This window comes from Anastrepha obliqua, chromosome 6, assembly GCF_027943255.1.
Source record: "Anastrepha obliqua isolate idAnaObli1 chromosome 6, idAnaObli1_1.0, whole genome shotgun sequence".
Taxonomy (NCBI): domain Eukaryota; kingdom Metazoa; phylum Arthropoda; class Insecta; order Diptera; family Tephritidae; genus Anastrepha; species Anastrepha obliqua.
Window position 1 is genome coordinate 66,672,986 of NC_072897.1, and position 72,089 is coordinate 66,745,074.

Here is a 72,089-nt window from a genome sequence, read left to right on the forward strand (position 1 = left end):
CCTGTTACTCACAACTGAATGGAACAAAGAAAAAACATCAAAAGAATATTTTATCGTGAAATGTCACCTTGACAACGAGCATAACCTTCATATTGTTTGATCGGTCACTACGGCCATCTACAAAAAAACCATGTATTTATTTCAAAACTAATGTTATTTATTTCCAAAACTAATGTTATTACTTACGGGAAGGTAAAACAAGTGGAATAATAAAAATAAGGTGCATTTCTAATTTAGTAATTAGCGCAATGTCTAATTATATATATATATTCATATTTTCTGAACTTATCGTAATATTTTTTGTTATACACAAGTCTTCCAGCACATACTCTTTTAACTATACCAGCTATGAACAGATAATGAACGCACATCTCTGTTGAAAGTTATAGTTTCCCACTCGTGAAGGAATCTGTCTATTTAAAGCTGCGATTAGTGGCGCCGTACCATTGGGACGCCAACATCCCACTTGGACAACGATGTGGTCCGACAGCTACAGCAGAAAGCAACACCAAAAGGCACTCCGCCCCCTCCGGCACCGACTCCGACGACCGATGCATTATGTGAACTGGTAGAGCGCCTAGGAAAGGAAATTGACGGATTACTGTCATATGTCGAACCGCCGATTACTGTCGAAACCGGATTACTGTCATATTTCCACCGTGACATCCGAAAAATGTGTAGTATAATAAAACGCACACACACCGACGTAATCACACAGCTCGAATACCCGCATACACTGACGCCTCCCGGGACAAAGAAAGAGCGGACGAAAGTCCAAGGAAAAAAGAAACCAAGGAGAGATAAAAAAGGTGGCAGGTATATTAGACCCAGTCCTGATGCGTTCATCATCGAAAAAAAGGCAGATAGCATGACATACGCGGACATGCTGCGTTTGGTAAAAAATAGCGTAGAGCTCAAAGACCTCAGCGAAAAGGTAAAACCATGCGGCCTACACAAAAAGGTGGACTTGCGATCGAACTAAAGAGGAGCAAGGATTTGGAAGCACCAAGCTGTCGTGCGGCCATAGAAAAAGCCCTAGAAAATGTGGCCACGGTCAACCTCAAGACGCACAACATTACAATTCAGTGCAGAGGACTTATTCCGGATCTGAGCACAGATGATGAAATTCTCAGCGCAATAGTAGAGTAAGCGCATGTGAAAAGCGTTGGTAAAAGCTCAATAAAAAGCAGGCGTAACACACACGGAGGCACAGAATCGGTGTACATTTTGCTGCCCGCGGATGACGCCAAAAAGATCCTGGAGCTTGGACACATTAAGGTTGGATAGATTAGATGTCGCGTGTCGGAAGTAATCTCCCCTAAAAGGTGCTACAAATGCTGGGCGTTCGACCACGCTTCGAATGCGTGCAAAGGAAAAGACCGTACGAAGCTTTGCAGACGGTGTGGAATGGAAGGGCACCTTGCAGCAACGTGTACAAACACTGAAAAATGCGTGCTCTGCGACGGAGCCCACCCAGCTCGAAGCGGCAAATGCCCCCCATATTAAGAGGCGGTGCGCAAACTTAAAGCATGAAGATTTTGCAGCTCAACACCAATCACTGTCGAGAAGCCCAAGATCTGCTATGGCAAACGCTCGCTGAAAATAATGTAGATGTTGCTCTTCTTTCCGAGCCCTACGAAAACATCAACTCCCACAGTTGGATGTCGGACTCTGAAAGGCTGGCTGCGATATGGGTGGTGACTGACAAGTTTCCTCAATGCAAGAAGCCGATACCAGACTCCGGCTATACGTGGGCGAAATTAGATAGTGTTTATTGTGTAAGCTGCGATGCGTCGTCTAGATGGCCGTTAGAAACCTTCGCACGCATGATGACGGCCCTCGAGCTGGAGCTAAGAGGGAAGCGTCCAATCCTCGTTGCTGGGGACTTTAACGCTTGGTCGAGAACCTGGGGTAGCATGCAAACAAGCCCAAGGGGACGATTGGTGGAGGAAACCTTCGCGGCATTGGACCTCGTATTACTTAATACTCCCGGAATTTTCACTTTCGATTGCTGTAGAGGGCGGTTAATTGGCGGTTAATTGGGTGGTTAATTGGGGCGGCTTAATTGACCTGGCATTTGCAGACCGCGTAACGGCAAATAGGGCGAAGTGGAGGATCGAAAAGTCCATCCACACACATAGTAACCATCTGGCCATAATAATAGAAATACAGGAGGATAGGCGAAACTATGAAAGATGTACGACACGACAAAAGTGGAAAAAACGGCCCTCAATGTCGGGACATTTAGGCCTGTATGGGATGATGCTTACCTTCCCGCCATGAGTGCGGACGGTATGGCGAAACACATGCCCGCTTGTGGCATGATACAGAGGCAAACGTAAGCCTGCCTACTGGTGGACTGCTGAAATAGCTGATATGAGAGAAGCCTGCATCAAGGCGCGAAGAAGAGCAACAAGAGCGCGTTAACGACCAACGTTGAATATCTTTCATGCAGAGTATAGAGCACGAAAGCGGGATCTGAAAAAAGCAATTAGGGAAAGCAAAAATCGTTACTTCAAACAAATGCGAGATGGTGCAGATACTGACCCCTGGGGACTGGCGTATAAAGCGGTCATGCAAAAGGTGAAAGGCCCTAGAGCACCGCAGCCCGCATGTTCACAATTGCTGCAACAAATAATAGTGGCGCTCTTTCTTCCACAAGGGGAAACAAGCGACGAGGAATACGGCATAGATGCAATTCCAAACGTGCAACCGGTAAGAAGTGCTAAACACACTAAAACGTGTAAAAGACTGTAAGGCGCCTGGCCTAGATGGGGTTCCTAATATTGCACTTAAAACCGCGATACGGGCTAAACCCCAGATGTTTGCAAGCCTATACAGTGCTTCCCTAGCCGAAGGAACCTTCCCGAAGCGATGGAAATTGCAACCATTGGTGCTGCTACTTAAACCAGGCAAGCAACCTGACCAACCATCCGCATACAGTTGGGAAAATTTTTGAGCGTATCATATGTGATTGCCTGCACGAGAGCTAAGGAAGCCCCAGCGTACTCTCTGATAAACAGTTTGGCTTCCGACGAGCAAGGTCAACCGTGGATGCTATCCGAATAGTCACAGACATAGCTCTTGAGGCTATCAGCGGGGGAAGCTCCTCCATGAAATATTGCGCAGCTGGATCAGCTTAGATCAGCTGGGAGCAAAATGTAACGATGCAACAGCGAGAGTACAGCGATGGCTCGGTAATGCGGGATTGGAGTTGGAAGCCCAGAAAACAGACGCCGTGCTTATAAGCGCGCGGAAGCAAAAAAGGATTATGAGAATTACGGTTGGCGGACACGAAATATTCTCACAGGAGGTGATTAAGTAACTCGGAGTCATGCTCGACACGGGGCTAAGCTTCAAGCATCATCTGGCAGCAGTTAATTGTAAAGCAGCGGCAGTCAATGGCGCACTAGCGAGAATTCTGCCTAACATAGGTGACCCGCAAGGAGAGAGGAGACGACTCATATCGACTGTGACGGACTCTATCGTATTATATGCGGCGCCTATATGGGCTAAGGCTAAACATAGCCATATGCGCGAGGTAGTTCGCGCCCACAAACGCAGCGCACTACGTACTGCATGCGCTTATAGAACGGTATCAGACGACACGTTATTGCTAGAAAGATACCAGTGGATATTCATGCGATGGAGCTGTATCGCCTCTATGGAGTAAAAGGAGTGAAACCGACGATAGCAGAAAAGGCGGTAGAAAGAACGCGATCGATGGTCGAATGGCGAAGAAGATGGAACGAGTCAACCAAAGGCCGGTGGACTTACAAACTCATACCGAACCTTAAAGGGTGGATGAATAGGAAGCAATGCAATATTGACTACTATCTAACTCAGATACTCACCGGACACGACTGCTTCCTTGAATATCTACAACCTTTCCAGCTGGCCGACAGTCCTTTTTGCCCGAGTTGCTCGAATACAGTCGATAGCGCAGAACATGTGGCCTTTCACTGCAGACGTTTCAGTGAAGAACGAGCAATACTGGCGAAGGCATTCGAACACCCGCCATCCCAAGCAAGATTCGTCCAGGATATCTGCTCGTCCAGGATATCTCTGCATTGACTGGGAAAGGAAAGCCCAGAAACGACAGCAACAGTTGCTACTGCAGCAACAACAGCGGCAGCAGCAGTAGACGCAGAAAGATAGACTAAGTATTCAATACTATTAAGATACTAAATTAATTAGGTAGCAAGACCCGCTAGATTATTTCTTATGTAATTAATGTACTTAATCCAGCTAAGTCAAAATTCGACAGTTCTTAGGAGAAAAGGAAGGAGAAAAAAAAAAATAGAAAACAACCTTATAAACATAAAGCCTATTCGTTTATTACAAAGTTTTTGGTACCTTTGCTAGCAGGTGGACAGTGGAGATGAACTGTTGTAGACAAACCGACGACAGACACAGACGCTTGAGCCAAACACTCACAACAGTACCGAACTGAAGACAAGATAATAGTTTGTGAGTAGTGAATACTATCGATGGCGTAAAATCTCCATACGCCCACAGGAGCTGAACCTGGACGCAGGAGCCTGTTGTGTCAATAGACATAAACGCGGCTCCATCTTGAAGAAATGCTAACGCGGTTCCAGGGTGGAAATCAGCCAAGGAGGGGGAATGTTATAGTGTTAGTGGGAGCATGCCCTACATACCATTGGTGTGACGGCACCTTTGATGATGTTTCAGACATTTTGATTTGACTAAAAAAAGAAAAAAAACAAAAAAAAGTGGCGCCGTACCTTAGCCATAACCGTATTTGCGTTAAAAATTTAAATATAAATTAGAAATGAAGGACGAATATTAACTGACTTAGGGGAGAATTACACGGGTTTTAATGGAAAAATGCAAATGTTCTCTTTAATTTTATTCAATATCAGCTGTTTATGGTTGCGGCATAACTAATCGACAAATGCTTTAATGTTGCGGCTATGGTTATGGTTACGGCTATGGCGTTATGGTTACGGCTCCACTAATTATAGCTTAAGAAACACAAGAATAACTGTTGCCAACAGGTGCTATTTTGGACGCAACAGGCAATTTAAAAATGTAACTCACTCTCTCTCGACAAAAAAACACAAGGCTCATAGGGCGTCATAGGCGACGATATAAAAATACAACTCCCAAGAATACTTGGCTACGGTAGTTTTCAAAAGTAATATTTCATGAATTGTGAACTTACTGTGGTTTTTTCGAGACACCTCAAAAGATGATGATGTTGCAATTCAAATATATCTTCATCGCGATAGTTATCATCCAACTCAATTCCTGACTCCTGTGCTGCCCAGCGAGCTTCTGCAGCTTTTTTCTTACTAACAAATGCAGCACCGGATGAGGCCTTCGCAATTCGTATTCGAGCTAATCGAGCTTTCTGTAATTAAGCGATAGACGAAAAAATAGAAAATTAGATATGTACTTCACCTGTTGTCATACACAGGGAAAATGCAAATAATATACGCAATTTGTGTAATGGGCTGCTGAACTAAAAATTACGTAACTTTTCTATAAAATTGAGTTTGAAGAAAGTTGAATGGGGTAAAGGACTACTTTCTGGCGGTTCGAGTTTGGAACCGAAGCAATAAAAGTGGAACAGAGCATGCCGGATGTAGCTGGCATGGCGTTCTATAATGTTCATGGTTGCATTTATAGTTCATAGTAGGTCATCGTTAGAATTCTGCCTCATCGCATGTGTTTGATATTTTTTGCCTGGTGACGCATTTAACTAACGTAAGTTGTAAAACGGCCCCTAATGCTACACTGAAATTCCTAATAAAGAAAGATGTTCTTGTGTTAATGTAAATATTATATTTCATTGTGTATAAAGAGGTTTTGGTTGGTTGTGAAATATATTATAAAATTAATGCTTAATGAAGCGGAGGAGCTTTTAATTTATGGTAGTCATGGAGGATGGGTGCGATCTCAACTTCGAGATCGGGACGCACATTCATATTTCAGCACAGCTAGGTTAATCCTTGCCATTTCGAAGCTTTTATCGAAAATATGGGGGTTTCTTTGATTCAAGAAATTCCATTTATTTTGTGTATTTAATTAGTAATAATAAAAATAACCACGATAAGAAAAAACACCGCAATACAAAATTCCTGTTCTTTAAAAAGGCTTGCCGTACGACAAAAGTTGAAATTTGTAGGGTTTTGTGCGTTCCGTCTTGACGTAAGGCACGTATGTGGCTACCGAAAAAAATGTTCCTCGCGCCTTTAGCATTTTGAATGCCTGCAGGATCGCAAAGACTTCTGCCTGAAAGACACTAGCAGAATTGGGCAATTTTAAGGAAATTTATAAATTTACTGATTTAAAGAATACCTCCCGATTCCATCTTGGAAACGACGGTGAAGACAAAGGTACGGGCATTGGTACATATTTTCCCTCAGCCCCAACCCTGCCTGCTTGGAAATATTGCCCACGACCTTCAAACTCCAGTTTGTGGATAGAGAGATCAGAACGAAGTTGAGAGAAATGCTTCCTTAAATGCCTAAAACTATTACCATGCCCCTTGAGATACTGCTTCCAGAGGCCAACCTCCTTTAACCTAATGAAAATAAAGTGAAAATCTATGGGAAGTAAGTGCAAAAGGGCCTTAGGGGCAGCTCTGGGATCAGTTCTACATTCTCCGGTGATGTCAATACAAGCAGTACTTTGCACCCTACCCAGTTTAGTAATATTACTGCCCTTCCGAAGAGCTTCCCACCAAACCAAACACCCGTACGTTAAAATCGGTAGAACAACTACGTTGTATGTAGATCCGAAGAACGACTTATGGCTTTAGTCCCAATGCTTGCCGAACATAGATTTGCAGGAGTAGAAAGTTATGATGGCCTTCTTTACCCGATTTCAATGTGTAGCTTCCAATGGAGTTTGGAATCAAGTATCACCCTAAGATAGCTTACTTCTGATGAAAGCGGTAGAACGTTGTTATTTAAAACCGCAACTGGTAGTCCAGCGTGTGAGTGTAATGTCGCAATGACCCTTCCAAGATCTTAGCAATGACGGTCTCGATACCATTAGGGTCTAGTCATCGGCGACAATAGCAACTAGTCAAAGGAGAGGCGAAAGGACACCACCCTGCGGCGTCCCCTGTACACAAATCTAGTGACTTAAGACAGATAGGTCTGTCCATCTAGTCCATCTACTGCAGTGACAAGTGACTCCGTCTTAACATTATTAAAAGTACCCTCTATATCTAGTTATAATTCCGCCGAAGTAAATGGTTTGCCCTCCAAAGACTTTTACGTAAACAGTCCCTACCAACTCACGTCTGTCCCCATGGATTTTCCCTTAAGGTAAGATTTATAGGCCTGAAGTAGTAAGACAGTGATTTTTAAAACGACTAATCTGATGGTTGATGAGCAGTGGCGGCGCTTGACCAAATGTGTACGTCGGCGACATCAACTTCGCGAGGCCTCTTTACTTCGCAGTGAAAAAAAAACCGTAAAATTAAGTGAGTCTAATTATAAAATAATTTATGAGTTGAACGAGTTTTATTGTTAATAAAATGATGACAAAAAAAAAATTACACACAAAAATTAAAATAGTCGAACTTTTCGGCTTTTAGCCGCTATTTCAGCTTCGATTGACAGAACTGATAACGCGGATAGTCTGTCTTGGCTCATTGTGCTTCTCAAATAGGTTTTTAGCAATTTCAACTTTGAGAAGCTTCTCTCAGCGGAAGCTGTGCTGACCGGAACTGTGAGCATGATTCGAATTGTAATATCAACATTTGGATATATTTCTTCTAAATTATTTTCTAAAATGTATTGGAAGAGTTGTTTCGCGTCGTTGATAGAGTCTAGTGAATTAGTTTTTAAAAGCTGAAGTTCTTCATATAGTTCGAAAGGCTGTATACTACTGTTTTCGCCTTTCCGAAGTCTTGTACCTAAATCAGTGAAATTTTTGAGAAGATCCTCTTTTAACATAGATTTCAAATAATTGATATCATAAATAATTGCTCAAAATATTCATTAAGCGCTGTAAATCGACATTCGGTATCGACTATTATAGCATATTATACCACTGTGTTAAAATAAATAACTGTGAACTGCATTTCAGGAGATTCAACTGGTTTATCAATATGTTCGTAACTAAGCATTCGTTTTTTCCTGGCTATTCTTTTTTCCTTAAATTGAGACTGAATTTCATAAGTACTTTTCTCCACAAATAATCTAGCTTCTGTTACGCTTTTTTCAGATCCTGTATTTCGGAATTCTTAAATCTAGCTACAAAATGAACGTAAAGTATCAATAGCAACTTGCAAGTTGACTTGAACCGATTGCCATAGTTTACTTATATAATATTATTTACACGTAGCAAAACCTCATACCACACGTGCAATGCAACAATAAAATCAAAAGTTAACATTTCCTTTAGGGCTGCTTCACTGTCGCTTAGAGTTTCGGAATCATCAGTTTTATTTTTCAGTTCATTCACACATTCGATGACATCATCAAATTGTAAAAATATTGCTTTTACTGCTCCGATTCTACTCTCCCACCTCGTTTCAGACAGAGTTTGTAAAGTCAATTTTAATTTACTTTTTACTATCTTCCAACGCTTCCTTGACTTTGAAAACAGCACATAGATTTTATTGATAAAGCCGAAAAATGTTTAGCTGTCGTTGAAGAGTTAACTGCATCTATCAAAAGTAAATTTCAACTGTGGCATCCGCATGGTGTAAAGAATGATCTTGGATTTATATTGAGTATTCTTGTTCTGATACCTTTTCTAATTCCGACCATATTGGCGCCATTATCATATCCCTGTCCTCGACAGTTTTGGATATCTAGATCATTTCTTTCCAGTTCTTGTAATATTGATTTTGTTAAATACTCTCCTGTTGTTTCTGCGACGTCAATAAACCCAATGAAGTGTTCTTCTACAGCCTCAGTTGACAAATTGCAAAATCTTAATATTATTGACATTTGTTCAACACGGCTTACGTCCCTGGTACAATCGAGCAAGATGGCTTGTTTAACCCTGTGTATAATTTCGTTAATAACTAATTTAGACATTAAAGTAATTAATTCGTTTTGGATGTCGTGGCTCAGATAAAGTTGATTAAGTTGTTTTTCATTAATACGTTGCATATGATCCCGTAATGTCGGATCATATTTAGATAACAACTTAACTAAGTCTAGAAAATTGACAGAATTTTTACTATTGTTCAATTTCAAGGATTCTCGATGAGCTCTAAATGCCAAATTCTGTGAGGCCAAGTAGTTTATTATATCTATCAATCTTTCAAACAAATTATACCAATACTTTAGGGATTCCCTAATCAATCTCTCGTTATCCTAATCTATTGTTTCACCGTGTTTCCGTCCATTTCATCATGCACTCAATGTGTCCTTGACTTTGTTCATGTCTTTGCAGTATCCGATTCAGATCCTTCCAATCACAACATCCTTCTTTTACTATTTGTGTCTGCAAATGTGAAAAACGTTTACATGGAAAGCAATAAACTTTATCTTGAGACATGGAGTAAGGTAACCATCTGCGATGTTGCGTTTCGCCGTTACTCAATTTTCTAGTATAATGAAATTTTGAAAAATGTCTTTTACTTTGGTCTTTTGGGTAACTTTTATAGGTCTTGATCGGGACCGTTTTGAATTAAGAGATGGCGCTGCGCATCATTTAGTGGCAATACCCACTTCCCTGGATCTAGGTCTATTAATGGTTCGCTTAAATGAACTTCTTGCTCTTGATTTTTTGACTCACACATATATTCACTTTCCAACTCTTTATTGGATTCAGAAATTTGGGTCACAGCAGATTCACTCGATGTTGAAGGTAAAGTTGAATCAGCAATTTGACTAAAAGTTTCATTGAACTATGTAGCTGATTCTGTTTCAGAAATGAAAGATTCATCACATGACTCTGAAGCAGTGGCACCCGAAGAAGGCTTTTTAAGAAATTTCATCATACTGGAACTCAGAGCTTGGTTGGATACAACCGTTTCAGCCTTTCTTTTTCTTTTTGACGCACCGGATTCCCATTTTCTTCCTACATCTCTGTCTCTAGAGGATCCTCTAGACATGATAACCTTAAATATTTTTTAGTTAAGTTTGGTAAGAACGCAATGTTACAGGATACAGATTATAAGAGTTGGTTGATGATTATTACACAGGAGGTCCTGGATAAAGTGAAAATACGAAAACCATGGATTAAGATATATACCCGGAACATTTTTTGTCAAACTTTTTGTCGGAAATGAAAAAAAAAAGACTATACAAAATTTACGAGTCAGTTGCCAACTTTGTATCATCATCATCTCAACCGGTAGGCATCTACTGCTGGATATAGACCTCCTCTAAGAACACCACCTTGATCTGTCGCGGGCCGATGGTCTCAATGGTATTTGCACTTCATCCATGACCACCCTGTATATGTATGTACGTACATGCAACAGATCGAATATTTTTATTTTATAGTCACTATTAAGAAGGCAAAGGTAAGTAGTACCAACCTACTTATTTTGTTGAATACGTAATGCAGAAGCAACTTATTATAAGCAAGGTCTTTCTATGGAGAAGTGAAATAATTCGTTGTAGGTACCTATTCATTCATATGATTTTGTACTTATTGTAGGGACACCGCATGAGATGTAGGTATGTATGAAAAAAGAACTCTGTGAAAATAATGTTACGAATTTTGACGCATACAAAATATACTCGAAGGCATTGGTCGGGAGGCGAAATATTTCTATTATTTCGAGAAAAAACACTAGCGCAGGTTTAAAAATAAGTAGGTAGGTACTTTACTTAACTAGGTAAATATAAAATTGAATCTATTTCTTTATTAATATTACGAGTATTTACGACTTATAAAAGATATAGGTAACTATTGATTTTGACGAAACAATTTTTCATGATCACTCTGCCGAAAGTACGGTCTTTCTGGCCGCATTTGACTACAGGAAGAGCGACTTTTGAGGCCCTCTGAGCCGCAGCGCGCTTTAGCGGATCACTAGACTTTCGTGGTCGGCTCGGCTTCGTCTCGGCCACCATCTCACACCCGCCAGGAAATCCAACTTTCGGGCCTTGGGTTGTAATATACTATCGTTAAAGTCGTTAAAAAGTTGATGTTGACTTATGTACCTTAACATTAGGTATGAAATTAATAACAAATAACGTAAAACTTTTATCCACTAGGACTGTGCACTAGAACGTCGGGGTGATGTCTTTACAATGCAATAAAAAGAAATTTTGCGCTTGCGAGTCTGCAAGTTGCCGTATGAAGAAAATTACTCTCACAGACAAATGAAATATAGATAATTAAACTAAACAACACGGGGACTCCCTGTTAATAATATATATATATCCAATGTGTACTCCATACTTAGGTAATTCTATAATATAAATTTCATTGCATTTGAGTATAAATTACGTACAAACCTATATGTATACATGGTTATCGTTTTCTCTAACAAATCGTCTCTCTATAATTACTCGGAATAAATACTTTCCTGCTTTATTTAATTTCGACGTTAATCACTTTAAGTATAATGTATCACATCCGTCCGTTTACACGTTCACATGTTCAATTAAAGACTGATTTACTTTGTGGACCTGTACCTCTGATTATACTACACATGTGTTTAACAACTGTCGTAATTACTAAATGTGACAACTCTCAATATTTTTCTTGTCATCTGTGTTAGTCGGCCATTCGTTCCGTATTTTTGCCAGAGGTTACGAGTGTTCATAATTCGTCACAATATCCAAGTTATCGACTGCAGGCCATAGAACACACGACTCGTAATAATGATTGTAAGTTCCAACTGAACCTGCTTGCTTTATTTGATAACGTCTTTTATAGTACAAAATTGCTTACTTGCTAATACAAATTGCTTACTTACTAATACAATTTGCTTACTTACTAAGTTCTTATTTTGTTACAATTTACAATGAAATTGCTTACTTACTAAATTATTCTGTGGACTGACAAAAGGCCACATTAATGAATTCCTTAGGAAATGGGAGGAAAGAAAACTTGCCGCACACTGGCTAAACTGTGCCGGTCAGCGTCAAGCCAAACTATTCCTAAGTCCCAACAAAGGAATATCTGACAAACTTCTCTCACTAAACAGAGTAGATCTGCGTCTTTTAACTGGATACCTTACAGGTCACTGCAACCTGAGGTACCATCTAAACAATATTGGTCTATCCGAGACCAATGTCTGCCGCTTTTGCGAAATGGACATAGAAAGCTCAGAACATGTGCTTTGTGAGTGACCTGCGTTGGGCAGACAAAGACTTCACCACCTTGGTGGTATCGTAGTATCTCCATGCAATCTTTGGAACAACAAACCCAAAACTGTGCTAAAATTTCTAAAAAGCCTAAAACTCTAGGGTTACAAAATAGGCCTTTCACAATAGATCAGCTCTGGTCGCAGTGCGTAATGGCCTTCTAATAATAATAATACTAAATTGTTATTTTGTTTAATTCAATATTTTGTAATCATTATTGTTGTTGTTGGAAGTCGCGGCGGCTTATACTCCGTCGCGATTGATTCCGCTAAATATTGTATGTAAGTAAATATTGGCTAATCATCAAATTGCAAATGGAACAGGTATTAAATTGTAACAGGTAAGTAAGGTTCTTCACATTTTGTCGCGATCACTTCCGTTCGCACAAAATATATTATGATTTTGCTGTTTCTGCATTTTTATGAACAGAGAATATTGACTGTGTTAACTCCCCCCTTTTTAAGTATCAGCGTCTCGCTGATAAAATAAACAAAGATAATATAATCTAACCTTTACTTATTGCGATTGATTTGAAATCTATTATTGGAGGAGTGAATTGAAATTTTCTGTGGTAAGCTGATCTAGTATGGAAATAGAGTATTATAAATAATACTAGTCCAAGAAACATTGCTAAAAAACTGTAACTTATTGACATAATAAACTTGGATGAGATGTAATCTAATTTTTTTACATTCGTCTCTTTTTCAGTTAAGTCGCTTGAGAGTATAGGAGGTAAGATTTGGTGAGACGTGGTTTGCCAATTTGTATAATTCATACCGCCTATAGCAATAGTTTCGTTATAAAAATTTATGATAAAGGTCCCGTTTAAGACCTGTGTCAAATTATTGTATGTCAAATTTTCTATAAAGTTAGAAATGAAGACTGTTCCATCTGTGATTATTTCTATTACAGGATCATTTCGAACTTGATAGTCGCAAGTTGCTTTCCCTCCCGCGAGGATTTGTGGAATACAATGGTTTTCATCCAAAGGTTCTAATGGATTTCTTTTGCATATTGTTATATTATATCGTCTATGATCATGGATTTTTCACGAATGCCGTATTTCTTCCTGTGCAATAAAAAAATTACTAAATTGATGATAAATTTGTTTGTTATTTTTTACTGTCGACCGGATAAGAATTTTGTTATACAAAATATCTTCGGTTTGTGGCAAGGATATGACGTATAGGAGAAGCAAATCTTTGACTATCATTGACGGTTCTGCGTATCTGAGAGCTTCTAATTCATTTTTGAAAGGTAGAGTTTCGGTTTGGGAAATTATATTGACTATATCTGCTTTATTTAATAAATAAGAAAAATAACTATACCTTTTTTGGCAAGTTGAGTAGCTAAAACTATTTGCGAGATTTTATATTTTATTAATTCTAGCTTATTATATAAAGATTGTTCTAACTGTATCGTTTGCGTCGATTTCGTCGAGTATTCTATTGTAATTATCCAGTATTTTATTAGTCGTTTTAATTAAGTAGTTATTGATCGTGTACTGCTTGTTACTATTTCCTGTGAAGTCATTCGTTGTAGTCACGATTTCGTCCCAGTCGGTTGCGTCTGGATTACCCGCGAGCCATTTTTAGGCTGAGCCAATCCAGTTGATTGATCGTTTGTTCTTTTTAACGTTTCTAGTCCGTAACTGGACTAAAAGGTTATCGATTTGCGAAATTTGGTAGTCGCGTTGCGGAGTTAGAGGACTTGTTCTGCTAGTCTGATAGCGTATAATGGGTTTAATGTCATTGAGAATACATTCATAATCGTCCAAGTCGATGGCGTGTATGATTTTGTAGTAACCGTTTGATATTTTTCCTGTGCCCTGTTTTATAGTCACCAATGGGCTTTTGTATTCGTATATGTCCACTATTGCTTTTGTAAACCATGGTTTCAACCTAGTAAACGAAAATTGTCAATTTTTCAGATGATATTTATGAATCTTTCTGTCATAGTAGTGGTGATTGTTATATTATTGTCTTTCCCTACGGTCTCTTTTTTATAAATAGGTTTATTTTTCTTTTTTATTTGTTTATCTTTCTTGAAAACGAGTTCGCCTGGTTCAAATGTTTTAATTTTAGTTCTTTTTTTGTTGTGCCAATTTAGCAAATTTTTTTGGTTCCTGGCGAGTTCGTGTTTGATGTAGTTATTAACAATATCCTTGAAGTCCTTCAGTTCTTGATAATTTATTCTGTTAATCCTGCCAAGGAAGACGTCAGATGGTTTCTTGTTTGTTGCCGAATGGATTGTATTATTATATCTGTCAACAGCTATGTTAATGATTTCATTAACAGAAAACTCGGGGTATTCGGCTTGAAGACATCGAACTATTTCGATTATGGTAGAGTGGACGCATTCCACCGCACCATTTACTTCGCTTTTCTGAGGAGGCGTCAAATACATTTCTATTCCTAAGGCCTCCAAGTAGTTCAATGTGATTGGGCTAATAAAACTGCCCTCATTATCCATTACCAACGTTTTCGGGACGGAGTACAAATGAAGAAGTTTTATCAACTTGTCTTGGATATGTAGAACAGATTTATTTTTTATTCGGAAAAATTTTACATACTTTGAGAATTTATCTAAGCAGGTTATATATTTTTCCCCTGCAATTTTGATAATATCTATATGGAGAATCTCAGTCGGATATGATGGAATGGGTGTGGCTTGGATTTCGGGTTTGGGAGGTCGGCGTTCGTACTTGTTACAATGGCAAATTTCACACGATTTTGTGTAATCTTTGATTAATTTGGCCGTTTGAGGGAAATAAAATATTTCCAATATTTGTTCTTTATTTTCTCTCCCGTTCCGATGAGCTCTTTTGTGTTCCTCTTTAATGATGCGGAAATTCTCTTCATTGCTAGAGACATCGCTCACTATCCTCTGGGTGATTCTAATTCTAAATTTTGAAGATTTCTTGCAACAATGGAATGTGTTTTTCTGGGATTTTGACCCCATTGACTAAATTTGGGCTGAAGTTATTTTTTAATATTGTTCTTATATCCTCCTTGTTAAGTCTTCTTTTTGATAATTTAGGTGTGACTCTTCATGATGTTCTAGTTCTTGTCCTTCAGAAATGATTATTTGAGACTTAAATACATTAATAGGAGCCTCGCAATGACGAATCAAATCTGTATTGTCCTCTTCTGCGCTATGTTGGGAATTATTATCTGAAGACGTTGAAACGTTAACTTCAGTTGGTAATCGCGATAGAGCATCGGCCACCGTGTTAGTTTTCCCAGGTTTGTATAATAATTTATAGTTGTATTCCTCTATCCTTGTCTTCCATCGTTTTAGTTTAGCATTGTTATTGCTATTGCTTAAGGCGAAGGTAAGGAGTTGACGGTCAGTTAATATTTTTATTTCCTTAGCACCGTAAAGGTAGGTCCTAAGCTTGTCGAGTGCCCATATAATAGCGAGCATCTCCTTCGCAATCGTTGAGTAATTCTCCTCTGTTTTATTAAGCGATCTGGAGACGTATGTAATTGGCTTATCTTTGCCAATTTCGCCCAGAGAGAGGACAGCTCCAATAGCTACATTGGAAGCATCTGTTGTCAGGATGAAGGCTTTGGTGAAATCCGGAAATGTAAGGATCTCCGAAGACATAAGTAACTCTTTTAAGTCATTAAAAGATTTCATAGCTTCTTTGTTTAGTGAAATGCTAACCCTTTTAGATTGATTTGCTTTTATTTGAGCGTAAATACCTCTTGTTAGGTTTGTAAGGGGCTTAGCAACTTTCGCAAAATCCCTTATAAATCTTCTGTAGTAAGAAGCTAGACCTAGGAAGCTTTTTAGTTCCTTCAAATTTTTGGGTGGTAATGTCCTCTTTATGGAGGAAATTTTTTCAGGGTCGGGTAGGGTTCCATCCTGTGTGACAACATGCTCTAAAAATTCTACGTGTGTCCTGAGGAATTTCTTTTTTTCGTAGTTGACTTTTAGTCCTGATTTTTGAAGTAATTCCAACACAAGTTCTAAATTTTTTATATGTTCTGCCCTATCTTTCCCTACGATGATAATATCATCAATGTAGACGTAACAGCTTTTGCCGATTAAGGCCTTCAGAACATCATTAATCATCCTTTGAAAGATGGATGGCGCGTTTCTAAGTCCAAAGGGTAGCCTGGTAAACTCGTATTTACCATTGGTCGTTGAAAACGCTGTTTTCTTTATACCCTTTTCCTTCATTTTGATCTGGTGAAATTCGAAAATGCGTGTATACTTTCATCAGTGCGGACGTGTTTTTTCTTACGCTCCAATATCTACGAAATATCTGTGTTTAAATAAACAATCAAAATACTAAAACCAGCGAAATAGACGCTTTAACCAAAATATTGCAGATCGCAATACAATTTGTATCAACAAAAACAATCAAACTAAAAGAATAAATAAAAGAAAAAACAAATAATAATAAAAACAAAAAAATAAGTAAGGCCTATCCTGTTATGCCGGTAGAGCGAACACCACCTACACCGAGTTATGCTCGTGGTGACAACAAACTCCCACCGGATAAAAATAATCTCAGTGCGCTCTCTCAAACGTGTTTGCTCAGTGCGCGCAGTGAAAAAATATTAAATGAGAGGAAAAATGACTCCTCTCTTACCGCCTTAATAGGCAGTCAACAATCGAAAAACGCCGCATCACCTGTGAATCCGGCAGATGCGCTCCCTTGGACTGCTCAATGTACTACCCCAATCACTCCACTATCACCAACTGCTTCTCTCTCCAACAAAAATAAGTATACCTATACCATTCCAACTTCACACTCTGATGAGACATCTACTAAAAAGTCTACAACAACAATAACAACACAAAGACAATACATAACTACCGCAGTATCAACAGCCACAACAACAACTACCACAACAGCGATCGCCTCCACAATTGCATCACTAACAACAAACACGCAAGTACTATATACAAATAATTTAAATTATACCAACTGCAAAGAGCAGCTTAGCCAAAAAAGAAATCGCGAAACTCAATCACCAAACAAACAAACAGAAGAGCTTAAGAGCAGCAAAAAACATAAACCCAAAGCACAAAATACAACACAGACAACACTAAAAGAGTACTGGCTGGGCAATCCAGCCTCTTCAAACAAGTTTGCTCTCCTAGCGGACGACAATATATTAGAAGAACAAAGCGACAGTGGGACAGTTCCGAATACCAGCCAACAAACTCCACGCATGCAAAAACCTCCACCTATATACGTTCAGAATGTCGAAAATATAAAAGCTCTAGCTGACGCGTTGAATTCCATACCAAATATATTTTACGAAATAAAAGTACTTAGCAAAAACGAAATAAAATTACAAGCAAAAGAGTCTTTACACTATACAAAAATTATAGAACTACTTAAGCAAAAACAAACAAAATACTACACGTTTAGACCAAAAGATGAACGAGGATTTAAAGTAATACTACGTAATATGCACTATTCAACTGACACCGAAGACATTAAACAAGAGCTAGCTGAATTAGGTCACGAAATAACAAACATTCATAACATACAAATAACCAACTCAGAACGCAAAAAACAACCACTTTCACTATTTTCACTTGAATTAAAAACAAAGGATAATAACAAAGAAATATATAATATAACTAATCTCCTACATTGCAAAATTAGTTTTGAACCACCCCGCCAAAAAAGAATAGTACCACAGTGTACAAACTGCCAAAGATACGGACATACGAAAAATTATTGTCAAGTAGACCCAGCGTGCGTAAAATGTGCAGGCAAACACAAAACAATTATGTGTCCAATTAAAGACAATAATAAAAATAGCATAAAATGCATACATTGCGGCGAAAATCACACAGCAAACTACCGCGGATGTGCGATATATAAAGCACTATAAGTCCAGAGATATCCGGCATTACGCAAAAAAAGTATTCAAAATGAAAAAGAACAAATGAATAATGAGACAATCGAAACAAACGCAAATACAACACGAGTGGTGCCAGGCATAACATACGCCCAGGCAACAACAATCAACACAATACCAAAAGAACAGAATCAAACAAAAAATAACATCGAACATGTTCCAAAAAATAACGACGATATGATCGAACTAAAAGAAATGATGAGACAATTAATAACCCAAATGACAAGTATGATGAACATATTAACACTGCTCGTTACCAAACTCGATGAACGAAAGGAATAAAATTAATTTAGCTATATGGAATGCGAATGGACTTGCTCGCCACATTCTGGAACTTAAATCATTCTTAATAAATAAATCAATCGATATAATGATGATCTCTGGAACTCATGCCACTGACAAAACTTTTGTTAACATACCGAACTATAATATACATTACACAAATGAACCCGACAACAAAGCGCACGGTGGGACAGCAATTATTATTAAAAGAAATATTAAATACAATGAACTGGAGGTATACAGAGAAAAAAACATCCAAGCCACCACAATAGCCATAGAAGACACAAAAGGGCAAATAGCAATATCTGCAGTCTACTGTCCTCCCAAATATAACAACACAAAAGAACAATACCTGCATTATCTAAAATCGCTAGGGAATCGATACTTAGCCGGAGGAGACTACAATGCTAAAAACATACTTTGGGGGTCAAGGTTAACAAATAAAAAAGGGAGGCAATTAATTGAAGCCATTAGAAAAAATAATAGTCGGTTTATTAGCACAGGTGAGCCAACCTACTGGCCAACAGATACGAAAAAACAACCGGACTTAATTGACTTTTGCATAATTAAAAATATGCCATATGAAAATCTGACAATAAAATCATGTTTAGAGCTATCTTCAGACCATTCACCATTAATTATGACCTTACTTGGACCTATTGAAATAAAACAATCTCTGGGCCTATATAATTCTAGAACGAATTGGACTAATGCTTGCCAAATATTAGAGCAAAAACTTAAAATAAATATATCACTAAAAACTCAAGATGAAATTGACTCCGCTATTGTATATTTCAATGATAGCGTAATACAAGCAGTTGTTTCCTCTACACCCACACCGAAAATGACAAATAAAGAAAATATCCCAACTTACGTTAAAGAGAAAATCGGCGAAAAAAGAAAACTCCGCAAAACATGGCAAACCACTAGACATCCGGCAGATAAAACCAAACTTAATAAAGCGACAAATGAGCTAAAAGCATTACTTACAAAACACAAGGAGAGTAAACTTCGAGATTATATGGCAAACCTGGGAACAGCAGCATCTACAAATTACTCCTTATGGAAAGCAACAAAACACATTAATGGCGCTGTAATACATAAACCTCCCATCAACACAGAAGCCGGCACATGGGCAAAAACAAGCAAAGAAAAAGCAGACACCCTAGCCAGACACTTCTTAGACACATTTACAAGCGAAATGGATAATCAAAACAATAACATTAAATCTGATAACATAATAAACGTTCCGCAAATCAAAACAAGAAAGACCACCATAAGCGAAATTAAAAATCAAATAAGACAGCTAAGCGATAAAAAAGCTCCAGGATATGATTTAATAAATGGAAAAATTTTAAAAGAGTTACCTGAAATAGCATTGCAATTCATAAGAAATATATTCAATTGCATGTTAAAGACTAAATACTTCTCACGACTATGGAAAATTGCTCAAATTACCGCCATACCCAAACCAGGAAAAGATGCCACCAAAACTGCTTCATATCGACCCATCAGCCTATTGCCAATTGTTTCAAAAATGTTTGAAAAAATATTGTTCGACCGACTAGAACCAATTTTGACAGCAAAAAAAGTGATACCAAGCCATCAATTCGGATTTAGACGGCAACACTCAACAGTCCAACAAATCCACAGGGTTACTAACAAAATACTTAACGATATGAATGACAAAAAATATTGTGTAGCTGTATACCTAGACATTGCTAAAGCTTTTGATAAAGTTTGGCATAAAGGACTTTTGCCTAAGCTCAAACGAATCTTACCACAAAACTACTTTGAACTTTTGAAGAGCTACATAACTGATCGAAAATTTTATATAAGATATGAAGACGAATATTCCGATATTCTACCAATGACAGCTGGAGTACCGCAAGGCAGTGTATTAGGTCCTCTCTTATATCTAATATACACCGCAGATGTGCCAACTCCGACAACAGATAATACAATGATAGCAACGTTCGCGGATGATACTGTATTAATGGCATCAAACAATGACGAAAAACTGGCGACCTCTACACTTCAAAAATTAATAAACAATACAGTAAATTGGTTTGACGAATGCGGTATAGAAGTTAATAAAGACAAAACTATACAAGTTATATATACAAACAAAAAGACATCAAAATATAATCTAACCTTAAAAAACAACAAAATAAAAATCTGTCCAGCAGCAAAATATCTTGGAATAACTATTGACGAAAAACTAACATGGAAGCAGCATATCATTAACAAAAGAAATCAAATCAAGAATAAGTACCGGCAATTAAGTTGGCTAATCGGACGAGCATCAAAACTATCACTGTATAATAAGGTGACTATATACAAAACAATTATCACTCCTATCTGGAAATACGGAATAGAAATATGGGGAACGGCTAAAAACACAAATATTCAGCTCATACAGCGAACACAATCCAAAATATTACGAAATATAACAAATGCTGGTTGGTTTATTTCCAATGAAGCCATACATCGTGACTTAAACGTAGACACTATCTAAGAAACAATCACCAAATGTAGCACTAAGCATATACAGCGACTGGTAGTCCACCAAAACGAAGAAATGCGTAAAATAGCGCCGGCAGAAAATATCAAACGAAGATTAAAGCGACACACACCGACTGATCTAACTATAAGATTTACAGTGTAATCACAAAAAACAATAATAATAATAACAGATTCTTCTTACATTGGTAAAAGAACATAATAGACCCTAATTGTACAAAAATTACATATTGTTAATATATAACAGACTGTAATAAATAAAGGGGAGATATAAAAAAAAAAAAAAAAAAAAAAATTCGGATGTTAAATCAAGTGTGGTGAAGTACTTGGATTTGCCTAAACTTGCTAATGTGTTATTTATATCCGGTATGGGATATGTGTCAGGAATGGTTACGGCATTTAAGCGTTTAAAATCTATAGCTACCCTGTACCTTTTTCCCTAGATGGCCCTGGCTTCTTCGGCACTACCCACAAGGGAGAGTTATAAGGACTTTTTAAAGGCCTAATTATGCCGTCCTTTAGCAACTCTTTTATCTGTTTATCCACCTCTTCCCTAAGATTCGCTGGGTAGGGGTATGATTTTGTGTAAACGGGTTCCTCTGTTGTTGTTTTAATTTCTGCGCGGACACTCGTGTCCATAGTGCCGCTGTCCGAAACAGGACTAAAAATTTCTGCGTATTTCCGTTTAATAGTTTCTATATCATTAGTAGCAGTGGTTCGGGTATTTACTTGCCTACCCGTTTTTTCTTGTAATTTAATTTCGGTATCATTTAGTCGTAGCGTATTATTTTTCCTATCAATTATAGCTCCTAAATTTTTTAAGGTGTCGTCCCATATTATGCCATCGAAAGATTTTAAATTGGGAATACGAAAAAGTCGAGTTTAGTCATAATGCCCAAATTTTTGAAAAATTGACCACTTACTTTGTGGGTTATCAGTACCTGTCCGTCTGCAGATTGCCTGGTAAATGGTTTATCTAACTTGTTGGAGCCTACAGAAATTTTATCAGAAATGAAATTTTTGTTAGCTCCAGTATCAATTAGGAATTTTAGAATTCCATTGTTTTTTATGTGGTAATTTATGTAAGGAAGGCTTGATCGGCGCCTATCATAAAATTTATTTCCTCTCCATTCTCTTGTTCATCAATTTATTCATTTTCTGACTCAATATTATACATTTTTGGTTGTTTCCTTGGTATATTTGAGGTATTCTGTGACCTCGTAGCGTGTACATTATTTGGTCTGTTTATATAATTTACCTTTTGATAATGCAATGATGGATCAACCTCCATTGGAACAGGGGGTCCTTGTGGTTGAGTTTGCCTAGCGTTATTTTGGTTTTTAAAATTATACATTTTATTCTTTTCTCGAACGTTAAATTCGTTTGATGAATTTGGTATTGCGGTATAATTGTTTTTTTGACGTGATAACGTCTTATAATTCGATTTAACAGGCTGCACGCACGAAAAAATGTGTCGTTACCTTGCTCATTTGTCGTTACCTTGCTCATTGCCGTTACCTTGAATGAACTGCAAGCGAAAGCGCGGAACGAACGACAAAGCAAACAAAGCAAACGAAAGGCAACGTTCGACATCTTGCTCTCTCCTATTTAAGTGAGCGTATATATGTATGTATATGCGCATTTGTACATATATAAATTCACGTATTTGTATTTGCATATGCCTTCTTATTGATTATTATTAATTTGATTTACTTGAAGAATTCAAAATAAAACCAAGTTTGTTAATAATACCTGTTGTTTTAATGTTATTATTATAAATTTTTTTATTATATATGAAGGAAAAAATGTATGGTAATATTTACCACATACCTTATAAGATATGTTGTATACTAATATATGTATATAAACATGCATATACATATACAATTTCGCGCAATTTCCAAAAAGAATAAATCTATATGTAAAGATGCATACAAATCATATGGGCATATCAAATATACGAATCTATTCCGTACGCAAGCAAATGTAAGCTAATGTGCTTGAACTGAAAGCGAGAGCGCGGAACGAACGACAAAGAGCACAATCGGTCCCCGCGTTCGGCAACATTCGACATCTGGCTCTGTCCTACTTGAGTGAGCATATATATGTATGTATATGCGCATTTGTATATAAATTCACATACTTGTATTTGCATATGCCTTCTTCCTGTGTGCATGGTAATGAACCATTTCTCTGCTGAGAATAGGACGATGATAGGAAGAATAGGAAATGAAAGGGAGTGTTTCAAGTGTAATGTGTCTTGAGAAAGTCAAATCGATGATGATGCCTCGTAGTGTTGTTGACTTATTAACGTCTGATGCACAATCGAAATTGAAGATATCTTTCATGAATTTGATAAATGTTTCGTCATTTTTCACGTTTGTGTAAATGTAACTTGACCTATTCCATTGCAGTTCTATTTACCTCCTTCTCTATATCCATACAAAACATCTATCAAACAAATACAATTAAAATTTTGTTTTGAAAATTGCAACCATTCCCTCAATATTTTCCTATGACGTTGTCACGTTAAACTATCGTCAGTAAACCGACTTTACACACAACTTCTTTTTTTAGTAGTTCGCATTGCCGGAACTTTTTGGGTAAATGGAATGATTTCTTAGGTTCATATTTTGAATTTCTAAGCAGGAAGCAGAGGCTTCAGGTAATGTTTCCGGCTTTTGGATTATTAATATTCTCGAGAGTTCACCTTGCACTCCTCTAATGAAAACATCGAGTGCCCTATTCCTGTGGCTATCTATCAGAGCGCTTATAGCTTCCTCTGAATGTACCTGAGCCTTAATCTTATTTATTATAAGTGAGAGTTGGTAGTTAATCCTGGCGTAAAATTGGTCTACACTAGAATTTCTCTGGCTTAAGGTTGTTAGTTCGTATTCTAGAGTTCTCAGATCACGCTTGTCTGCGTAGTGTAAGGAGAGGCAGGTCTTAATTTTTTCCCAGTCATCGTTAAATATGTTGTAAGAGATTAGGGCTGTATCCACCGGTCCTCTTATTTTATTCCTAATATGCTGCATTATAGCACGAAGGATGGGTCTGGTTTTGACTACCTCGTAATCTTTTAAAATAGATTCTACACTGGAGATCCATGAAATATATTGAATCGGATTTCCGTCAAAGATTTGCAAATCTTTCACACAGTCTGGCATCCTCCTCATTTCGTTGAGTTCCGCCTCTGTTGCTGGCGCAAAAGGTACGGGGTTATTTGTTGAAGGAGGACTAACCCTATTTTCTAATTTACCTATTCTACTGCTCATAACCCTCATCTGCTCGATTTGCAAATTGAGCGCGAATGTTAACTGCGTTATCGCATTTTCAATATTTCCCATTTTTTTATTTTTAATTTATGATCTTTATTGAATTACGATTATTTATCTTTTAAAATAATTTAGTTTTGATTTTTTTTTTTTTTATATAAAGACAATTTCTTAATATATAATATGAGGAACATCGTTACTTTGATCATTACTTGGACGTCCTGATTTTTCATTTTTTGGAGGTTTATTTCCTTACTTGGGTACAGGTGGTGTCACGTTACACGGTAGTAGTGTAGGCGGCTGCAGGCGGTTGTACTTCAATGTGGTCTCATCGATGAACTTGGATATTTGATCCTGGTTTTTAATAAAGTTTTTATGCTTTAAGGATTTTATTTCACACTTTTTGAGAGCTTAATTATTCACTCAATAAACAGGAAAATTTTGTATCCTTTTTGTTTTTAAATAAAAATCTTTTTTTCCGTTTCACACTTTTTTTGAAAGTTTAATTTGACGAGCTAGGATATTTGATACTTTTTTAATAAAGTTGTTTTTATCTTTTAAAGATTTTATCCTTTTACCAATTTTGTGTACTATATTTACGTTGGGCGCCAGTTATCGACTGCAGGCCATAGAACACACGACTCGTAACAATGATTGTAAGTTTCAACTGAACCTGCTTGCTTTATTTGATAACGTCTTTTATAGTACAAAATTGCTTACTTGCTAAGACAAATTGCTTACTTACTAATACAATTTGCTTACTTACTAAATTCTTATTTTGTTAATGCGGTTTTTTTTCGAAATTTGAATTTCGGATCATTCCCATGGCTTTTAAACGTTTGGAAATGGTTGATTGATCAACTCCCAAAGTTTTTGCAACCTCTTCTTGCGTTTGAGCCGGATCTTGATCGAGCAATTCCTCCAATTCGGTATCCATGAACTTTGGCGGCGCGGCCAAAATCACCACTTTTAAAACGTGCAAACCACTTCTGGCACGTTCGCTCAGCTAGAGCATGCTCACCATAAACTTGCACCAAGATACGATGACTTTCGGCTGCTTTTTTCTTCATATTAAAGAATTCCCCGCAAAAACACATTATTTGGCACGAAATTCGACATTTTCAAGTGTGGTAAAAATATTGTTGTTTACGCTTCAAATAAAAAACTTATACTGACGTTTGTGCCTTACGACAGTAGCTCTCCAATGAATGTTTGGAAATGTGGATCGATGGAACTTATCCATAGACCTATTACAATTTACAATGAAATTGCTTACTTGCTAATTTGTTATTTTGTTTAATTCAATATTTTGTAATCATTATTGTTGTTGTTGGAAGTCGCGGCGGCTTATACTCCGTCGCGATTGCTTCCGTTAAATATTGTATGTAAGTAAATATTGGCTAATCATCAAATTGCAAATGGAACAGGTATTAAATTGTAACAGGTAAGTAAGGTTCTTCACATTTTGTCGCGATCACTTCCGTTCGCACAAAATGTGATTTTGCTGTTTCTGCATTTTTATGAACAGAGAACAACATCAAGACGCACGCCACAAATAGGAGGAGGAGCTCCTATATTACGTAATTATTACCAAGTGCTGTCTTCAAATAAACAGTCGGTGCCCTCACTTTCGGGACCCACGTCACGAAAAAGTGGTAAGAGACTTTTAAGATTTTGAAGTGGTAAGAGACTGCGTTTATTTAGGAACCAACATTAACTCCGATAATAATGCCAGCGATAATAAAGAGCTATTTCGGACCACAGTGTACACAGTGAGGCAGCCAGTGACAGCATGCTTATTTGACAATTAGTATGTCAAGCGATTTATATGGGCTAATAATTTGCTTCCATTTGCCCATAGGAAGCAAATGTCGTATGGTAAAAGTACCTAAAAATTTCATATAATATTTCAATAAAAACCTTGTAACATAATATAAAATAATACGTTTGAAATAAAACTCACTAGCTTACGTAGCTGTTTTATAAAGTTTTTTTTATTTGTGTTAATCTTTTTTTGCATTGCGTTTGCTTCAAAACTTTGTTCAAAAGCTTTAATCGAAAATGAATCCTGCTTTTGAAAAACAGCAACTGGCATAGATGTAGCCAATTGCGACATAGCTAATTTTTTCCAATAGTACATTACATAATTTTTTTTTACTGCTTGCCGTGTTTCCGTTAATTTCTAAAAATACATTTTCCAAAAGTTTTATATTATTCAAAAATCCATCCATGACATCCAAACTCATCCGAAATTCGGGTTGGTAAATTAAGTTTCGTCGAAGAACAAAACACACATTTTCTCCTCAAAGCTAAGGTAAGGATTACTAATCAAATGTATGATACTTCGAAGACAACTTTGTCCAAGCCGCACTGTTCGCATCCAGTTCTTAAGCGTTGGGAGACAGGGCAGTGGAAAGCCTCTCTTTAAAAGGTGCCTGTATGCTCTAGGACCAGCCGCATTTAGGGTGTTAGAAGAGGATATACAAAATTGAGGAAAACTTATCCCGTAGAAAATAACTGCGTTCTTCTAGTTACATATTTACATAATACATCGGTTAGTGGGTGTTTGCGTTTGGTTGCATTGCTTTAAATTATTTGAATAAAAATTAAAATTTTTTAAGTGTATTTTGTAATTGATTTCGAAATGCACTGTTTGGCCAGGATTCTACAGAACAATCCAAAATCACACGTCAACCATCTACGATACTACGGAACGGAACGAACTCATTTACATGGTGCTCTCATTAGTTTCATCGGGCGTACGTTTATGTTGGTGAGCGCGAGCACCATAAGCACTGAGCAAGCGTACGGTAAACGTATGTACATACATATATTCATGCATACATTTGTATATACGCACTAATATAATATATCGTATTCGATGCTATGACATAATTTTTATTTTTGATTTCTGTGGGATTTTTTATGAAATATTTTATTTAAATATTTATGTCGCAATAAAGTGGATAGTTGTATACCTACTATATATTATCATTAAACGTTCTATACTAACACTAGAAGTTAGAGGATCTTGAATATCAAGAGATTGAAGATTTGACTTAATATTGACTTATACACATAATGGGTGATTTTTTAGCTATTATCTTTTTAACCCTGCAGCAGTTGCGCGGTCTACATATGTAATCCACCATTGTTAAATTTTAAATTTCTTGAAAATCGTGCATCGATTTCATCGGAGATTTTTGCTACTTGTAACTAACAAATTGAGAGTCACTCTCAGTTTTCCGCTGTTAATTATCGCATGCAGTTGTGTCGCTAGAGGTTCGTGAAATTCATGGTCTACGTATGTATGCCGCGCGACCGATTACGTAAGTATTTTAAATTAGGTTTTATGCTAATAGCTAGTTATACTTTGTAAATAAAAGTGGACTTTTGGCATAATTTTTCATTTTACAATTTTGTGGAACTTTTCTTATAATATTTACATATGTAAATTTCAGCTACTCTGCTGAAATGACTTTGGACGAACAACTCTTGTCCTTCAGAGGGCGTTGTTCTTTTCGGCAGTATATTCCAAATAAACCTGCTAAGTATGGACTGAAAGTTTTTGCACTTGTAGATGTTCATTACCCATACACCTATAACTTAGAAATTTACGCCGGCCAACAACCCGAAGGTCCATTTCGGTTAAGCGACGAGAGATTTGATATCGTGGTGAGAATGGTGCAACCAATTTTGAATAGACATATCATATTACTATGGACAATTGGTTTTCCTCTCTGAAAATAGCAAAGCAATGATTTGATAATGGAATTACAATGGTTGCTACCGTTCGAAAAGATAAAAGAGAAGTTCCCCGGGAATTTAGATTGCCTCTAACAATTTGCTCCTCAAAATCACTCACTCTCCATATACTCTGGTTTCTTATGTACCAAAAGCCAACAAAGTAGTAATAGCCATGTCTACAATGCACAACGATACAGCGATTGATTCTGACACCGGATGTTGCGCGTATTTTTCTAGCGCGGCAGTCGTATTGTTTCAAATTCAAACACAAATTTCCAACAGCGTCCGTACGCTTTAAAACTTTTTGTATTTCTGTCTTATTTCTTACGACTACTCCGATTTACACCAAGTGACACATATTTATAGCTAGTCAGAGTGGCCTGATATTACAGTTAGATTTAGTAAATATGTAATAAATAGCAATAGAATTTATGTTACTGTAATTATGCTTACTGTATGTATATATGCAAATAATGAGAGATGCTCATAACATAACAGAAATAAAGTGCAAGTGAGAAAGAATGCGAATATGAGAATAATGGCAACATACAAAAATAAGAGAATGATATTTACTGCTCGGCCGTACTTTTCGTCGGTAACACTCCCTTGCCCGTAAACAAGTCTGACAACACATGTTTCCTTCACTAGGTACCGACATCTAACACCGCTACTTTTGCAATTGGTCGATGAAGAATGCCTGATTTGGTTTCTACCATAGCGCTCCGAACTTGGCCATCCTTCGCTTTTACCACATCTACAATTCTGCCTTTCGGCCAGCAGTTCCTCGGCAGGTCTTGGTCTGCAATTACCACGACATCGCCAATACGTACTGGGCGTTGTTTTGTGAACCACTTGGTACGTCTAGAGATGACCGGTATATATTCCTTCACCCATCGATGCCAAAAGCGGTCAGCGAATTGTTGGGTCAATTGCCAACGTTGACGCAGATTGACGGTGTCGCTACATATTGGCCTGTAGCCATCCGATGACCCAATCAGCAAGTGGTTGGGAGTAAGAGCCTCGTCGTCACCATTTTCCAAAGAAACAAATGTAAGCGGGCGGGCGTTCGGGATAAATTCTACTTCATTCAATGCACTTCGCAAGCTTTCATCGCTGAAACTTGTTGAAGGTAGTATTTCATAAAGCACAGTCTTCACTGATCTCACGAGCCTTTCCCATGCACCATCCATATGGGGGGTGCTTGGTGGATTAAATCTCCATTTTACTCGGTCGAAAGATGAGGCGATACCATTCAAATCGATATTTTTCAGACTCTCGCTAATTATTTTTTCAGATGCCTTGAAATTGGTACCGTTGTCCGAGAATATCTCCCTGGGATAGCCGCGTCGTGATATAAAGTTGCGTATCGCCATGATACAGGAACTGGTATTTAAGCTGTGGGCAACTTCGATGTGTATAGCGCGAAGCGTTAGACATGTAAATAGAACGCCCCATCTCTTTTCCCGCCTTCTTCCCACGATGACAAGCAATGGGCCAAAATAGTCGATACCTACATACGTGAAGGGCCTCTCGAAAGCGGCAATCCTTGCAGCCGGCAGCGCTGCCATTTGTGGCGGCTGAGGAATTGAGCTATGGTTTTTACATTTTTGACACTCTGCGCGCACTCTTTTATACAACACCCTCAGTCGATTTATAAAGTATGTACCACGAATTTGATTGATTACAGACTCATGCATCAGGTGATGGAAATTTTCGTGAGCCCAACGCACTATTAAAAAGGTGACATGATGAGAATTAGGCATCACTATAATATCTTCATGGTTGTTTAAGTGTTCAACTCGACTTTTGCATCTTATTATGCCATCTGTGTCTAAGTAAACGTTTAAAGTAAAGAGTTTGCTAGAGTTGTCAATATTCTTACCGCGTTTGAGGCACCTGATCTCTTCACAATATTCACTGGACTGAGCATACCTTATAAGAAGACATTGAGCTTTCTGAATCATGTCAAAGTCGATGGATGTTTTTCGTTGCCTTGCTAGCACAACTGAGCGTAATCGGTCGACGCAAAATAAAAATGTAGCCACAGCTCGATACAAACGTTTCCAGCTGGAAAAGTGCTCCACGTTCAGCATCAGGTTGTTCATGTGTTCCTTTTTCATATGTAGAACATAATGTTTAATTTCCGAATCGTCGCACTCCTCTAAGCTTAACTCTTCGCACTGCGGCCAAGCTTCTGCGCTCGACCTTAAAAAATTTGGGCCGGTAAACCACAATTGGTAGCACTGACGTGTAGTTGTTTTTGTAGCTAAATCGGCGGGATTATTTCTCGAGGGAACCCACCGCCACTGGCTTACGTTTGACGCCTCTAGAATTTCGCCTATTCTATGCATCACGAATTGGTGGAAGTTTTTAGGGTCCATTCGCATCCATCTTAGCACCGTTTTTGAGTCTGTCCACCAATATTTCGACATTATGTTAATACGTTGCGTATTGCTTACCATGTTCGCCAGCTTCACCCCAATTACCGCCGCCTGCAACTCTAGTCTGGGTATCGATAATGGCTTTAGCGGTGTGACTTTGGATTTGCCAGCCACTAGACTAACCGTGACGTCGTTTCCCTTTGATACACGCAAGTAGCAAACGGCTGCATACGCGCTTTCCCCGGCATCAACAAAGGTGTGAAGTTGAACATCTTCAGCATCTTTCAGCAATAGTGAATAACATCGAGGTATTCCGGCAGCTGTTATTAATGGCATAATGGACTTCCACTGGTTCCATTTGTCGAAAAGATTGTCTTGGAGCGGGTCGTCCCAGGCGAGACCAGATCGCCATACATCTTGCAGCAAGATCTTTAACCCTACGGTGTAGCAGCAAACAAATCCAAGAGGGTCGAAGATCGACATTAAAACTTGGAGTGCTTCTCTTTTCGTTGGTATGATCGATTCGTTAATAACATCGCGACGAAGTCTCGCAAATCTACAAATATATTTAAAATTATCGCTTAAAGGGTCCCAAAACATACCGAGGACTTTCGTGGTTGAACCCCATTCTTTGACGGATTGAACTGACATAGGATCTTCTTCGAGCTGCTCCACGACAAATTTGGAATTTGAAGACCAGCCACGTATATTGAAGCCAGCGGCGCCATGAATTTTTTTTACTTGTTGAGCCAATTCTAACGCAGATTGTTCATCATCTCCACAGTCAATAAAGTCATCCACGTAATGGTTCTTCTTTACAGCTTCTACGGCTCGAGGAAGTTCATTTTCAAAATGGTCGGCGTTTTTGTCACGTATGTAGTGGGCAATAAACGGAGCGCAGTTCAGTCCGAAGGTCAACGCTCGCATGACATAAATACTTGGTTGCTGAGGATCATCACCGTGATCGCACCACAAAAATCGCTGAGCATGCATGTCGCTGTCCCGTATATTGATACGGTGAAACATCTCCGCTATATCACCGCATATAGCCACTCTGCCTACTCTAAAAGCTAATAAATACTAACGAGTGGGTTAAGTAAGTCTGGGCCACTCAGTAGGAAGTCGTTGAGTGACACCCCGTTCACCTTTGCAGCAGCATCCCACACCATCCGAAGCTTTCCAGGCTTATTTGGATTGCTTACAATGAAAATAGGCAAATACCATGTTTTACCGTTAGAAATAGCAGCCTCAATCGGGGAGAGTTTTTTCGCGTACCCCTTGGAAAGTAGATTATTGATTTGAATTTGAATATTAGATTTTAGCATAGGATCCTTAACAAACTTCCTCTGCAAACACATCAGCCGTTGTAAAGCATATACATAGTTATTGGGTAGCAATGCACTTGAGGTACGCCACGGTAGCCCAATTTCGTAAAAGTTATCGCCCTTTTTACAAGTGTTATTCGCAATACTCACAGCTTTGGCATCTTCTTCCGACAGTAGCTGAGTAGGTTTGGATGACTCTAACGTGAAGAATTCTTTTACAGTCTCGTGCAGCTCATCGTATCTTTTTTGACAATCGCATGTATGTATATTTAGTCGATATTCGGCAGTCTGTCTTGAATTGCACCCCTGCAACGCCCATCCTAAACGGGTTTTTGACGCTATGGGCTGGAACCAGGTTCCCTCTCTAATTTTGAGTGGAATTGCCAACCTCCAGTTGTCCGCACCGATAAGCAATGATGGTTTTACGTTGTTATATGATGCAATTGGCAGTCCCGCTAGATATGGATATAGCCGCTCCATCGCAGATGCATTGATTGACTGTGCCGGAAGATTGAGATCGTCAACAGTATGAATATTCTTGAGAGTATATTTCTGCCAATTTGTCACACTCGAAATTTCGATGGCCGCCCGCACAGAATTTTCTTCAACACGCGTCGTGTTACCTGTCCACCGCAAACACAGAGGGTCTCGTTCACCTTTCAAGCCTAATTCATCAAATATTCTTTTTTCCATTAGCGTCACAGAAGAGCCTTCATCTAAAAATGCAAATATATTCAGTACTTTATTTTTAGAATAAATGCGAATCGGAACGATTCTGAAGAGTGGTGGCATTTCTTCGTGGCTGCTACTGTGCGTATTTATCTGCGCATCTAAAAATTCGTTTGTATTTGTACTTACGGCGATGGGTTTTTGTTGGCTCATTACCGTGATTGTTTTATGTAGTAACGGACTATGTTTTATAGTGCAACCATCTACACCACATACTTTATTCATAAAACATTTCCGTCTATGCGGATTCAAACATTGGCGACAGAGGTTGTTCGCCTTAACTTCCTCCCATTTTCGCTGAAGTGTAAATTTTTTAAAAGTGTCGCATTGCATTACCTTATGATCGTTGCTCTTGCAAATTATACACTGCTTGCTCCTTGGTATGTTGCGAGCTGGTGATGGATGCTGAGTGTTCACGTCGATAGTATGCTTGTTAAACGTAGCACTACTTTTAGCAGGTGCTAAAGAGACGACAGTACTGGCTGCTTCGGCTAGATTGTACAACCAGTCGCTGAATTGTTTCACCACCGGAGTCTTTTCATCTTTCGGGTGAACCGCCCAGTTCAGCTTTTGGTTGTTGGGGAGCTTGTCAACCAACTCCTTGACGAGCAGTGGGTTATGCAGGTGCATGTACATTTGGCATCCCTCCATCGTGGCACAAATATTCCTGACGCAGAGTGCAAATTCAATAAGGCCCTCCAATTTATCCTTCAGTGCAGGCATAGCACGAGCTTTATTCATTGCGCGCTCAAGGATGTGTTCAGGTCTGCCAAAGCACATTCTAAGAGTTTTTATGATCTCAGGGACCATGGACGGCAAAAACAATTTACATTTTACCATCTCCCGTGCTTTGCCTTTAAGGCTCGCTTGTAATCTAATTAAATTCTCCGCATCGGTGTACCCCGCGACCGTAGTGCTGTTATCGAAACTGCTAATAAACAGCGGCCATTCTTCAGGGTCGCCATTAAAGGTTGGGAGCTGCTTGGGTATGGCCTGCCTTGCTGCTAATTGCCCAGGTGTAGGCCCATTGCTAAAAGAGGCCGTCGAAATGCTGGATGAGGGCAGGTCGTTATACTGCGAAAGAATCTTATATTTGTTGTCCAAATATTGTTGTTGCAATTTCATCTGCTCTTCCAACTTTTCAAACTGAAGGTTTCGATATATTTCGGAGTTGGATGGCATCTGCATACCTTGGCCATTTCGTATACCTGCTTGCTGCACCGACGAGAGTACTTTTGGTTGACTGTACGAGATCTCATTTGCAGAGGTGGCGACGCTGCCCGTTGTGAATTGTTGTAGCCCTGGGTTATACTCACTTGATTTATTTGGCAGTTGCGATTCCTGAACTGATGTACTGGGTTCGAAATTCCAGTTCGAAGAAGCCCAGGTCGAAAAGTTCGTGGATACTGGAGTAGCGGTAGTAACTGTAGAATTTGCTATATTAGTCGCAGGTTTTAGAAGCGGATTGACTGTTGAGTTAGATATCTTCGCAATTGTTCGAAACGTTAGGAGAAAATTCACGTGCCGGTTACCTTGCTTGGTAGTTGGCGATGACGATGCGGTTGGATGTGCGTTCGTGGTTGATGCATGATTCTGGCAGCTTTCACAGCTCCAGCTTTCGTCAGCCACATTGCTATGTACTCCAACGCAGTTGAAGTGGTACCAGGCGTCGCAGGTGTCACACTGGACCATACTCTCGTTGTCCGCTGCGTCACATTTTCGACAACTTTGCCCCGTTGTTTCTTCGTCCATATTGACCATTTAGCAAATATTACAATTAGTTAAATCAAATTTAATTTTACGGCAAAAGAATTTTAAAGAATTACGGCAAAAAAGTTTTAAAGAATTGTTGCGCGTATTTTTCTAGCGCGGCAGTCGTATTGTTTCAAATTCAAACACAAATTTCCAACAGCGTCCGTACGCTTTAAAACTTTTTGTATTTCTGTCTTATTTCTTACGACTACTCCGATTTACACCAAGTGACACATATTTATAGCTAGTCAGAGTGGCCTGATATTACAGTTAGATTTAGTAAATATGTAATAAATCGCAATAGAATTTATGTTACTGTAATTATGCTTACTGTAGGTATATATGCAAATAATGAGAGATGCTCATAACATAACAGAAATAAAGTGCAAGTGAGAAAGAATGCGAATATGAGAATAATGGCAACATACATAAATAAGAGAATGATATTTACTGCTCGGCCGTACTTTTCGTCGGTAACACCGGAGATCAACGAAAGCCGGAAATAATAACATACTATAATCGCACTAAAAATGGCGTTGATCTGGTTGACAAGATGTGTTCTCTTTATGACGTATCTAGGAATTCGAGAAGGTGGCCGCTGACTAAGTTCTATAATCTTGTAAGCCTCAATGCTCTCAACGCATTATGCATTTACACTGCAAACCGTAACTATGAATCTGTCAAAAGGCGTGATTTTCTCATAGACTTAGCCTTGTCTTGGATGAAACCACTGGCTCACCAAAGATTAACACCTACCATGCTACCTAGAACACTGACATTTAAAATAAAAGACTTCTTGGATCTTCCACAAGTTGTAAGTCATCAAGGTCCAACGCACAATAACTACGTCGGTCGTTGCTACGATTGTGGAAGGGCCCGTAATAAAAGCACCCGTAAAGTGTGTAACGTTTGCAATAAATTCATTTGTCCTAATCATTCCAAGACTGTATGTTCGTCATGTTTCGAAAACAATTAAAACATCTCAATTATCTTCTGGTTATTTTATATATGTTTTATATTTTTGTGAAGTATCTTAATTTTTTGTTAAAAAATGAAGTTTTGGTTTTTATTTATTTTATGTAAGAACAGAAAGTTTATTTATGTTATTTTTGATTAATATTAATAAATTAAACAATAACAAGAATACTTAAAACAAAAGCAATGGAAGAGTTAAATATTTATCTTTTGTATTTTTAATTTTAAAATGGATTACATATGTAGACCGCGCGACCAATTACGTCAGTTTCAGGGGCGCGACTACTGTAGGGTTAAACAGTTGGTTTAAACAGCTGACGCACGTTTCGTGTTTTGTTTCACTCTCAAACATCTTCAGTTTGGTCTATAATTTAACCATGAATCGTCTTTCAAACGAACAACGCTTGCAAGTCATTGAATTTTATTATAAAAATGCGTGTTCTGTTAAGAAAGTTTATCGTTTATAAGTTTAAATTTAGGACGAAATTTACATTATTGGACATCAAACAATCGCAGCATTATCAGCCAGTGTTAATGATGGCCATCAATTATAGATTCGTTGCCGTTCGCAGCAATTGGGCCTCTGTTACTCAACAACGTGGAAAATTTTAAAAAAAGAATTTAGGTGTGAAGCCTTTCAAAATACAGCTGGTGCAAGAATTGAAGCCGAACGACCTACCACAACGCAGAATTTTTGGTGAATGGGCTCTTAGAAAGTTGGCCGAAGATCCACTTTTAATCGAAAAATTGTGTTCAGCGACGAAGCTCAGTTTCAGATCAATGGGTACATAAATAAGCAGAATTGTCGATTTTGGAGTGAAGATCAGCCAGAAGAGTTGCAAGAGCGACCAATGTATCCAGAAAAGGTCACAGTTTGGTGCGCTTTATGGGGTGGAGGTATCATTGGACCGTACTTCTTCAAAGATGCTGCGAATCGTAACGTAACTGTGAATGGTGAGCGCTACCATGAAATGATATCCAACTTTTTTTTGCCAAAAATGCAAGAGCTTGACTTGCATGACATGTGGTTTCAGCAAGACGGACTTGTTGAGAGGCGAGTTCGGTGAACATTTTATTTCACGTTCGGGACCTGTCAATTGGTCACTCAGATCGTGCGACACAACGTTTTTAGATTATTTTTTGTAGGGCTATGTTAAAGCTCATGTCTATTCAGACAAGCCTGCTTCAATTAACGCATTGGAAGACAACATTAAAGCATTTATATGTGAGATACCGGCCGAAACATTGGAAAGAGTATGCCAAAATTGGACTAAGCGGATAGACCATTTGAAGCGCAGTCGCGGTAAACATTTGCATGAAATAATATTCAAACATTAAATTATATGGGCTGTACTATCGATTTAAATAAAAAAATTTCTGAATTGTAAGTGTGTTTTTTTGAAAAACTTTCCTATAGCTCTTAAAAAATCACCCTTTATAACGGAAAAAATAATAAATTTGCAAAATAAGATTAGATTAATTAAAGAAGAACACAGAAAAGAGCAGGTATGCCATGCAATGGGCAAAATAAAATATTTTATACTCTGTAATATTAGTAAAGAAGAATTACAATTGTCAATTAAAAAACTAAAAAAAAGATATACCTTTTAAAAATGCCGAAGAAGAACTAGGACCTTCTACAGAAAATGTATTAAGCAATGAAATGTAAATTGTAACATTTAAAAGAATCATTATACGACCTGTAAAAAGGAGAAGCAATATTGTAAACTGACTATAAAGAAATATTGAAGGGAAAATATTCAATATTCGGAATAAAGAATGAAAGTGAAAGCTACAATGATATAACAATTTGTAAAGAAACTATATTAATTTAATAGATTTAAGTAAAGGCTTATGTGTAACTAGGATTATTTATATAGGGTGAGCCATGTAAAATTTGCTTTTTGAATCGGCTATAAAAAAAAACTAATTAATATTTTTTCAAACTTTTTTTTTTATTTTGAAGATTGAACATTGTCATTTATGAATGAAAGACAATATCGTTCAAATGACTGCCACGACTGGCTTTACAGTAGGCCATTCGATCAATCCAATTTTTAAGCACATTTTCGATTGTTTGGGCTCCAATTTCATGAATGGCAACTTCGATTTCGTGTTTTAAAGCATCAATCGTCTCTGGATGGTTCGAATAGCATTTGTCCTTAACGGCTTCCCACAAAAAATAGTCCAACGGGCTTAAATCACAGCTCCGAGGCGACCAATTGATATTGATAACTTTGGCAGTGTGACAAGATGCACTGTCCTGTTGAAACCAAATGTCGTCCATGTCAACCTCTTCAATTTTTGGAAACAACTTGTTGAGCATGTCACGGTAACGCTCGCCATTTACTGTAACCGCGGCGCCTCGCTAATTTTCGAAAAAAATGGCCCGATGATGCCGCCAGACCAAAACCCGCACCAAACAGTGACTCGTTGTGGATGCATTTGCTTCTCTACAGTAACGAGTGGATTTTCTGAGCCCCAAATCCGTCAATTTTGCTTATTGACGTAGCCACCGATGTGAAAATCTGAAAAGAAGAAGAAGACTCACCACATGGGAAATAGGCTTTCAATATTTCCCAATTTAGTTCAAGCGTCCCATTTCGTAAATGTCAAACCTTTATTGAAGAAGGAAATTATTATCCATACAATATTAAGCATATATAGTTTCATATGACGCTTACTTCATTGCAATTTAGTTTAATAACAACATATAAAAAAAACTAAAAAAATGAAATAACTCATTGAAGAAAATAATATAAAAATGAATTTAAAATTTTTATTTTTAGATATAGTTTGTTTATTGCTGTCTGGGAACTTCTGTCGATAGTCACTTACAACTTGGAGCACGTACTGCATTTGTCGCTCGTTTCTTGTATATAACTTTTTAAAATCCTCTACTAGTTTAACACCTCTCTCCCCGTATCATTTGTTACTTGAAGTTTATTAACTACTTTTAAAGCTTGGACGAAATCTTCATGTTTGTGCCACCGGGCAGGATCTGTGCATAGGAATTCGTCATTTATGTTAAATCTTGCAAAGAATCGTTTAGGTTTGTTGGAGACAAATTGTTCAAGTCCTTGGTTTAATAATTCAGGAACTTGGCTTGTTTCCACGGTTATCCTTTTAATACTTTTTTCACATTCAGCACCAGTTTCACGGTTCAACGCCTTTGCCATTTTAATTTTTGATTCTACCGTCACATTTGGGTCAAAGAAGGCCAAGGCGATGGATTCAGGTGATAAATACCACAAATGATTTTTGATTTATTGTAAAGCCACACGAGAGATGTCTTCGTCAACTGTCCGGTATTTATAAATTTTGGAAAGAACACTGAAATCCAAAAATGGTGCTTTGGCTGCAGAAGGTGCACAAAACCACGCTTCAATATATATACTGATAAGGAAAATGCAAATATCACAAATTGCATCAAGAGCTCGGGCAACATCGATCGGATCCAAATGTTTTCTGATCTTCTTATTCACGATTCCGGTTTTAAAACTATTTACATTTATTTTAGGCCAAGCAGTTTGGAACTTTTTTAAGATTGGTACGGTTGGCCCGGTAGTTTTACCCATCTTCTCCTCGAAAACGGCTTTTAAAATGATTTCGTATATGTGATGGCGGCAAGGCAAATATAAGAGATCTTTTTCTAGAAAGCTTTCAATAAAAACACACGCACCTTTAAAGGCCCCGTATTAGAGGCAGTAGTGTCAAAAACCAATGCTTTTACGTAGTCCTGAAGGCCCCATTCCGCAAGGGTTTCGCAAACAGCTGTTGCCTGTTCTTTTCCACTCCCTGATTGCAATGCAGGTGGACCAAGAAGTTGATCAGCACCGCAATTTGAAAAAATAAAAGGAAGTCGGTCTACTGTCTCTTTACCAGTTAGTGATGGCAGTAATTTACTATCCTAATGTATCGTAGCGGCAGGCGATTCCTTATCCTTAAAGATATTTTTGATTTCGGTAGCTTTCTTTTCGCGGAGTTTCTCACGAGAATTGTTAATAGACCACCTGTTGATCGCAAAAATCTTCACATCTTGACCAAGGGCTTCAAGTGTAGCTATAAGAATATGAACTGCATTCCTGTCACTGATCTTGCACTTATCCAAAGCAGCAGCAAGCTTAGGAGTTATTATTTTTTGTCGTCCTCTTTTTTGTTTTACTGGTACAGACAAATGTTTTGAGCATTGCGGAATTTCCTCTGAAGCACGCGCTTCTAAATCTTCTCCGCTGCTTGAACTCGACGTCATCAGTATATCAGATTGAGCTAGAAATAATATTAACAATATTAGTACGATTTAGTTCGATATACATAAATATTCATGTTAAATAGGTAGCTAGAGAAGATGAAATTAAATACTTACTCAATTGAAGAACTTCATTATTGCTTCGTTCTTTTCTCTCAGAAACTCGAGCCTCTTTCGCACTTAGCTGGTAATCAATTCCATACATAAACCCCGGGCGTCCTTTCATCCGCTGATTGTTTAAGAACTGCCTATCTTCTTCATTGGGTATGATATTTAATGCATGGGCGTGTGCAATATCGAAGAGATCCTCGAGTTTTTCAACGAAATCTTTTTCTTTTTTCTTATGATCCATCGACGTTCTTGTAGCATGCTTTTGGAGTTTCCGCCACTGCTGATAGAGACCTTCTAACTTTGGTATACAGTTCTTTAGTTCTTGCGTCGGAATTCGGGCTTCTTCCCAATATATCATCACTTCCCGCACAGCAAGTGAAGCACTGCCTCGTATTGTTAACTTACACACCCGTAAATTGAAAAGAAAAACTTGTAACGTTTTTTTCCAAAAATTTCATTTGAATAATACTCGAGCAGATAAACTTTTTCTCGTAATAGAGGTCGAGACATTGTACTCCCGAATGTCTTCACTTCAAATGTTGTACGCAACTAATGATTTTTTTAAAAAACTTTAATACAAAACTTTTTTAGCCATAAAAATTTGAATTACCGTTGTTATTTCAGAAACGAAATGCTCGCCTACTTTATTTGATACTAGTACTAGTTTTTGATATTGATATTGTCCAAGACACGATGTGTACGTTAGTCAAAACGCGAACCCAATTTTTTATGCGCGGAAATCTGTTTGAAGAAATTTATTTTCATTTCGAATTTCAAATATCAGTTGATAAGTTATCTCACATATTTTAACTTCTGTTTTGTTTTCGTAATTCAGAAATTGAAGAAAAATGGAACATTTTTGACAGAGTTGTCAAAAAGCAAGGGTCGAACGACTTGGTAGAATCTGCATTGAGTATATTTTTTTTAAGCATAATAATTTGAATTATCATTGTAATGTGATAAACTAAGTGCTCTTCTACTTTACTTACTACTAGTACTTATACTACGAATTTTCGGGTTTTTTGAAACTTTGAAGGCCCGGGGGCACACTTTCCACTTACCAGATTTACTTCAAACTTTTTTCCACCATTTTTATATATAAAGGAAACAATCTGGGGGGTAGCACCAATAAAAAAATAATCTTGCAAAATAACTGCCACCCTAGTGCACACACACAATTTAAAATGTCGTAAATTATTTCATCAGTATATTGTTGATATGTATGCGAAAATAGAAACAGAACGATTGAATTACATTAGATTCAACCAAAGAAAATTACGCTGTGACGAATACATATATTTACGAGACTTATTCATAACTTTCACATGCAATCCGAAATGGGATGATATTAAGAATCATTTATATAATGGGCAATCAGCTACTGATAGGCATGACATTACTGCAAGAGTGTTTAGACGAAAGGTACAGTCTCTAATGGATTTCATTGTAAAACATAAAGTTTACGGAGATGTACAATGTTTCATGTATTCTGTGGAATGGCAAAAAAGAGGCTTGCCTCATGCGCATATTTTGATTTGGTTAAAACAAAAACTAACCACAGATAAAATTGATCATATTATATGTGCTGAAATTCCAGATATAAATGAAGATCCAGGATTACATACTACTGTAACCAAAAACATGATTCATGGACCGTGTGGTACGTTAAATCAAAATTCTCCATGTATGGTTGATGGTAAATGTTCAAAAAACTACCCAAGGCAATTAATTGCTGAAACAATGACTGGAAATGATGGATATCCATTGAAAAACAATCACTGTGAAAATAAATAATCAAGATGTGGAGATCGATAACCGTTGGATAGTTCCGTATTCCAAATTATTGTCGAAAACATTTAACGCACATTTAAATGTTGAATATTGCAACTCCGTAAAATCCATCAAATGCACATGCAAATATATCAATAAAGGAGGTGACATGGCAGTATTTGGAGTTGTAAATCGAAATGATGAAATTACTAATTACCAAATGGGAAGATACATTAGTAGCAACGAAGCTGTTTGGAGAATATTATCATTTCCGATTCATGATCGCCATCCAGCTGTTATTCATTTGTCAGTCCATTTAGAAAATGAACAAAGTGTTTATTTCACTGAAAATACTGCTCAACAAATGGCCGAACGACCACCAGCAACAACACTAACTGCATTTTTCAACTTATGTGAAACAGATTCATTTTCAAGAACATTGCTTTATTCAAATGTTCCTAAATATTATACTTGGAATGCATCATCAAGGTCCTGGGTACGAAGGCAACGAGGAATACCTGTAGATGGATATCCAGGTGCTCATTTGGGTGATGCAATCGGACGGCTTTACACTGTGCATCCAAGTAAAGTGGAATGTTTCTATTTACGTTTACTCTTAGTTGATATTCCCGGCCCAAGATCATTCGAAAGTTTGAAACGAGTTAATGGTCCTCTTTGTTGTACTTATCAGCAAGCATGCAAAGAATTGAATTTGCTTGAAAATGATAATCAGTGGGATGCAACTCTTATGGATGCATGTGCAACAAGTTCTCCACACCAAATAAGAACACTATTTGCCATCACTATTGCTACATGTTTCCCAGCAAACCCAAAAGAATTGTGGAGTACTTTCCAAGAATACATGACAGAAGATATCCTACATCAAGTACGTCGCATTACTGCAAATCCAAATTTGAATTATACAGATGAATTATATAATGAGGCATTAATTAAAATCGAAGACTTTTGCCTGATGATTGCAAATAAAACTCTGAGTGAGTTAGGTATGATCGCACCAAATCGTCCGATGCATGATGCATACAATGCAGAATTAAGACGTGAAAAAGAATATGATCGAAATGATCTGAACACATTTGTAACAACAAACCTACCAAAATTAAACACAGAACAAAGGCAGGCATATGACACAATTATAGACAATATTGCAAATGAAAGAGGAGGAATATTCTTCTTAGATGCACCAGGTGGGACTGGAAAAACGTGTTTGTTGTCGTTAATTTTGGCCACCATTCGATCACAGAATAATATTGCATTGCATCTGGAATAGTGGCAACTTTATTGGACTTCGGTCGCACTGCACTGCATTAAAGTTACCATTAAATATGCAAGTAAATGAAGAACCAACTTGCAACATTTCTAAAAATTCTGGAATGGGAAAGGTTTTACAAACATGTAAAATTATTGTATGGGATGAATGTACGATGGCTCATAAAAATCACTGGAAGCCTCAAAAAAGAACACTGAAAGATTTTCGAAATAACACAAACATATTTGGTGGTGCACTAATTCTATTGGCCGGTGATTTTCGACAAACTTTGCCTGTTATTCCCAAATCAACAGCAGCTGATGAATTGAGAGCGTGCCTTAAATCTTCTAATCTGTGGAGATATGTTCAAAAACTTACATTAACTACTAATGTTCGTGTGCATTTACAGAATGACCCAACAGCTGCTGAATTTTCCGAACATTTGTTGCAAATTGGAAATGGACGAAAGCCAATTGATAAGAATACAGGCATGACCACACTTCCGAACAAATTTTTGTACCGTAACAGAATCAAGAGTACAATTAGTGCAAAATGTATTCCCAAATATTGCACAAAACTATCGAAATAAAGATTGGCTAAGCGAGAGAGCTATATTAGCTGCCAAAAATGTCGATGCCAATGAAATCAATGCCAGTATTTTGACTAAAATTCCAGGTGAAGTTGTCACCTATAAATCAATTGATTCAATCACTAATCACGACGATGTAGTGAATTATCCAATTGAATTTTTGAATTCACTTAATTTGCCTGGCTTGCCACCACATCGTTTGCAATTGAAAGTCGGCGCAGTGATCATATGTTGCGAAATATCAATCAGCCGAAACTATGCAATGGGACAAGATTAGCAGTGAAACGGACAATGAACAATGTAATTGAAGCAACAATTTTGAAAGGCAAATTTAAAGGTGAAGATGTTTTGATTCCGCGCATTCCAATGATTTCAACAGATTTGCCTTTTGATTTTAAGCGACTTCAATTTCCCTTTCGCCCCCTTTTGCTATTACAATCAATAAGTCTCAAGGTCAAACACTTCAATTATGTGGAATTGACCTAACTTATCCATGCTTTGGACATGGGCAACTGTATGTAGGATGTTCTCGAGTAGGGAAACCATCGTTACTTTATATTTATACACCGCATGAAAATAAAACCAAAAATTTGGTGTATCAAAAGGCTTTAAAATAAGTTGTTAGTTTACAATCATTAGAGTAAGTCACTAAAATAAATAAAACATTGTTATTAGAATAATTCACAAAATAATGGCCGAGCATGAATTAAATGATGAAACAAGAAAAAAACAAAGAACACTTTTCATTTATATTTTTCTTTCACCCAGCGAAGCGGCTGAGGGTCCGCTAGTATATATATATATATTATCTACCCAATAACCGTGTTGTGTCAATAACAGAAATAGATGATTCTACTTCTCATATGAATATTGGCTGGGATACTGCCATTCATTCCAGTTCAATTTGAAAGCTGGAAATCCGTAATGAGGGAGATTTTATTAAAAAAAAGAAATTACGTCGCGCGGTAGATAATGCAAGTATTATAGATTTCGATGGCGGCGCTCCTTAACTCATGCCTATAACATTGGCTATTTTTCTCAAATCGGGAGATGTGCTAAATTGTACCGATTCCAAAACAAGATTCTAATCCAAAATCGGTCTTTAGCTACAGACCTATCTCTCTATTATATAAAATTGGCAGCTATTTGAAAAATTTCTTTTAACAAAAATCAAAAGTTATACTGCGGACAACAACATCATTAAAGCTACTCAATTTGGTTTTCGGAACTTACATTCAACTAATCACGCACCAACATTGCTCTCAGTTTTGATTTGCTCTAATCTCAACTGCCGCTGGGCCACAATAGCAGTAAGTGTTGATTTCGAAAAAAGCATTTGACACAGCTTGGAAAGAGGGCATTATTTACAAAATGTAAAAGGTATTTAAAGTTGATATAAATATATGTCGCATTCTATACAGGTATTTGAATAACATAAGCTTTTAGGTTTGTTTCAATAATAATGGTTCATTGCAGCCGGTGCTCCACAAGGGTCTTTATTAGGTCCAATTCGGCCGCCGTAGCCGAATGGGTGGGTGCGTGACTACCTTTCGGAGTTCACAGAGAGAACGTTGGTTCGAATCTCGGTGAAACACCAAAATTAGGAAAATCATTTTTCTAATACTGGTCGCCCCTCGGTAGGCAATGGCAAACCTCCGAGTGTATTTCTGCCATGAAAAAGCTCCTCATAAAAATATCTGCCGATTGGAGTCGGCTTGAAACTGTAGGTCCCTCCATTTGTGGAACAACATCAAGACGCACACCAGAAATAGGAGGAGGAGCTCTGCCAAACACCCAAAAAGGGTGTACGCGCCAATTATATATATATTTACTATTTAATATATTCTTAGCTGATTTACCTGATCCACCATTAGAAAATACAAATACATGGTCCGGCACTGGAAGTGTAACCAATTAAAAAGGCCATACATTTAGTTTGGAAAAATACTTTTCTTGAATTCAAAGTAAAAAATGTGTGAAAATAATACGAAATTCAATTTACTTTTGCTCGACATGACCATATTTTACCTTGACTATGACCTTGAGACGGTCCAAAAACGAATCGCAAGCTGCCCGAACGTGACTTGCAGGTATTTGGCCCACTCGCGGACAATGGCTTTTTTCAGCGTCCCGAGACTGGTGAACCTTTTAGTTTGGACCTCGCTCTCCAAAATGACGCAAAGAGATTAATCCATCGGACTCGCGTCTGGTGAGTTTGAGAGCCATTGTGTGGACGTTATGAAATTCGGAACGCTGTTTTTTAGCCATTCTTGATTCACTCGAACTTTGTGAGACGGTGCCGAGTCCTGTTGAAATGTCCATGATCTGCGATCGAAATGTATGCCTACCTACGGCTTCAAAACAACCTCCAGAATACTTTCCCGATAATATTTCGCATTTTCCTTGACGCCAGGCTCGATGAAAACGATTGGAGAGCGTCCATCTGCCGTTACAGCAGCCCAAACCAATATCTGTGGCGGGTGCTGCCTCCTGGTGGCCAATCTGTGACTCAATTTCTTGTATGAACGGTCGGTCAAATAAACCCCATCGTTTTGGGAGTTTGCGAATTGATCAGTTTGAAAAATTGTATCGTCAGAAAACACAATATTCGGAAATTTACCACTTTCGGCCAAGCGAAGCACCTCCTCTCTAAAGTCTGACTTGTTGCTATTTTGGTGTGATATCATGCGCTTCAGCACACTTCGGCATACTTCGTCGGGGATTTCGCTCAAGTCGCTTCTTCACTTTTTGGGCCATTTCACGTGACGTTGGAGTCTTTTGATGACCACTTCCATGACGTTCGATAAGCACAAACTTTATTTAAAGTGCTCGAGCTCACGGACAATCGCTGGTTGTGATTTTCCAGCCAAATATAATGCAATCACACTATTTCGTTTGAGATCCATTACTGATTTTCTTTTTTTGCGTTTACTCTCGAAAAAAAGCTTCCGCGCGCTTGTAAACAAAACTTTGGACTGTTATTTAACCAACAAACAGACAGCTGATGCCCGTACATCAGCTACGCGAGCAGTCTTAAGATGTTTACACTTTGAGTGCCGAGCCCTGTATGTTAACAATTCGCTATACACATGACTTTATGGTATTAGGTTCATTGCAGAATGCTTCTAAAGCTAATAATATGATTAACATTTAATTGGATGAACTATCTAAATACTTTTTCAAATGGAAATTGAAAACTAATGTCCTAAAATGTGAATGTACTGTATTTAAGTAGTCCAGTCATCTGGTAGTTTGACCTGGAAAGTTTTGCGGGAGTTTTGAAACTGGATAATTTTTATAGATTATGGCATGCTCTTTTCGAATTTCACCTTTGCCACCTCGTTCCTGCGACGCTAGCGCCGCCACATTGAAAAAATGGCGCATAAAAACGGGTTTTTTTACAATATCTCCGTCGCATTTTATGAGAAAAACATATGTATACAAAATTAAACTAGAGATAATTTCCTACATTTTATGTTATTACGATTTTTTTATAAAATCGATAGTTTTTGGCGTACGAGCGCCACCTACACCACCACGTTTTTTCGTATATTTCTCTACAAAAATCTTCTACTATAGCAGGTTTTAGAAAAGAAGCTATAAGGGTAATGTGTCGCCTTTGTTGAAGGGCCCTTTCTCTCTCGACCTTTAACTAAACATCTTTCGGTAGAACTGAAGAGAAGTATCTAGCATCTATCATGGCTTCCGACGAAAGAAATTCTTTTATTTGATAACGCATTTTCTCAATTTGTTTTTGACAACGCTGTTTTCAACACGCAGACATTAGATGGTAACAACACTTTCCATGCCATGGGCGGTATCCATTGTATAACACCTATAACTGCTATCGCACCAGATCAAATAATTTCACGATTAAAACAAACGCCGTCTGCAGTAGTCGTTGGTAGTTTAGGTACCATTGGACTAAAAGCATTCTATTTCTGCATGCATTCAGTGGCTGTGATATAACATGTGCACTCTTTTATCAAGGAAGAATGAAATTAATTAATGTACTCCGAAAAAATCCTAATTTAAACCAGGTTATTCGGGTATTTAAAAATCCAATCCAATCCTCAAGGCCGAATGATCTCCCCTCTGCGTTGGCCTTAGCACAGGAGCTCGAATCAAATCAAGCTCGATCCATGTTCGCTCAATCCTTTAATAGGCAAACAATTCAAGGTCACAATCACTACCCGTATTTCCCACAGTACCAAAGGATTCAACCTAACCAACAACGACAAACTCAGACACAACCGATTGTACCAATGGAAGTAGATCCATCCCTCTCAAGGCAGAACATACCCCAACCAATGAATGGTAATAATGAGAGGTTCCGTCAAGGAGCCTATCCAAGGACACCTCGTCCAAGTATTGGCAACTCCGGAAATCCAGGTAGCTTGCTCAACCGAAACACCACCCAGACCTTTAGACAGCAGGGACCGACTCCTCCTCTACCCAGAAAAAGGCCAGAGAAAAGGTCACACGGGAGTGACCAACAGCCAATTCAGAAGGTACAACGTATAAACAACCTTGTCCAGGAACAGGACGAACTCGAGGGAGAATATGGCGATGATGCATATTATGACAATTACTACCATAATGAAGGATACGAAGAGTGGAACCCAGTTGAGTGTCAAGATGAACCAAAGGACGACGTGAATTTTTTAGGACGAAATCCCTCTTGCCCTATGTCGAACGGACAATCAGGGGAAGAGGCATAAAATTCCTTATCGACACAGGTGCCGCAAAGAGCTATGTAAAACCGCTCAAGGACCTAAAGGGAATTAAACCCGTGAGTCACACCTTTACGGTGAAATCAATTCATGGCACCACTAAGATTGATAAATATTGTACTATAAACATTTTTAGTAGAAACACCCAATTTTTCATCCTATCCAGTCTGGACACCTTTGACGGCATTATAGGTTTCGACCTACTTAAAGAAGTAAATGGTAAAATTGATTTGATGAGTGGGCTTTTAGGTTACGACGGTGGACAGGAAAAACTTTTGTATCACGATTGTCCTGACATTAATAAACTAATAGAAACAGAGGTCGAAATGCCAAAGCACGAATTAGACATTCCTACATTATTAAAACGACACTCTAGAGTCTTCGCGGACCCTAACGAAGCACTTCCATATAACACTGACATTGTAGGAACAATAAGGACCACCGACGATCTTCCCGTTTACTCTAGAAGCTACCCATATCCTATAGCTTTAGCCGAATTCGTCAACAAAGAAATAGCGAATTTGTTACAAGACGGTATAATAAGACCATCCCGTTCTCCTTACAACAATCCAATTTGGGTAGTAAGTAAAAAGGGCATCGATGAAGATGGTAATAGAAAGTCAAGACTCGTTATTGACTTTAGGAAGCTAAATTTAAGAACAGTGAGTGGCAAATACCCAATTCCTGACACGTCTGTAATTCTGTCAAATATGGGAAAGGCTAGGTTTTTTTCAACGATAGACCTTAAGTCTGGTTTTCACCAGATTAAACTGGCTGAAAGGGATCGAGAAAAAACGGCATTTTCGGTCAATAATGGCAAGTACGAATTCTGCAGACTTCCCTTTGGACTAAAAAATGCTCCCAGCATTTTTCAGAAAGCCATTGACGATGTACTTAGGACTGAAATCGGAAAAATATGCCACGTCTACGTAGATGATGTCATCATTTTTTCAGAAAGCGCTGAACAACACTTAAAGGACATCGATCAAGTATTGAACAAACTCTACTCTGCTAACATGCGAGTATCCGCCGACAAGTCTAAATTCTTTCAGGAAAGTGTCGAGTTTCTAGGTTTCACGGTATCCAAAAAAGGTATCAGGACATGCCCTGATAAAGTCAAGGACATTTTGGACTTTGCCACTCCCAAATCACTAAGAGCTCTACGATCCTTTTTGGGTTTAGCTGGCTATTACAGACGGTTTGTAAAAGACTACGCCTCGGTTACAAAGCCCCTAACAAAATACCTACGTGGGGAAAATGGGAACATTGGCGCTAACCAATCCCGGAAAGTAGAAATAAAGTTAGACGAGGAAGCGTTCAACGCGTTTAGAAAAGTTAAAAATATTCTTGCATCGGAGGAGGTACTTCTCCTTTATCCCGACTACAAGCAACCATTTGACTTAACAACTGACGCCTCTTCACACGCCATAGGCGCCGTTTTGTCTCAAAATGGCAGACCTATCACAATGATCTCAAGAACCCTTTCTCCTACAGAAGAAATCTACGCAACCAACGAAAGAGAACTCTTAGCGATTGTTTGGGCCCTACAAAAACTTCGTAATTATTTGTACGGCGTAAAACGCCTGAACATCTTCACGGACCACCAGCCGCTCACCTTTGCTTTATCCGACAAAAATCCAAATGCAAAGATGAAAAGGTGGCGCGCCTTTGTGGAGGAATACGCGCCAACGTTCCATTATAAACCAGGCAAGGAAAATTTTGTTGCTGATGCGCTCTCACGGCAACACATAAACACACTAGGTCACGATCTAGACTCGGAAAGCATGGTCGCTAACAGTGAGTTATCATTGACTCAAACGATACCCACAGTGAAAAACCCGATTAACTGCTTCCAAACCCAAATTATTCTGGAAGAAGGGAAAGCATTACCAGTTAGCACGACCATTATTTTTAGGACACGAGTGAGGCACAGGGTTTCTTTTAATAACTTAGGTGACTTAATGAAATCTTTAAAACAATGTGTTAACCCGAACGTTGTTAACGGATTGCGCCCATTCTGGCGCAAGTCCAAAACAGGCTATCGACGTTTTTAATAAGGAAGATCAGCTTGAAATCCTCCAAACCGAACACAACCGCGCACATAGATCCCTACGCGAAAACGAACAACAAGTTCTCGAAAATTACTATTATACTTTCCTGACCTACGGAAAATCTTAAAAGAGATAGTCTCAAATTGCAAAGTATTCCATGAAGCAAAATATCAGCGACATCCCCCAAGCCCGAAATCGGATCAACTCCCATACCTTCTTACCCAGGAGAAATACTTCACGTTGATATTTATTCAACGGACAAGACCCATTTTCTCACAACAATAGATAAATTCTCCAAATTCGCAATGGTTTTCCCAATCAAATCTAGGGCCATAGTAGATATTAAAGAACCAATTTACGAACTTCTAAATTTTTACAAAAATACTAAAGTGCTTGTCTGCGACAACGAAAGGTCACTAAATTCAGAAACTATCAGATCAATTCTAAAAAACCACTTCGAAGTCACAATCTACACCACACCACCCGCACACAGTGCGACTAACGGCCAGGTAGAGAGGTTCCACATTACGCTTACTGAAATTGCACGCTGTCAAAAGCTTGAGACTTGCATCTCTGACACGACGGAACTGATTCTGCTAGCAACGGCTAAGTACAACCGCACCATCCATTCTGTAACAAACAGGAAGCCTATAGATATCATTCATGCAACACCGAACGAACTCGTAAACGAAATAAAAAACAGACTCATACGTACCCAAAAAACAGACTTACAGAGAAACAATATAAAAAGACAAACAATGCAATACAAACCAGGGGAAAAAGTTTTTGTAAAAACTAATAAGATAATAGGTAACAAATTCAGTAAGCTTTACACCGAAAAAATAATCCAAGGAGATATGGGTACCTTTGTATTGATCGACGGACGCAAAGTTCACAAAACCAACTTGAAGAACTGAAAATTCTTCTTTCTTTCTTAGGGTGACTTTACTCTTGACAAAGGACCATTGGACTAACGCAAAAATATTAAACTACACCAGCTCCCACTACATTCCGATAACGACAGGAAAGGTAATCATCCATGAACAGTATGAATTTCTACTCCACAAGACAAACTTGTCAGAATTCGAAACGATAGCCAAAGAGACGGACATGATATTAGAACAATTTCCACATTCGCACGCCAGGCAACTCTTCCGAAATGACGCTAATGAGATATTAAAACTACTAGACGCAGTCAAAATACATCACCGACATGCGCGAAGTATTAATATCTTAGGGACGGCATTAAAATACATAGCCGGTACCCCGGACTTTGATGACTTTCAATCAATCGAGACCAGAGCCGAAGCTCTAATAGAAGCAAACGAACAGCAGACAGCTGTGAATTTGGTTACACAGAGACAAATTAATGAATTGACAACGACGGTTAACACGCTCCTAACTCAGGCAAAACAGACACAAATTGACACTGGAAATCTCTTTTCTTTAATGAGTACTAGAAATAGAGCGGTGATAATGGAACTAGAAACCATTGTAACATCAATAGCTCTAGGAAGGGTAAACGTAATCAATCCAGCCCTACTTAATGGCATCGAAATAAATGATATGCTGGCTGCTGAGCACTCTACTGTACTCTGTTTCTAAAGTTAAGATATATCAAAATATACAGTTTATTTATTTCATTATAAAATTCCCAAAAATAGCTAGAATTTGTAATAGTGTAAGGTTACTGCCCGTTGTTCATGAAGGAAGGATTATCTCTTTGGAGACACACCTTGTGGCCGAATGCCAGAAAGAATATATACCACTCTGGAAATGCAAAGAGGCTGTAATAGCAAACTTCTGCCAACCTTTGAAAGAAAGTCCTTGTGTGAGACAACTACTTAACCAACACCACACAAAATGCAAGTCCAAATCCGCTGATCATGTGTCCGCTATTGAAGAAATCGATGATGGCATAATCTTAATCAACGACCACCCGGCGATAATACAGAGCGATAACGTGACAATATTGACCAAAGGAACCTTTTTAATAACCTTCAAGGGTAATATTATGATAAATACCACCACTTACAGTAACTGGAACGAGGTAATACATTCACATCCCGAAGCTGTACCTGCGCAACATGTTAACTTCACCGAGCACATCGATTTATTATCACTCCCATACCTACAGAGAATAAACATAAAGAACCTCAAACACATAGCGCACCTACGTAACCTTATTGATACCCGCTCCATACACTCAGGAAACGCCCTACTCTTAATCCTACTGGCTACACTTACGAGCATAGCAATTTTTTTGGGGAAACGACGAAAAAATAAGGTAACACTGAATAAGGTCATAAAGGAAGCCGAGGACGCCTTCGCTTCAAGAGGGGGAGTAGTTAACACAAGTAAACACCCATCCACTTAAAATACAAATTAACATGGGTAAACGCTGGCCAAAATACCTTTCCCAACGATTTCGCTGACAGTGCGTCTATAGCTTTGCGCGTGGAGACAAGTAAAAACTTCACTCATGCCAATAATGCTGACTAAATATTTTCAGTCTTGCTCGTGACAACAACAAAACAAGCACAGCATAATACGCCGAAATATTGCAGCAGAAGTCACGCGGCTAACAACGTGCAGTAACTAGTGTTAGTGGTAGAAGTGTAGGTATTTAGACGCTAACGTCGCCTTTATGTAAATTCAGTTGTAATAACCCTTCCGCTGAGACCGGCTGCCCTTGCACTAGCAAGGGAAATAAAATAAAAAGTGATCAGAACCAATTGATCGCAACCTTATACATATGTACATAAATATATTAAATATTCACAATTTGCTTTACAATGCTAAACAGGTGATGTTCTACCACAGCAGATACAACTCATGTAATATTTTTGACAATTTGGTTTATAATGATGATCAATACAAAAAGGTAATTAGTGAGCAATACATGAAATGAAACAAAAAAAGAATACCTCCTTTACAATAAATTACTATGATATTTATAAAATTGACGGAAGAAATTTAAAATATGATGAAGGGCATTTATAATAATGTAATAAAAATAGAGACATGATGTCCTTTAATATTGTCTCAAATAATACAAAGCCAAAGATAAGAATGCATAAGAAATCAAAGAGATGTTTCGATCGTAGTCTAAAAAAACTCGAAACAGAGAAAATTAAGGCATATGAAGTAGCAAAATTAGAAAGTACTCTGGAGAAATGCAAATTATATACAAAACTAAGAAATAAATATAAAATGGAAATAAATAACGCAAAAAGCAAATATATAAGAAATAGTATAATAAATACGGATGAACTGTAACAAATGTGTAAAAAATTAAACAACTAGAAACAACAATTTGAAGGGGTGGAATATGACGAAGATAATGTGATTGAAAATAAATTTATTCATAATTGTATACAAGGGATAGAAGAAATTCATATGTCATACTCAGTTGATATGTAATTATGTAAATATATTGAAGATACAAAAAGCGTATTATTAGGGGTGCAACTAAGACCTTGCAGTTTTTTTTTTTTTTGATGAAAATACAACTTTATTCTGAAAAAATGGTTACAAGTGAATCATTGAAAGTATTGCCCATCGCTGGCTATTACTTTTTACCATCTTTCTGGTAGATCTAATCATCTCTTACTATCATCTTTTGAGGCTATCTATGGAGCAAGCCATTTTTTTGATGTATTCATATGAATGGAATTGCTGGTCAGCTAGACCATGTGCCATCCATCGGAGCAGGTGATAATCGGATGACGCAATATCTGGAGAATATGGTGGGTGGGGTAGGATTTCCCATTTCAGTGTTTCCAGGTAGGTTTTAACGGGCTTGGTAAAGTGAGGCTGAGCGTTGTCAGGCAGTAGGATCACTTTTCCATACCTTTCCGCGTATTGCGGCCGCTTCTCGCGCAGTGCTCGGCTCAATCGCATCAATTGAAGTCGATACCGATCCCCAGTGACGGTTTCGCTTGGTTTTAACAGTTCATAATAAATAATACCAACTAGGTCCCACCAAATACATAGCATAACCTACGCAGCGTGATTATTCGGCCGAGGCGACGACGTAGAAGCATGACCGGGCAGTCCCCATGACTTTCTCTTTTCTTGGATTACGGTAATGAATCCATTTTTCATCACCTGTAACGATGCCATAAAAGAACCCCTTCCTTTTTTGCCGGTGGAGCAGTTGTTCACAGGCGAAAAAACGTCGTTCAACATCCCTTGTTTTTAACTCATAAGGAACACAAGTCCCCTTTTTCTGAATCATTCCCAAAGCATGCAATCGCTTGGAAATGGATTGGCGGGTAACTCCTAATACTGGAGCAAGTTCTTCTTGCGTTTGACACGGATCCTCATTGAGCAATGCCTTCAATTCAGAGTCTTCGAAGGTTTTTGGCCTTCCTTCACGCGGACGGTCGCCAACATTAAAATCACCGTCAATATCGGCAGGTTGTTTCACTTAAAGCAGCATCACCATAAACTTTTTGTAGCTTTCGATGCGCTTCAATCGCTGTTTTTTTCGAATGAAAGAGGAAAATCAACACTTCCCGCAAATGACGATGGTTCGGCACAAAATCAGACATTTTCACAAAACCAAAAGTATATGATACCAAAACAAAATCACTAATGTGTCGAAGCAGTTTGTTTACCATATGTCTAAGCTTGGTTTATGACGTTTAGGTTATGTTAGAATCGACTAGCACATACTGCTGGCGACATCTATTGACAAATAGCGGGGACTTAGTTGCGCACCTATAAAATTTCATTGAAGATATGGAAAGCGTATTTAAATTTAGAAATATTACTTTAGGAGAACTTTATAATACATAATAAATAAAAAAATAAAAATAAAAATGTGAAAAATAAACCAGATTTCTTAGGAATTAGCAATGACATCCAGTTATCTATACTGGAACAAAATATGGGAAACGCTGCTGGCTATGGTAAATGCATCGACTACAAGAGGTATACTTCCAAATTCACTGAAAGAGTCAATAACTCCGGTCATGAAAGCAAATAGAGCAAAAAGACGTGAAGAATTCAGCACAAGCGAGAGCAACACATTAAAAGCGAGTGAAACAGCAACTTATAGAATATTTGGAAGTTAATAAACTTTACTCGAAATTCATATATTTCATTTATTTATTTGTTTATATAATTAGTACATAGTAAGACTAAGGTCTTTTAATAGTACTTCAACAATATTATATACAAGTGGAATATTTTTAACATAAAAGTTTCTTAATCTAAATTTTACACCAGTTCATTTACAAATAAATCCAATATATAATATTTAACTTAACTATAATAATAAGAAGAAAAGAAGCAGTAGGAAAAGGGAAGAAGGATTTAGAAAAGAAAAAACAAAATTAGTAATAAGAGAATGTAGAGAAAAATTGAATGCTCTAGTTTAATGCAATCAAACACTTTTAAAGTAATTTTTGACTTGTGCCCTGAAGTAAAATCTGTTAAGTCCAGCCTTCACAGTGTCGGGTAATGAGTTCCACACTTTAACAGTGTTAAAATAATCCAGATGATGCTAGGTAATTAAATTTTGGAACGATGAATTTGTTGTGTCTGCGAGACCTTACCGGTATCAACTTCTCTGTCAGATAGGGAGGAGACTTAAATAATGTAAGTTTGCACAGAAATATGCAATTTCTAGCAGACAAGTAACTATTAAGGCAACAGGCCAATAACCTTGATCGCCAGGCAGAGATAAGGTCATATCTGTCAATCCCATATATATACCGCGTGGCATTATTAAATGCCACATTAAGTTTATAGCAAGAGGTGGCGCCGAGTTTGCTGTATACCACCTCAGAGTAGGTAATGACTTTGACGCGTTCAGACATCAATAGTTTTCATTAGCCCATACAGGAATAGCAGACAAATCGCTGTTTATTTTGAAACATAAATCTTCAACGAGACCAATACCACTAGACAAGTATAATTGTATATCATCAGCATACGCATGGACATTCACATACTGACAAATGGTAAAAACATCATTGACCAAAAGATTGAATAAATGTGGACCAAGGATAGACCCTTGCGGAACACCTGTATCTAGACTGAGATGTTATTTGACTGGTCTTGACCTTCTGCGTTCTATCACCAAGGTAGCTGGCCATGCGCTTCTCCGCACTGTCTTTGAAGTTGAAATAGTGTTAAAGCTTCAAACATAACAATTTATGATTCACTGAGCCAAATGCTTTAGAAAAGTCAAGTAAACAAAGTAAGTTCAAGTCTCCGTTGTCAAAACTAATTCTAATATCCTCCAGTATTTTAACCATTGTAGTCGAGCAATTGTGACTTTGTTTGAAGCCAGATTGTAGTGGAAAGAGTGGACGATTGTTCTGTACAAATGATGAAATTTGCGTGGCTATCAAGTTCTCACAAACTTTGGAAAATGTGGGCAGTATGCGGATAGGTCTATAGTCACCAGCATAAATAGCATTTGTCTTTTCTGCGACTGGGAAAACTATAGCCTTTTTCCATACTGCTGGGAAACATGAAGTAGTCAAGCAAAGGTTTATTATATGGGTAAGGGGTCCTATTATATATTGGATGACTATACGGACGAATTTTAGCGAGATGCCATCATCGCCTACAGCATTAGACTTTATTTTGGATAAAGCTTTCAGGACATCTACCTCACTAACTGTCATAAATTGAAACTGTTCTTTTAGAGTAGCACAAGATGAGTACTCTTTTAAAATAGGAGCACAATTTCTTTTCTTACCAACACTAATAAAGTAGTCATTAAGTTCATCAAGGTCAATCTCACATTCGGGACTTTATTTGCCATGAATTTTACATTTTTTTAGGTTGCGCCACAGTTCTCTTGTTAAAAGTGACGGATCAAGTTTTGAGGAACTGTACCAACGTTTCGCTTATCGTCAAGTTTTTTCTCCACTTAGCATAATACTTTTTGCGCTTTCTAATGGCAGCTCGAACTTTCGAGTTATACCAAGGACATGAACTATTTAAAACATTTACAGAACAAAGTGGAACTTGCATGTTAATTAACGAGGATAGGTTACGGTTGAGGAAGTCAAGTTTATTATCAACAGTACTAAGAAATCAACATTTATTCCAATTTATAGAACCAATGTCTGAATACAGAGAATTAACATTCAACGATTTAAAATCACGATAATCGTAGGTGGCACCTAAATTTGGATGATTCATCACAACATCTAAAGTACAAAATATTAAGTCATGGTCAGGGATAAAGTCAGCTTGGTCGAATTTAAGAATATGTGGCAAGTCACATGTTATAAAATAATCAAGAAGACTAGGTTGGGAGTTATACGCAAATCTCGTTGGTGTAATTCCGTTAACAACACAAAGTCCAGCTTTTGCCAACTGGTCGAATAGTTTACTACTACTAGGCTCATTTTTTAAAAGGTTAACATTAAAATCACCATACAAAAGGATACGTTCGTAATTTAAGACTAATTCAGACAGGTCAACAAATAGTGTACCAAGAGCAATACTTTTGTTAGGATTGTAAACACATGCAATTAAAATTTTATTCATGCCATCAGATACTTCAGTAAATAAGTATTCATTTTCACAGTTATTTCACTTTGCTATCAGTTTAAATTTCAAAGTTTTTTTGCAGTACACTGCAACCTCCCCTCCAACCTATGAATACTTTCGTGGCAGCTTCTTAATAAAAGTACATTCGATAAATGACTTGATGTTAAACTGTGGCGCTGCTTGGAGCAAATGAACTTTAAGTCCGAAAAAATTTTCTCACAAAAATATGTTGTGGGAAAAAGTGCAAGGCACTGATAAGATATTCTTCTCAATATTGGATATAATGATTCTTCTAAATTTTTCCAGAATTCAATATTATCTCCGTGTGGTGGAACGTTTTCGCTTTGCAAGATGATTAGTTCGGACTGAATTGCAAATTCATACTTACTTATATCGCATTTGAAGGGGTTTTCAAAGATGTCAAGCAATGGTTTAAAACAAAAAAAATCCTGAAATCTGTCTTGAAAATTGTTAAACAATTGTTCGAGAATTGCAATATGATCACTCGGCTTAAAACCCTCATTTTTCGTAATAATAAGCGAAGTTTTCGGAAAATGGGCATAATCGCCAGATTGAAGTTCCCTTAAAAGCAAAAATAGTTCTGTTTGGAATTGATGCACATTTTTCACAGCATCGTTTATTACTGTTTCTTTTCTTTGAAGCTTTAAATTGAGTTTGTTCAAAAAAAAGGAGACATCAGCGAAAAATGCTAAATCCAAAATAAAATTGTCATCTTTTAAAGATCAAACTAGAGTGTCATCATTACCATTAATTTCAAGAAATTGCAAAACTTCTTCCCTCAACTCAAATAACCTGTTGAGACAATCACCACGACTTTTTTTCTTCTTATAATCCCTGACTAGCTTTTTTGTCTAAAATTTGTATATTTTTGTGGGAGGAATCGAAATGCCTTTTGATATTACATCTATAACCTCCTTTGAACGGCTTGTAACATAAAAGGCATTGCAAGACGCCAAAGGCATTTTCTAGCATAAAAAAGTTCTCCCAGGGCATTGTATTGCATACACTAAGCGTCGCGGACAAACTGGTGTTTATTCTTTGCTGGTTTGCTAACGACTGAACGATGGAGAGTAAAAATACGTGTGATCAATTGATCTATGGGATGGACAACACTGATGTAAAGCATAAACATAGTAGATACGTATTAGACATTCTGAGCAGCTATAAAAGAGCATTGGGTGGCTGCAGCAATTTCATTTTCAATGCACTCAATATTAGTCACCCTAAGTCCCCATTTACACGAGGAGACATCTGGAAGGGAGACACTGGAAATTCTCTTTTCATGCCTCATTCGCGGCCACACGGGTAAAATTGTTTTCGGCAACATTTTGACATTTAATGCTTTAGCATCGTCTGGTTCGGATGTATTCTCGCACGCGCTTACATGTAAAGCGGAAAATGTTCGTCAACAATTTCTTAAATATAATATATGAATGAAAAATGCAAACTGGTTAAATAATAAATAAGCAGTGTTCGGATGTTTGTCATCTTTGTTATCTTCCGTTTGCTTGAAAACCAACACCTAACTCAGAACCTTCTCCCACAAAAGAAGAAAACAAATGAAGCAACTGTCAAAAATTGCTTTGAGATTGGAAATACGAATAAGAAGAGCATAGCGTGTCGCCAGTACAGGAGACAAATTCCCTTCTCTCTTCCGCGGCCGTCCTTCTCCCCCGAACAAAATGTTTCCCTTCCAGATGTCTCCTCGTGTAAATGGGCACTAACTGCTTTGCATTTAGGGCGAACGCGTACATACACATAACCACGAATAGTGAAGGCAGCTGTGATTTTTTGTTCTCGCCTGAGCTGCATAGCAAAACGCATTAGTTCGCGATTGCTTTTTGTGAGCCATTCGTGTATGTGTAATTCAGAGAACGTTAATGTATAGAGAAGTCTCAATGACAGGAACGTATGGAATTTCGAGGGGTACTCGTCTCGCGAAGACAATTTCACCACAGACACATTTTTCAACAAAAATTAACAGTAAGGGGCTGAATTATGTAAATTTAGCAGCAGTCGATAAGAATTTGTTGGTGATTAGAAGCAAAGAATGTTAGGTAGCTTTTTAATATGACCTACATATATATTTGAATTTTTCCAAATCATCCAAAATTATATAAATATGTATGTTATGTCTGTCTGTCTGGTGTCTGTAAAATTTTGTTGAATCCCTTCAACTGAATCAAAATCCTCTATAGAAAACGCTTCATTACCAGGCGCACAGGAAGATGTATGTATGCTCACCAGCCACAGCTCAAAATAAAACGGTAAAACTTCTCAAGAAATCCAGCGCGCATTCATAGGCGCAGCGCACATTCTTAGGCACAGTATTGTACATATACACATATTTACATACATATATGGGTGCAAACATATATACGGAGCCGCGGACACTCGACTTGACAAAAATTCAATATTGGCAAATAATTCTACGCGAAATATTCCAATATTGACTATTTTCGAATTGTCGAGAAAATTGGCATATGGGCGGCTCGTTTTATGAATGAAAGTACTTGCTCTTAGAACTATGAGCTCGAATTTATCAATGAATTTTTTGATGATGAGTTTTTGTTGCACAGTACAATAGTTGAAACTGTTCGGCGCCGCCGCGACTGTTCAGCGCTATGACAACTAGAATGATGGCCGCTACGCCTGCGTCTATGACTGCATTTTGTTCTTGTAGTCGCTAGGCATAGAATTTTAGCTTTGAACGACATACGCATTTTGAGGAATAAAGTGAGTGCCCTGTGTGTGCGGTTGTATGCACATGCATATGTGTATATTAATAAGCATTGTTTTACTTGAATTCAATTCACATATTTATATTTGCATATGCCATCTTCCTGTGTGCCTGGTAATGAAGCGCTTTGTATACAGAATTTTTTGATTTGTTTGAAGGGATATGGGCACCAAAAATACATACAAAATATGTACATGAATATTCAAAAGAAATTTGTTTTAGCATTTGTGAGGCAGGAATTTGATCATTAGGTTATTTACATGAAATATAAGGCGATGCTCGTGAGGTAGGTCATGTTGCTTCAGTGCACACATATGCGTGCAACACTATATTTAATAAAGATGCAATTGAACTTAGTTGTCCCATATATGCAAATACGTTTCTTTGAAGTTTACCTTTATTTATTTTAAAGTTTTATACTATCTAGAAAATGCATACATATAAATGTATGTATATTATTATTCCCTGTAATAAAATGTAAATTGAAAAAAATTTGGTTTGCCAAAGGAACAAATAAATGCATATTCAAATGTAAATACATATGTATGTCGATATACCAAAACACTTATATGCTATGAATTAATTTCGACTCAAAAAATTAGTAAAAATTTTCATCAAATTTGTTTAGTTTTAAATTTACTAAAACGCACATACCAAAATGTGAGACGTCGTTTTATAATGTATTTTTTTAAATTAAATCAAAATTTTAAAGTTACTTTGATTTGAAATGTTGGCGCATATAATAAATATTCAATAATTTTTTCTTCATCACCTTTGTTTGAAAATACAAATTGAATAAATTTTCGTTTATCAAGGGAACATAGAAATGCACAAGCAAATGCTTTGCAAATTGCCGTCGGCATCCGTCAATTTGATTTCATACAGAAACCAAAAATTGAGCAGAGCCAATGTATGTACTTGTACCAGAGAATGTTAATGCAATGAGAAGGAGCAAATGTTAAATGAGCTTTTTTCGAGTACTAATTTGTAGATTCATACTAAGGGATTTTCAAATTCAACTTACCTCACTAGTGGAGGATTGCAGATATTTACCACGTTAGTGGAGGGTTTCTATATTTACTTACCACGCTAGGACAGGAATTCAGATTTTTTCTGCGTTTACCGCACTACTAAGGGATTCGATTTATTTCATGCCCACATTTGTATTTCATAAATCTTTTCGGTATAAAATAGTTCATACTGGATATGACCTGATTTTTATATAAATTAATCAAAACAGAAAATATGTACATATGTCTTTAATCTCTTTCATCAAATCCAAATTATATTGTTGAGAAAATATCATTATAATATCCGTCCAGAAAGCCAAACGCGCATACACACATACATATGCATATAATTACAAATACAAACTTTCAACTAACGCAGAATATGTGCAAGTTAATACCCTACTCTGGTAAGCCGCATAACGGCAAATATATACAAAAAGTTAGAGTAAGCAATACTTCTTAAAGCTAGCATAAGCACTAATTGGATGATGAAATAAGCTCATCCAATAGTGAAATATTTACTGTAAATATAAACAATTATTTGTTAAGGATAGAATTACAATAAGCAATATTTTTTAAAGCTAGCATAAGCACAAATTTATAAACATAAACAATTATTTGTCAAGTACTTTTTAAAGCTAGCATAAGCACAAATTTATAAACATAAACAATTATTTGTCAAGTACTTTTAAAGCTAGCATAAGCACAAATTAGAGGATGATGAAATAAGCTCATCCAGTAGTGAAAGATTTATTGTAAACACAAACAATTATTTGTTAAGTATAGAGTAAGCAAAAATTTGGTATAAAAGAAATAACGTAAGAATAAAAGACTCACTTCAAGTTTGACTTTGGAAGCAATCGTTTTATTTTATTTTTTTAACGCTCACGCTTTAATTGGCGATCCTGCCAGGAGCATCAACCGTAAGCAAATACCTCGTGCGAGAGGGCATACGGTCGGTGATAATAAAATAAGTGCCCCACGAATCGGGCGAAAAAACCAATAACACAATATATTTTGAAAAAAAGTACCCCATGAATTGGGCGAAAAAAATAAAAATTTTCGAGAAATTTTTTTTAAAAACAAAGTTGAAGCAGTAGAAAATTCTCGCTGGACCACAAAGCAGAAGAAAATTCTCGCAGGACCACAAAGCAGTAGAAAAATCTCGCAGGACCACAAAGCAGAAGAAAATTCTCGCAGGACCACAAAGCAGTAGAAAAATCTCGCAGGACCACAAAGCAGAAGAAAATTCTCACAGGACTACAAAGCAGTAAGAAAGGAAACGGCAGTGAAATAGCTGTGAAAGAAACAGAAAGCAACAATCAAAGAATCTAAGTACCAGCAAAGGACGACACCAGAATCAGGAGTATATTAATGTAAGTTAATTTATCATAATAATAAAAAAAACCCGTAGAAATAAGGTAAATGGGAAATAGTTCAAGTACCCCTAAATACGTGCGTCTGTATTATTGCAGTTACTGTGGCAATAATCACAAAGAGTCTAAGTGCCCACATTTAAATAAGAAGATAGTGAAAAAGTGTAATTGAGTGAAAGATTTATCAAGAGAATAAGTGCAGAAGGTTAGGAAAGGACCTTGAAAAATTTTTTTTGTTTATACACTGGACGATATAATAGTTAGATTTGCAAGAATGGCAGTGAATAATTTATCTGCAGAAGATATAGCTAGATTAATAGCTACTCACATCGCAAACTTACGTATTGAAATTCAATTGAATAACCAAATTAGGGCTCTGACCATAGCTTCTCAGGTAACTGAGTATCGGACTCAGACTATTGACGATGCATTAATGTGTAATGAAAGCTTGGATATAATTCGATCTTTGCCCGTGTTTTCAGGTAAATCATATGTTAGTTGGAGAGAGGCTGCAAAAAATTCTATGAGTTTGTATATTGACGGTAGCAGAAGATACTTTGGTGCACTAACTATATTAAGAAATAAAATTGTAGGAGATGCGAACGATATTTTGACTAATCATGGGGCTGTATCGAATTTAGAGGCCATATTTGCTAGATTGGACTTTGCATATGCTGACAGACGACCAATTCATGTAATTGATCAAGAGATGAGTATTTTAAGACAAGGATCAAAATCCCTAATAGATTATTATAATGAAGTAAACCGTAAATTAACTTTACTAATTAATAAGACCATAATGACGCATGGTACTAATTCAGAAATAACAAACCAACTTAATATTAAGAATCGTGAAACTGCTTTGAGGACATTTAATACCGGTTTACGTCGTCCACTTAACCAGATACTTTTCACATTGGCTCCAGTCGATTTACCAAACGCTTTGGCTCAGGCTCAATCAAATCAAATGCGATCAGAATTTGCATTGCACTTTTCTAGAGCTCGAAACCAGGGATATAATGTTAATGGAAATTATCAAAATAATTTTAGAGGTGATCAAAAAATGGTGTTCCAAAATAATTTGAGATATCCACAAGTAAGACAGAATACAAATGTAAATTTCCCATAGCCAGAACCCATGGATACTTCTTCTTGTAATGCTCCTGTGGTGCAACGAGGAATGTTTGCAAGATCACAACAGGGTAATGCTTTCTCTGGAAATAGGTTTAATCCACCGATAAAAAGAAATGATAATACAAACTTTAGTGGTCAACCACCTGCAAAGACTCAGAGAATCAATAATATTAGTGAAAATCATTTTTTAGATCAAACTTCCACCTGCCCTACATATTCCGGACAGATTTGCAAACCGGAAAAGTAATGAGTATACTAATAGATACCGGTGCTACTAGTTGTTATATTAGAAAGGGAGTGTATGACAATGGACAGGAATTAGCAATTAAGAAGAGGGTAAGGACTATTCATGGTTCGACCGTCATTGATTTGTTTCATAACGTACATCTATTGGGATGTATGGAAAGATTTTATGAAATAGATAATTTAGAAACTGATTTCTTGATAGGAGTTAATTTCTTGAAGAAGATTAGAGCTAAGATTGATATGGAAAAGGAGTTAATTAATTATGGGAACGAATATTCAGAAAAATTACGGTTTTTAAGTAACAATGAGGATAGTTGTATAGGAAAATCAGGAACAAAAGTAAAATCTTTGGGACACAGAAGTCCTAAAGCGCCCGCCGAAGGTAATACCGGCAATATAAAAAAAAAATGAAAATTCAAAGAAGGAATGCTTTGGAAATACAAAAGTAAAATCTTTGGGACACGGAAGTCCTAAAGCGCCCGCCGAAGGTAATACCGGCAATATAAAAGAAAAAAATGAAAATTCAAAGAAGGAATGCTTTGGAAATACAAAAGTAAAATCTTTGCGACGCAGAAGTCCTAAAGCGCCCGCCGAAGGTAATACCGGCAATATAAAAGAAAAAAATGAAAAGTCAAAGAAGGAATGCTTTGGAAATACAAAAGTTATCATGGGACAAAATTGTCTTATGACGCCAGCTGATGAGTCATACCAGCATAAAACAAATAAAGAATTAACTTTGGAGGAAGAAACCTCTAAAGCGCCCGCTGAAGATCATTCCAGCAATATGTTAAATAATTTTGAAGTTGAAAATTTGGAAATGAGGAATAAATTTTCTAAGAAATATAAAAAAAATATTGGTGAAAGTGAAGGTTTTAATACTCCTCTATTGAGAGAGGATATTATTAGAATTATAAAGGAAACACATAAGAACATTGACATGGATTTGCCTTTCAGGACAGACATAAAAGCGGAAATTAGAACTGAGGATGACAAACCCATATGGTCGAAGCAGTATCCGTATCCTGTGTCTGTAAATAATTTTGTTAATGAGGAAATTGGAAATTTACTAAGAAAGGGTATAATAAGGAATAGCAAAAGTCCTTATAATTCTCCTGTTTGGGTTGTTCCGAAAAAGGGAATGAACGAGGATGGGAGTCCTAAACTAAGGTTGGTCATAGATTTTAAAAAATTAAATGAAAAAACAATATCAGATAGATACCCCATGCCTAATCCTGAGGTGATACTTTCGAATTTGGGGGAATCCAAATATTTTTCAACAATTGATTTAGAGTCAGGATTTCATCAGATTTTAATGCAGGAAGGTGATATTGAAAAAACGGCTTTCTCAGTTAATAACGGGAAATATGAGTACTTACGGATGCCATTTGGGCTAAGGAATGCCCCTAGTATATTTCAGAGAGCAATGAATGATATTTTACGTGAATATATCGGTAAATTTTGCCAAGTGTATATTGATGATATTAAAATATTTTCGAAGACATTGACAGAACATATTCGGCAGTTAAAACAAATAGTTGAAAGATTAAGGGAAGCTCATATGAAAATATCTCTTGAAAAATCAAGGTTTATAGAAACAGAAGTTGAATTTCTGGGATACGTAGTATCTCATAAGGTTATTAAAACAGACCCAAAAAAAGTGGAAGCGATAAAAAATTATCCCATACCTAAAACTTTACGACAATTAAGGGGTTTTTTGGGATTAACAGGATATTACAGAAAATTTATTCAAGATTACGCTACAATAGCTAAGCCACTGACAAAGCACTTAAAAGGAAAAAATGGAGGAGTATCGCAGCATGTATCAAAAAAGACAAGGATTGATCTTGACCAAGAAGGTATAGCCGCTTGTGAAAGATTAAAGGATGTATTATGCCAATGCATTGAATTAACGCAACCTGATTTTAATGAAAAATTAATTTTAAATACCGACGCTTCAAATGTAGCTGTGGGAGCTGTATTATCAGAACGAGGAAAACCCATAACATTTATTTCAAAGACTTTGAATTCAACCGAACGGAATTATGAAACTAACGAAAAGGAGCTTTATGCTATTGTTTGGGCATTGAAAACATTGCGACATTACCTTTATGCTGTAAAAGATTTAGAAATTTATACGGACCACCAACCGCTATCGTTTGCGATATCTGAAAGAAACCCTAAGAAATGAAAAGATGGAGGGCATTTATTGAAGAATTTTCGCCAAGAATAATCTATAAACCCGGAGCAACAAATGTTGTAGCAGATGCACTATCGAGACAGCAGCTAAATAATTTAACAGAATCGAATAATGAAATTTCAGAATCGGAGGATTCATTTGCGAATACACAGCATTCAGCCGAGAGTAGTGATGAAATTTTAATTAGGGAAACTAACAAGCCATTGAATCACTTTAAACAGCAAATATTAATAAATCAAGGTGCAAAAATTACTACCCAAGAAAGAGTTTTAATCTTCGGTAACACTAGATTTTTAATAGAATATGATAAACCAGAAAATATAATACCTGTTCTTTCTGAACAATTAAATCCAAAATTGGTTACAGGAATATTTTGTATTCCGGAAGTGGCATATGAAATAAAAACCGTATTGATGGATACTTTTCCGGTAACGAAATTTTCACGTGTGAAGTGTTTTCCAATTGATCTCACGAATAGAGAGGACCAGGGTAATATTATAGAGCAAACACATGGTAGAGCACATAGAAATTATAGGGAAAATTTGGCACAGATCAGGGATCAATACTATTGGCCCCAAATGGTGAAGCAATTCAAGCAATATGTTAGAAATTGTCAGGTATGTAATAAGAATAAATACGATAGACAACCCAAAAAGGTACCAATTGGAAGGGCACCAATTCCAGAGAAAGAAGGTGAACAAGTTCATATTGACATTTTTACGCTCAAAAACTGAAATTTTTAACTTTGATTGACTCTTATTCTAAGTTCTTGATAGTTAAGCATATTGAAGATAAGACAAATTTAATCGAAAAGATTTTGGAAGCTTTACAGGTATTTCCGGAAGTAAAGAGAATTACAGTGGACAATGAACCAAGTTTTGCATCGGCTCAATTTAGATCATTTGCTAATAGATGTAATATTGAAATATATTATTGCGATCCAAGACATTCAGTAACTAATTTTTTTTTTTTTTTTTTTTTTTTTTTTTTTATTATTATTTACATTGTAACTAGTTAATAAATTATAAACTAACGAGCAATTTGGATTTAATTTTGTACAATACAACTAAATTTAAAAATACTCTGCATAAGGCTTGCAGGGAAACGGGCTACTGCGTGAGTTGGTGCGGTTTTTTTCGTTTCAGCCTTTCTTTCCATTTAACGGGGTCAATTAGGGCTGAGGCTTCGCTATTTACATGGTGGCGTAGTCTTTCCATATGAGACTTAGCGTTGATGTTGATCGAAGTGGCAACTGATTCGATGCCAAGTTCGCGTTCGATATCGGTGTTACGGACGTACCAAGGTGCTTTGACAGCGCATCGTAGTACCTTATTTTGGAATCTTTGTATGGATTTTATGTTGGTTGAGCTTGAGCAGCCCCATAGCTGGATCCCATATGTCCAAATTGGTTTAAGCACCTGCTTATATAAAAGAATTTTATTGTATAGGGATAAGGCTGATTGGTTGGCCATAAGCCAGTACATATTTCTATATCTGATTTCTAGCTGTTCTTTTTTCTTTTTTAACGTAAGCATTCCATCTAAGCTTGGTATCTAGTGTCATACCTAAGTATTTGGCGTGGTTGTGATACGGGATTTGTACGCCATTTATATGTAGTGGCAGATATTTGATTTTCTTCTGTGTGAAGTCTAAATGAACCGATTTTGTTTCGTTTAGTTTTATGCGCCATTTAATGGTCCACTCGGAGATTTTATTTAAATAAATTTGAAGGTTTTTGATTGAGTCAATCTGAGTTTCTCCTACCGATAAGATGGCTGTGTCGTCAGCAAAAGTTGCTGTGGAGCAATTTATGTCAATAGGTAGATCACACGTAAAAAGAATATAAAGAATGGGCCCCAGCACGCTGCCCTGTGGGACGCCAGCTTTAATTTCCTTAAGTTCGGAATATGTGTCTTCGTATTTTATTCGGAAAAAACGATCGGATAAGTACGATTTTAGAACATTGAAATATTGTATTGGTAGAAGCCCAATGTGGCAAACTTTGTCAAAGGCTTTAGACACGTCGAGAAAGACAGCAGAGCACACCTTTTTTTCCTCAAAGGCGTTTTCAATGATGCGAGTAATTCTGTGCACTTGATCGATGGTAGAATGTTTTGTGCGAAAACCAAATTGATGCACTGGTATTATATTTCTTTGCTTAATAATTATGTTGAGACGTTTGGCTAAAAGCTTTTCCATCAGTTTTGATATAATTGGTAGGAGCGAGATAGGCCGATAAGATGTGACATCATGCGCTGGCTTCCCTGGTTTATTAAACATAATTATTTCAGCAGTTTTCCAATATATTGAGATATGGTGCAATTTGAATGTGGCGTTCATTATTTCAGTAAACCTAGATATCGTGCATTGAGGAAGTTGTTTTAAAATTTCAGCAGTAATAAGATCATACCCAGGCGCTTTTTTTGATTTTAGTTTATTTATTTCATCAAGCAATTCGGAATCCGTAACAAGGGGAATTTCGGCATCAGTTTCATAGGTAAGTGGCTGCATTCCGGCTATCCTCGACGTGTCATATGGCTTAAAGATGCCCTCGAGGTACTCAGCAAAAACATTAGCTTTTTCTTTACTGCTTTTGGCCCAAGAACTGTCTTCTTTTTTGATTTGTGGGTACTGTGTTACTGGCTGTGAAAAGTTTTTTGTACATTTCCAGAGCGAGTAATCAGTGCTGCGTTCGTTCGATAAGCTCTTTAGATACGTACTCAGAGATCTGTTTTAAAATCTTTTATTTTCCTGGAAATTTCTTTCGTAATTTTATTTAGTCGTTTTTTGTCGGAGGGAGATCTTGTTTGCTGCCATCGTCTTCGTATTTTGCGTTTTTCTGCGACCATATCTTTAATATCTTTGGTATATTTATGACCTGATGTGACAAACTTTTTTTCCGAAGTGCTACTCCAGGCTGCCAGTTGTATAAGGTTAGATAATCTTAATATTTCATCATCTAAATCGGAAGTGTTGGTAATTTCTGCATTGTGATTATCCGCGGTTAAAACGTTCCTAAAATATTCCCAATCCGTATATTTATTTGTTAGCGTAAATGGCAATTTCTTGATAAGCGCATTTTCATAATTATAATGTTAATAAAATTGGAGAATGATCCGAGTTCATATCCAACCCGCTTTCTATGCTGATATAATTAGCTGATATTTTTTTGGCAATGAAAAAATCGATTAGGTCGGGTATTTTTTGTGAATCCGTTGGCCAGTATGTTGGAGTCCCAGTAGAAAATGTTATACATCCAGTCTGTTGAAGAGCTTTGCATAATTCTCTACCTTTTGTAGTGGTTAATCTCGAGCCCCAGTGTGTGTGCTTCGCATTGAAGTCACCGCCCATTAAAAACCGGTTGTCGTGACTATTAATTAGCTCTATGTATTGGTCGCATTTGATCTGATGTTTTGGGGGACTATAGACTGCAGTGACTGATAAATTCCTATCACTCTCCACTGTTATGGTTATTGCTTGAAATTCAGGTATAGAGATGCTGCCTTCTTCGTAATGCTTTATATTGTTTCTTATAATAATAGCAGCGCCTCCTCGTGCGGCGTTGTTTGGGTGAATTGAATGGTATGTATTGTAGTTTTTGAATTTAATATATGACAACTTGGTAAAGTGCGTCTCAGATATTAGGCAGATGTCAATTTTTTCGGTTTCTAAAATCATTTCCAGCTCGCTTTGATGTTTAAACAAGCCGTTTGCATTCCATAGCATTATTTTTAATTAAATTTAGTCATTTTTATTCAACTAGGTGTAGTGTTTTTTCGATCTTCTGCAATCTCTTTTCTAGTGCAGTCATATACTCGTTTTGCGTCGTTATTTTTTCCAATATTTGTTGTAGTATGTTAGCGTTTTCCGAGTGATTGTTTCCTTTTACTACCTGTGAGAATGTGGGTCTTTTAAGTGGTGTAGTATTGTTTTGCAAAATTGGTTTGCTGGTAAGGTTATTTGGGTAGCTACCTATAATATTTTTATTTATATTTTTGCCTTGAGTACTATTTATATTATTTTTTATTTTTGAGCCAGCTCGTTGATCACGTATCTTTTGTAGTTCTTTGGCAACAACACATCCCCTGTAGTTCGCAGGATGGGACTCACCACAATTGCAGCATTTTGGTTGTTGTTGTTCAAGCTTTGTGCATTCAATCGTTTTATGCTTCCCTGCGCATTTGACACACCTTGGTTGTTTGCCACAGTAGTTTTGCGTGTGCCCATACGCCTGACATGATTTGCATTGCGGTATGAGTTTTGATTGCCTCACTGCTTCTATAGTAACAACAGAGTGTAAGATAGTTTTTACTTCATGTATTTTCTTAATGTTTTGGTCCTTGTTTTTGAAGATTTGATATTATTTCTCCTGGATCACTCGTATGATGCAAGTTCTTTACCATCACCTTAATCGGCCGGGCTTGCTTGTTTTTATATGTATACCAAGATAGGTTTTTATTGATCAGCATTTTTGTCAGGTTTCTATAGTCATCAGGATCTGATGCATTGATTTTGTAAGTATTATTGTTTAGAAGTTTAATAAGAAACTCTTTTTTCATTTCCTTTTTCGCAATATTAAAAATTTGTTGGTAATCGCATTCTCCAGATATCATTATTGGTGGAGGTCGCGGGATTTTCTTCTCTTTTTGCTCAAAGGATGCTTTTGCAGTAACTTTTGAGTTAGAAGCCTGTATTTCAGGTGATACTTCAGCCTTCCTTTTCTTACTTCGCCTTTTTTTTAGGGTCCAATCCGTCTCTCGTGCAAGTTCCTCTTCATCCGTTTCATATTGTACGTTAGTATCATTTTTTTTAGGAGGTGTACTATTTTTTTTAAGGTTTTTATTTTCTGTTTTGAGTAAATCTAATTCATTCTTTAATTCCATGCACATTTTTTCCATATTTTTTAACTGGTTAGCTTGTTGGTTTATTATGTTTTGATAGTGGATTAAGTTATTTGCCATAATTTCATGATTTTTCGCTAGTTGGCCACCTCCGGGTGGAGGCGTTCGTTGCATAATTTATGTAATTCGTAGTGTGCGCTGGGATATATGTATGTTTAAACACTTATCTACTAACACAGCACTTTGGGTTCGAAGTTTAGTCGGTATAGTAGATACCTTTTCGTTGAGTCGGTAATGCAGTTAACGATGACAGCTGTTCTTCCGACCCACGATATTGTTTGTTTACGAGATTGTTTACACTCTCTATAGCGGGGTTTTTTTTTTTTATTGTAATGTTTTTTTTTTGTTTTGTTTTTTGTTTTTTTGTTTCTCTCTCTTCTATTGCTCTTTGTTTTCGCGTTTAGTCTACCGTACAATAATATATGTACATATATGCACAGCGAAACTAAAAACGCATGAATATGTATTTTGCTAATCACAAGTTTTGTTCACATGTACATATGTGTGTATATCAATAATCACAGGCTCAATATGTCACCACCAAAATGGTTAAAAGTCACCAACGATATTAATACACTTAAAAACTGCGGAGCGAAATCAAAACACGTCTGTTTCCTCCGAATGTTTGTTGCAGTCCACTCAGTAACTAATGGTCAGGTAGAAAGAGTGTATTCTACTCTCATTGAAATAGGAAGATGTTTAAAGGAGGAATTGAATTTAATAAGTGATTTAGAATCCATTATTAGAGCAGCTCAGCAATACAATAAAACTATTCATTCGACAATTAAAGAAAAATCGTATGAGGTGCTTTACAATAAAAAACCACATGAAAATATAAAAGATAAATTAAAATCGGCACAGGAAGTTATGTTGAAGGTACTTAATAAAAGACGAAAAGAAAAAAATTATACTCCATGTCAGACAGTATATGAGAAAGTTATAGGTGAAAGGAATAAATTAAAACCGAAATATAAGAGACAAAAAGTAAAAGAAGATAAGGGAAATAAAATAATAATTCAGAAACGTG

At 37.2% G+C, this 72,089-nt stretch overlaps 3 protein-coding genes across 3 annotated transcripts; 1 reads left to right on the forward strand and 2 right to left on the reverse strand.

Moving 5' to 3' along the window:
• The first annotated feature begins 27,503 nt into the window (after positions 1 to 27,503).
• LOC129250855 (piggyBac transposable element-derived protein 4-like) lies at positions 27,504 to 28,051 on the forward strand. Its single transcript, XM_054890455.1, has 2 exons — positions 27,504 to 27,566; positions 27,699 to 28,051. The coding sequence occupies exons 1-2, from the start codon at positions 27,544 to 27,546 to the stop codon at positions 27,979 to 27,981; spliced, it is 306 nt and encodes a 101-aa protein (XP_054746430.1). The 5' UTR covers positions 27,504 to 27,543; the 3' UTR covers positions 27,982 to 28,051.
• Positions 28,052 to 28,628: 577 nt separating this feature from the next.
• On the reverse strand, positions 28,629 to 31,391 carry LOC129250657 (uncharacterized). Its single transcript, XM_054890261.1, has one exon. The coding sequence runs from the start codon at positions 31,389 to 31,391 to the stop codon at positions 28,629 to 28,631; it is 2,763 nt and encodes a 920-aa protein (XP_054746236.1).
• A 44-nt stretch (positions 31,392 to 31,435) lies between these two features.
• LOC129250658 (uncharacterized) lies at positions 31,436 to 34,171 on the reverse strand. The gene has a single exon (XM_054890262.1). It carries the CDS (start codon positions 34,169 to 34,171, stop codon positions 31,436 to 31,438), a length of 2,736 nt encoding a protein of 911 aa, XP_054746237.1.
• Positions 34,172 to 72,089: the final 37,918 nt, after the last annotated feature.

Coding starts and splice junctions, on each gene's coding strand:
- LOC129250855 (XM_054890455.1), top strand. CDS start 27,544: ATGTATGCCGCGCGACCGATTAC. Junction 27,567..27,698: donor TATGCCGCGCGACCGATTAC/GTAAGTATTTTA, acceptor TGTAAATTTCAG/CTACTCTGCTGAAATGACTT.
- LOC129250657 (XM_054890261.1), bottom strand. CDS start 31,391: ATGTTTCACCGTATCAATATACGGGACAGCGACATGCATGCTCAGCGA.
- LOC129250658 (XM_054890262.1), bottom strand. CDS start 34,171: ATGGACGAAGAAACAACGGGGCAAAGTTGTCGAAAATGTGACGCAGCG.